This window comes from Bos mutus, chromosome 19 (assembly GCF_027580195.1).
Source record: "Bos mutus isolate GX-2022 chromosome 19, NWIPB_WYAK_1.1, whole genome shotgun sequence".
NCBI classification, from domain to species: domain Eukaryota; kingdom Metazoa; phylum Chordata; class Mammalia; order Artiodactyla; family Bovidae; genus Bos; species Bos mutus.
Window position 1 is genome coordinate 10,521,206 of NC_091635.1, and position 65,084 is coordinate 10,586,289.

The 65,084-nt window shown below is 56.8% G+C and overlaps 3 protein-coding genes across 4 annotated transcripts in view; 1 reads left to right on the forward strand and 2 right to left on the reverse strand.

Moving 5' to 3' along the window:
- Positions 1 to 5,754, forward strand: part of CBX2 (chromobox 2) — a 9,426-nt gene extending 3,672 nt beyond the window's left edge. The window contains exons 4-5 of one of the 2 annotated variants that reach the window (XM_070389214.1): positions 108 to 213; positions 1,381 to 5,754. In XM_070389214.1, coding sequence (XP_070245315.1) covers positions 108 to 213; positions 1,381 to 2,685 — 1,411 coding nt within the window. In that variant the 3' untranslated portion in view covers positions 2,686 to 5,754. Of the gene's footprint in view, positions 1 to 10; positions 214 to 1,380 lie in introns of both variants that reach the window. The other variant, XM_070389215.1, reaches the window with a different exon arrangement.
- Positions 5,755 to 9,326: 3,572 nt separating this feature from the next.
- CBX8 (chromobox 8) lies at positions 9,327 to 14,163 on the reverse strand. Its single transcript, XM_005889516.3, has 5 exons — positions 14,005 to 14,163; positions 13,590 to 13,633; positions 13,339 to 13,404; positions 13,144 to 13,210; positions 9,327 to 12,692 (listed from the first exon to the last, which is right to left on the reverse strand). The coding sequence occupies exons 1-5, from the start codon at positions 14,071 to 14,073 to the stop codon at positions 11,805 to 11,807; spliced, it is 1,134 nt and encodes a 377-aa protein (XP_005889578.1). The 5' UTR covers positions 14,074 to 14,163; the 3' UTR covers positions 9,327 to 11,804.
- A 34,754-nt stretch (positions 14,164 to 48,917) lies between these two features.
- CBX4 (chromobox 4) lies at positions 48,918 to 55,195 on the reverse strand. The gene is made up of 5 exons (XM_070389216.1): positions 54,905 to 55,195; positions 54,713 to 54,756; positions 53,499 to 53,564; positions 51,345 to 51,411; positions 48,918 to 51,098 (listed from the first exon to the last, which is right to left on the reverse strand). The coding sequence occupies exons 1-5, from the start codon at positions 54,971 to 54,973 to the stop codon at positions 49,692 to 49,694; spliced, it is 1,653 nt and encodes a 550-aa protein (XP_070245317.1). The 5' UTR covers positions 54,974 to 55,195; the 3' UTR covers positions 48,918 to 49,691.
- Between the last annotated feature and the right edge of the window lie 9,889 nt (positions 55,196 to 65,084).

Below are 65,084 nucleotides of genomic sequence, written 5' to 3' on the forward strand. Positions count from 1 at the left end.
GTTTTTGCAGGGAAACTGGTGATAAGCTACCTGGGGGGATTTGAAGCCATAGGGTTCCAGGATAGCCGAAGGAAAAGTCTGTGACTCTGATTGCTGATTGTCTTCAGGGAACACGAGAAGGAGGTGCAGAACCGGAAGAGAGGCAAGCGGCCCAGGGGCAGGCCGAGGAAGCACACCGTGATGTCCTCCTGCAGCCGACACTCCAAGCTCAAGGTGGGTGGCTACTGCCCTGGATTTGGCGGCTTACCCCCAAGTGCTGGCTCTCTGCCGGCCCAGTGAAAAGTGGTGGCAGGAGGGTTGCAGGCTTGGGGGAAGGAGGCCAGCTGGCATCTCCAGGCAAGTCTTTCCCTTGCTCAGAAGACTTTGGCTCTGCTTCCCCCTGGACTGCCACTCTGAGGCTCTGCCAGCAGGGGGCAACAGTGAACCTCAATTCTCTGCCTCCTGCCCTGTCCCTCTGGGGTGGCCGAGCACCACCCCCACCCCAGCTGGTTTCTTACTCTGGTGAGGTCCACTCTGTGCTACTTTCTCACCTCCAGTGGCTTACAAGGAACAAAAAACAGGACACATGTATACAGTAGGTGCTCATAGGCGTGCCAGGTAGGTGCACACATGCCTGGGCTCCATGGCACAGCTGCAAGATCAGACGTGTCTTTGATTTCTCTCTTGAAGACGCTGCCCTCCAGGCCTGAACGCACACGTTGGCTTGAGAAGCGGCAGCAAGGTGGGGAGCTGGCCAGGCAAGGAGACTCCAGACTCCTTGGGCTTGATTCCAACATCCCCAGTTTGGGGCAGAAGAGCTTTGTGGCCAAGAGCAGGTGTTGGCTCAGTCTCCCTAAAGTACCCCTTTACACAGGGACCTGAGAACCAGGAAGGTGTTCCAAATTAGTGTTTGGGATGACACCCCGAGGATGTGGAGGGCAGTGGTTGGTTTTCCTGTGTGCTGGAAGGATCTGAAGGGATCATCTTTGGAAATGGAGAGATTGAAGCAAGATATCCTGGTCGCAGAGCCCTTGCACACACTGCTTCACTCCACCCTGCCCCTCTGAGACACGTGAATTGTGCTGTTCTGAATTTCCCTGTGCCAGGTGTCTGCCAAGGGCCGGGAGCTTCTCACAGGCCCCTGGAAGGCGCAGGGCCCAGTGTCAGCCTGCGAATGTTTCTGTCCATCACTCAGCCTTCTCTTTGTGAGCCACCTGTTTTTCTTTGTTCTCTTTCACTTCTAACTGCGCTGCTTAGGACATCAGAACCAGACTGTGAGATCGCTCCCTCCTGGCCGCCTCTCTGGTCTGGAAGCTGCAGGAGGGGCTGGCTCCAAGGTGTCCAGTGAATGCCCCTGGAGACCAGGCTTTAGAAGTGACACCTCATCCTTTGTTGTTGCAGGAATCTGACGCCCCTTCCAAATCTAAATCCAGCAGCTCTTCCTCTTCCTCCACGTCCTCCTCTTCCTCCTCAGAGGAAGAGGAGGACAGTGACCTAGATGCCAAGAGGGGCCCACGGGGCCGCGAGACTCACCCGGTGCCTCAAAAGAAGGCCCAGATCCTGGTAGCCAAGCCTGAACTGAAGGACCCCATCCGGAAGAAGCGGGGCCGCAAGCCCCTGCCCCCGGAGCAGAAGGCAGCCCGGAGGCCCGTGAGCCTGGCCAAGGTACTAAAGACGGCCCGGAAGGACCTGGGGGCACCCGCAGGCAAGCTGCCCCCTCCACTCAGCGCCCCTGTGGCCGGCCTGGCGGCCCTGAAGGCCCATGCCAAGGAGGCTTGTGGTGGCCCCAGTGCCATGGCCACCCCGGAGAACTTGGCCAGCCTGATGAAGGGCATGGCCGGCAGCCCCAGCCGTGGGGGCATCAGCTGGCAGAGCTCCATCGTGCACTACATGAACCGGATGAGCCAGAGCCAGGCCCAGGCTGCCGGCAGACTGGCCCTCAAGGCCCCAGCGACCGGCAAGTGCAGCCTCGGGCTGGACCTCAAGATGAGGACGCAGAAGGGGGAGCTGGGGATAAGCCCCCCAGGAAACAAAGTCCCAAAGACCCCGAGTGGAGCTGTAGAGCAGAAAATAGGGAGCACAGGAGGGCCCCCGCACGTCCACAGTGGCAACAAGGTCCTTGCTGGGTGCCTGGGCCCCCAGCCTGCACCCCCCCAGGAGCTAAGCCTCCAGGTCTTGGACTTACAGAGTGTCAAGAATGGCACGCCAGCAGGGGGCATGGTCGTCCGCCACGCCCCAGCCACCAAGGGCGTTCCTGCCACCAACCCAGCCACTGGGAAGGGTGCTGGGGGCGGCCCCACTGCAGGAAGTGGGACCGGCCTGCCCACCGATGTCAGCAAGGGTGAAAAGCTGGTCTCCAGAGCGGCCGCCATGCCCACCCCTGCAGGCAAGAGGGACTGTGGGAAGGGCAGCACGGCCCCCGGGCAGGAGGGCCACCCGACGTCAGGAGAAGCGCGGAAGACAGCTGCACTCTCTGAGATGAGTACCGGTGAGGAGAACAGCAGCTCCGACTCGGACCCTGACTCGGCCTCCCTGCCCAGCGCCGGGCAGAACCTCTCCGTGTCCGTCCAGACCAGCCAGGACTGGAAACCCACCCGCAGCCTCATCGAGCACGTCTTCGTCACCGACGTCACCGCCAACCTCATCACCGTTACGGTGAAGGAGTCTCCCACCAGTGTGGGCTTCTTCAACCTGAGACATTACTGACGCGGCCTGGCTGCCCTGGCTCCCCTGCCCTTCTCTGGCCTCTGGCTATGCTTTGATACGTGGCTTGCATCCCAAGTCCTCTCCAGGGGCCAGTGGCCTTCAGGGGCAGACTTGGGTGGGAGTTCCCCTGGGCCCAGCCTTCCCTGTGACTTTAACAGGGGAGGCACCGTGATGCCTTGCCGCCTAGGCTTCACCCTTGTTCCTACCTCTGGGCCTTTGCATTGCTCCCCATTTGCCTCAGGAAGTCTGGGTGGCCGCCTGGGGCTCAGTGAAATGTTCCCAAGAGCGTCCTGTGTTTCTTAAGCCCGACCACGTTCACTATTTGAACTGCCTTCGTGGTTTGTGATGACAGCAGTGGTCAGCTTGCCTCCCCGTCTCTCCCGGGCACTGGTGTTAAGAGGAGGGTCTTCTCCAGGTCCAGCTTGGTGGTTCTTGCCAGTGGCTGGAAGAGAGGGTTGCTTAAGGCTCGGGGGAGGTAAGGCCTGGGGGGTGCCACTCCTGGGAGTACTCTGCTCAGGTTGTGGGAGGAGCGGGGAAGGGGGCATGCTGGTCAGAACCCCCGACTCAGAGCACCGCCTGAGCCAGCAAGGGTGAGGACACTGTTCACCTCCCTGTCTGCTCTCACCTCAGACGGCTGAGGGCTTGTGGCCTTAACGTTAGCCATGAGGCATGGCAGTTGGAATCAGGAACCCTAGAGAGGTAGGTGTGGGTGCCGTCTCACCCTGATTCAGATTAACAGCTGCAGCCCCCACATGTTGACCCAGAGTCCAACACGGGCAGGGAGGGGGCTGGTCCCAGAGCTGTTCGCCCAAACCTCCCAAGCTCAGGGGACAGAAGGAGAAGGGCGTACTTCCACTGCCCTCCTTTCTGCCACCCGGTGCAAGGACTGCCTTAGTCCTAATCGTGGCCCCGCAAACTGGGCCATGTGGGCAGTTGCTGGTAGTCTGCTTCCCTTCCCCTTGGCTGGCTTCCTGCACTTCCCACCTACCTCCCCTGACAATCCCCCCCACCCCTGCACCTCTGGGGGTTCCATATTCTCTTTCCCAGCTGAGAAGCTGTTTCTCCGTACCATTTGGGAAGTGGGACAAATCTGAGTGGTCCACCTGGCAGAGGGTCTCCAGAAAGGCTGGAGCTGCCAGACCAACTGCCTCCCCCGAGATGGCTGAGTCCAGAAGCAGTCTTGGCAATTCCAGCCAACAACAGAATTGCTGTTACTGACTTGGGGCAGAGAGGTGCATCAGTGAGTGGAGTCACTGGTCTTTGATGCCAAAAAGAGAAGTGGGAATGCAGGGAACTTTATTTCTGCTTCAATTACCGGTTAACATCAGCCAGCAGGTGTAGAGTCTTCTGTTGTTCCCATAACCCTGAGGGCAGGGGACACAGTGGGCTCTAGTGTCTGAGGGTAGGCCTCCCAGAACTCCAGCCCCCCCAGTCCCTCACCCTCCACGCCAAATAGGAAGATACGGCTTTTGTGTAGCCAAATCAATTTCAACAGTGTGCCTTTGGGGACAGATCCACATCCAAGACCTGGTTGAGGGGTGTCCAGATGCAGTTTCCAACTCGTGTGTGATAGCCATGCTATCTGCAATTGGAATGGTGCCCACTTGGGCAGACCCAAGGGCTGGGGGTCCCAGACAGCCAGGCTAAAACTGGAAAGTGGGCCATAAAGGGGAAGAATGCTCCCTCCACTACCCCAGCAGGAGATGGAGAGATGCCAGTGCACTGCCCTGTCTGGAAGAAAGGGGTGCCAGCACACTGGTCCCCTGGCACCAGCCTCATTCCTGTCCCCGGATGCCCCTGGGTGTGACTAAAGGGACTCTCAGGCTGCCTCCCCATCAGAGGAGCTCATAACCTTCAAGTTGTGCTGCCTTAGAGGCTGCAGAGCCAGGCCAGCAGCGGCTCTCCCCTTCACACCTTCAGGGTACCCCTGTTCTGGACTAACCATACAGTTCCAGCCGCCAGGTCTTCAAACCCCGACTGGGTGCCTTTCTGTTTACCAGCTACTTCAATCCCAAAGTTTGAATCTGCAAACATCTTACTCCCAGCCACTTTGCCTTCTTGCTGTGTTGCATGTTTTTTCTTGGTGCTTGTGAGCCCAAGCGGTTCATGTCTCTAAGTGTGAGTGTGTGTATACACACGTGCAGGCGTGACAGCCTTCGCTGAAGAGTTAGATGCTTAGAGTTGGTTGTCATGTTTACCGATAAATAAAAGCAGTACTTTTCCATTTGCTACTGCTGTGTGTGTGTGTGTGTGTGGCTAAGCATTGGTCACACATTTAACTGGTTTCTTTATCCTGCAGGGTTTCCTATGCTGAACTGCATCACAATGTATATTGAGTGTTGTTTTAATCCTGTTTTGTCAGTTTGCTTCCGTATTGGATAGGAAGAGTGGCCAGTCTTGTCTTCTATAGGGGATTTGGCATATTTTTATATATATATTTTTCATACCAAAAAGAGTGTCCCTTGTTTGGGGTTACACTCAAACATTCTGACCTGACTAAGAGGGCTCTAGGCCTAGAGGTTTTATTAGGAGAGAACTTTGGGGGAGGACCAGAGTTTTGGACCATTGCCAATCACTAGCTTGATTTGTGTTTTTAATTTAAAAAAAAAACAAAGCCCCATCATTCATGTATGCCACTTCTAATTACTTTAAACTATGGGTGTGTGTTTGCTTTTTTTAAAGAGAACAAAAGTGGATATGTTATTGCCTTGGGAAACTTAAGATCTTTGTTGAAACAGTACAGCAGCCCAGCCCCCATATTCAGTCGGACCAACTAGTTAAAAGGAAAAACTTCCCCCAGGAAACTCACAGCGGTTTAGGGGGGGAAAGGGTGGGAGGAGAGGAAGATCGTACCTAGAGGACCAGATCTTTGCTCACATACATCTAAAGGTTCTGTGGATTTTCTAGTTTTGTTTTGTTTTGTTTTGTTTTTGAAAACTAACACTAGCAATAGGTTGCTGATCTTTTTAGACGGATGTTAATTTATTTTGTAGGGGAGAGTCATTAGCAGATGGTATCAGAGGGTTTTTGTCTTAACTTTTTGTTAACTCTTGGTATATCAATAAATTCTTAACTTTCCAGCTTGGTGTGTGTCATGAGTGATACCCAGAAACAGCAGTCTCTTCACTTTACCTTTCTTGAGGCAAAATACTTATCTCAACTTGAATCATGGGGTGAAAAAATTAAAGGCTTTGCAGAAGTTTCAGCCACTTTAATGGGGTCAAAAAAATGTTTTTCTAAGCAAAGGGGTGGGTTTGATTATGAGTCCCTACACCAGCATTTCCCAGATAAGGCAGTTGGACACTGAAGGGGACATTTGGCAATGTCGAGGGTGGTTGTCACAACAGGGGGCAGGAGTGAGTGTTATTGCTACTGGTGGATAGAGGCCAGGGATGCTGCGGTATGTCACAAGTCAAGCTCACTTTGAGACATCTCCCAGAAACTAATACTTTAAAACAAACCAAAATTTCCACATGTGCATATGCACACCCCACCCCCAGTATCCAAATGATCCTGTGTTGGAAAGCTACTCAACCCCTTGAATCCACCACATGTGGTAACACTTTAAAAGGACACAGCTATAAAATTCAGGGGAGTAGCCATGAAGCACAAGAATCTTTGAATCAGTGGTGCTACTGTGACTCCTAACCCATGGCTCATAATAAAAGAGACGGTTTGCTTATTATATAACCTTCCCTGGTCCTTTAAGGTTTGCATTACCCTCATTATGAATTTATTCATAAATTTCAGCCTCCAGGGAGAAGGAAGCTCCCTTTGAAGTAAAGAGAAGTTGGCCCTGGATGTTGGCCACCACTGGTTGAAAGGCTAGCTGGGGTGAAGGCCTGAATGTTTTAGTTCAGGAAGAGATTCGCACTACAAAAATGCTTCTTCCCCCAGCTCTGGCCGGCTCCAGAAAAGGCCTGCGAATTTGAAATCATTCTTGCGGGGAAGGCTACTGGCATGTTTTCTTTTGTTGTGCCTTCGGAGGCCGGCGTTGCTTTCTTTTGGAGAAGGTGAACAGGGATGACCCTAGTCGTCCTGTCCTCTGGCTTTTGAGGGCAGCAGAAGGGATTGGGGATGGCCACGAAAGAGCAGGCTAGAGGAGTAACAACCCGCGCGGCTCCCGGTGGCGAGCCCATTTGTACAGAGCGACAGCCAGACGTGTACGGGGGGCCCTGACCCACACTGGCCTTTGTTAGTTTCTGCGCTGCTGATCTGATCGCCTAATCCACCGCCTTCCCAGAAGAATGGGTTGGGCTGCCAAGGGGCCCGACCCGGCCCGAGGGCCCGGCCCGCGGCCTCCCTAGGGCTCAGCCCCGCGCCGTTGGATCCAGCACGAGGGTGCCTGGCGGATCCGGCCGCTGGACACCTTCTTCCCTACCTTTGTGGCTAGAGGGCCTGGCCGAAGGGAGGTCGCGGAGGGGGCGCCCACGGTGGCCCACTCTAGAGTACTTTTGGGATGGAGAGACGTTCCCTGCTCCCCTCGCGACTCAGAAAGGCATCGCCGCCGGGAGTGGGTGGGCGCCAGTGAGTGGGGTTGAGGCCATCGCCTCTAGAGGGCGCGCGCAACCCGCGAAGATCGGGCCGCTGGCGCTTTGGACGCGCGAGGGACATTCCCCACCCCCGGTTCCGAGCTGCCAAAGGGAACCAAATTGCACGACCCGCAACACAATTGCTCTGAAACACACACACACACCCAAAAGTCTCCAAATTTTTAGGAAGTAAGCCCCAGCCCCAAGCCCCTTTCCTCCTGTCCAGGGTCCAAAGGCTGGAGGTTGGGCCTGATCAAGCACTAAGACGCCCCCAACTCGAACCCCTGTTGGATTCCAGGCCCCCTCTGGCCCTGGGGGACTCTGGGTGAGAAGATGGGAAAAGAATATGAGCCCCCCACCCCCAATCCTGGGGCAGGCCTGTTCACTATTGAGTTTCCCGCACACAGCCCAGGGCCTCGACTAGTATCTGTACTGTTAAGCATCAAAGGGGGGACCCCCCAAAAAAAACCCACCAACCCAATGCTCTCTCTCTAAAGACCCATAAAGATTCCAGTTCAACCAGTATGTGTGCTGGGCCAAGCTCCCTGCTGGCTGCGGCAGCAGTAGATGGCCCTGCCCTTCGGAGGCAGAGGCATGCCTCAGCCCCAGGCAGCACCACAGGCCCAGGCCTCCACACCTGGTGTCTTTCCCAGAGCATCTGCCCACGTTATGGAAACCCGCCGGAGAAGCACCACATTAAGGCCAAGGCTGGTGGTGGCCAGACAGCCGGGGAAAGGGGGCAGAGTCGGGGCCCTCCCATCTCCCTGTCTTCCAAAGCACGAGCCCACTAGGCTACCCAATGCGGGAGAGAGTCTCTGTGGAGAGACGGGGCCACGGCCTGGGGGCTGGCCCCCCGCTGCAATCCTCCCCAAGCCACTGCACTCCACTCCCCACCCTCTGACTCTGCCCACCAGCCCAGCCCCTCACGTCGGAAGGCTGGCCCACGGCCCCAAAGCCAGGTGCCTGGCCGCTCCCTCCGTCCCAGGTCCACATACAGGCCACAGACTAGAGGAAGAAGGCGGGAGAGCTCCGCCAGACGCGGGGTCACCGACTCAATGGGCAAGAATAGGAGATGCGCCAGCCTACCCGTGCCCACAGCCCTTCCAGTTCTGCCAAGTGCGCCTAGATTCGCGCTTGCTTTTCCTGGTGGCGACGTCTGCTAGGTCTCTGGGGCGGGGCGGGGTGAAACTGCGCTCAGTGCGGTGGCCCTTTTGGGGTCCCGAGGGCGGCTGTCCTGTGCAGGCTTCACGACCTCACCCCATTGCTGCAAAGTCTTCGGCCAGGAAAATCTGAGGACCCCCCACCGCACCCTGTGTTCTGCGCTACCCCGAACCATTTCTCTCCCAGAGTTGGAGGTGTTGCTCCCCTAGACCAGGGACTGAGAGGCTAGGGGGATGTTGGCGGGGGCGGGGGGCGCGGGGCTGCGCCTCGGCAGCTCTGGGTTCACTAATCACATCAGCGCGCTCTGCGCCGGCTCGGAGCAGCCAGTTGCCTAGCAATACCCGCGAACTCAATTCCTCAATCAATAGGCGCGAGGAGCTGCAATTCGGGGAGCGCTGGCGAGGCTAGGTGGGCCTGGGGGGCGGGTCCCAGGACAGCACTGGTGAGCAGGTGGGGAAGCCGGAGCAGCGTGGCACCGAGGCGCGGGGCGTCAGGGACCCGGACATCAGGCCTGGGGGTGGGGTGCGCCGAGGGAGTCCAGCCAGGAGAAATGGGAACCCAGAGGTCGCGCCCATCTCCCCGGGATCCCCGAGTTCTGCCCAGACCGCAGAGAAGTGCAGTCCGTAGGTGAGGAAAGCCAGGACCTTCCCCTTTAGGAGGCTAAGAAAAGTCACTTACCGCTCCCTCCCAACCCTACCCTTCTGCCCCGCCTGATTGGCATCCCCCCAGCTGGGGAATGGCCTACTGGAAACAGAATCGTCCAGGGCCGATAGGGGCGAGAGAGGCGGGTGGGATGGGTCATGAGCGAGGAGGGAAGGGTCCTCTCCTCCCGGGGCGCCTGTTCCCTCTTCTCGAGGGCCGGAAAAAGGAATAAAATCCGAAACACGTCTCTATTTACAAAGTATATATTTAAACACGTAAAAAGCGGTATTGGATACAGACATTCACAACCGCAGAAGATACGTGCCAAGCTTCACTCGAGCTGAGGCGGAGATCGATTCGAGATTTGTACAAATCTTAGAATTAAATAAACCCAACACCCGCACATCTCGCGCGGTTGCAGACGCCCAGCCCCGCGGCCCCTGCCCTGCCCACCCACCCCCAGGTCAGCGTCGCAAGAGCGAGCAAAGGAGACACGCAGACGGCCACGGACAGAAGACAGGACAGATAGGCGGTGGGGCAAACCAGGGCAGGGGAAGGTCGGAGGGAAGAGGCAAAGTCAGCCCCGAGGGAGGGAGATGAGGGTGAAGGCAGGAAAGGAGGGAGGGAAGGCGGCAGCCAGGTAAAGACATTGGTCCTGGAATGACCGTCCACTCGGTAACAGACATGTCCCTTCAATGAAGTTTCGTCTGAAAATAGCGTCGATATTTAAATAGATACACTTGATCAACGGCGCTTCTTTATACAAAGTCTAAAATACCAGTTTTACAAATGTGAGCAGATAAAAATCCCCATTCCACGGGCTTTTTATAGGCGCAATTTGATAATTAAAAAAGAAAAATCCTGTAGTACTCCGTCTTCCTCTTTTTTACCCCCTCACTTCAAAGGCAAGAAAGTCTGGAGGAGAGGCTGCGAAGAGGGAGTGGGAATACGGGGAGTGCAGAAGAGAAACCAGGCGGGGGTCCCCGCCAAATCCCCCCAGGATCGAGAAGTTTCCCCCTCAGTCCCGGCTCCCCGCCTGTACCGCCGGGAGTCTGTGCTTCCTCCCAAAGCGCCGGGCCCCCTCGCCCCTCCCTCCACTAGCAATGGGAAGTTAGATTCCCTCTGGCCCTTTAAGGGTGGGGGAGGGCGAGGAGGCCGCAGGACCAGTCCTCGAAGGGACCGGGATGTGAGGGGGGCAGATTTGTGCTTTTGAGTCGAAAGAGGGGCGCGCGTCCTGCGTCCTTGGAACACAGCGTGGTCACGAGTCGGCCGGGGCGGGGGCGTCCAGGGACCCGCCGCCGCGCGCAGGCCTCCCCAGCCGCGCCGGCCGTCTCTTCTCCAGCTCCCTCTCCTCCCTCCCCCTCTGGCGGAGTTTGAATGTCGAGTTCAAATAGAGAACACTCCGCGAATCGAAAAGGCCTATAAATTATAGCTTTTGCTTTTAAGAAAGGGGGGGGAAAAAAAAAGGAAAAAGGAAAAGTTCTGATGCGCTCTCTTGGATGGAAACCTCCCCTCGCCCCTCCTTCCCTGGCCCCGCCGAAGCTGCCGGGGTGCCAGTCCTGCCCAGCTCCGAGCCGGAGCCCAGACCTTCACCGCACTCCCAGCCGAGCTGCGACCAGGGCCTGGGTGCTAAGCCTCCGCTCCCAGCCGCCCCCCACCCCCGTGGGTCCCTCTGGGTGGGCCTGTCCGGCCGGGCGTTCTCCTGGGAGGGGGCGGCCCGCCCTCCCCGAGGGAGGGGGACTAGTCCAATCTTCCTGGGAGATGGGGGTCACCGTCTCTCCTGGCGAAGCTAGAAGACGCGAAAAAGAAAAGTCCACCCCCGAACATTTCTCTCGTAAAACAGCAACTGTCTCGAACTCTGGGCACCGACATGCAATCCTCCCAATTTATCCTGGCATTTCGGGAATGTAAACAGATTCGCTGGATTTCTTTTCTTTCTGTGAAGTAAGGAAAGGAATCGAGGGAACTGGGAGGTTTTGTCCACATGACATACCTACGATCCGATCTGCGTGTACAACACACACATCTCCCGTAAAGTGCTTTTTCCTGGTGTGGTCCTGGGGGGACTCTGCTGCTCCCCACCCACCCGCAACTTTTTACCTTCAACTTCACACACAAAAAAATTACTCCAGTTAATACTTTGCTTTTCCCCCAACAGATTTCTTAATCTTAAAACAACAACCACCAAAAAAAAAAAAAAAGAAAAGGAAAAAGACTGACCCCACCTCCTCCCTTTCTGATTGGGGAACCAATCTTTTGTTGGCCTGGCCAACCAATGGGAAGAGAGGAAAAAATCCGGGTCCTGCCTTGGTTCCAGGGGTCTGCCCTGGGGCTGTGGGAAAAAGGAGGAGGGGTGAGGTGGGCTGGCTGAGTCCCTCCAGACACCATCAGAGGCCAAGTGCTCAGGTCTTCATCCTCCCTACTGCCCTGGGTGGCTGTCAGACCCCTCCTGCCCCAACTCAGCCTGCCTTCCCCAACTAAACCACACTGAGTCTCTCTCTCTCCTTATTTAAATAAAACAACTTCAAGAGTTGAAATATATATATTTAGATATTTTTTCTTAAATAACATATTTACATCTAATAGAAAATATAACTCTAGAGATAATCTTTCCAACCAAAACTGAGGGGGGAGGGACGAAAGGAAAGGGGTTGTGTGAAGGTAGGGAAGGGACAGGGCCAGCCAGAAGGCCGCCTCCCCACCCAGAAATAAAAAGCATTATGCCAAGTTTGCACTCTCACTCTCTCTCCTGCTCCCTGGTCTTGGGACCACCCACCCAGATATTCATCTTTTCTCTTTAAAAAACCCTTGGTCCGTGTTACTTTCCTTAATGGTGACGGTCAAAAAGTTTGAGGTCACGTCGGTGACCACCACCTTCTCCAAGTTGGTCAGAGAGGGGCTCCAGGATTCTTCCTCTGGGTCCCCCAGGATTCTGGCCACTGGGATTCTGGCGATGAGGGAGGGCCTTCCCCCTTGCGCCCCCATGTCCCGATACAAGCCCCCCACAGAGCCAGGGGTGCCTGAGCCGTGCCTGACCCGGGGGCCACCAGGGTCCAGGGTGCCCTGGCCTTTGGCCTCCAGGAAGGCAGCCCTGTGCTTTATGACCCTGGCCGGAAAGGTGTCCACAGCCAGCTTGCCTGTGGCCTCAGCGGGGCTAGGGCTGGCCACACCACACTGGGCCAGGTCCGAGTCCTGCCTTCGAGCCAGCTGGATCACGCTGTGGCCAGCTGGGAACTTTCCTGCCCCGGAAGCAGTGTCGTCCAGCTTCCTGCCCTTGAGGTAATCTCCGAGGCCATCACTGGGTTCTCCCAAGGGCCTTTGTGAGGGGTCTAGGAGCTCTTTCCGGGGCTTGGGACCTCGCTTCTTGGAGCTGTCACCTGGCGAGCTGGGTTTGTCATCTGCACGGCTGGTGCCCCGTTCACGCTCCCGCTCTCGTTCCCTCTCCCTCTCTCGCTCCCGGTCGCGCTCGCGGTCCCGAGGGGGCTCCACTCGGCAGGTGCTGCTGGTGCTGCTGCTGCTTCCCGGTGGGGAAAGACCCATGTTCCGAAGGCCCTCACGGGACCGGGAAGTAGAGGCCAGTTCTTGGGGTGAGCGGCCTGGGTAGGGGATCCGAATGCCTCGGGCTGAGTCACTTCGGAACTCGTATGTTTTGGCCTTTGCCTTGGCCTGGGCCTTCAGGAAGAGAGGGTAGTGTCAAGAACCCAGCAGGACCCTTGCCCCGCCCCCACCTCCCCCATCGCTCTTCCAGCCCCAGCCTCCCAGCTTCACCCTCTGATGCCTTGGAATTCCCATATAGGTAGGGGTGAAGCATAGGGGTATCAGTTTGTCTGGAAGCAAAGGGGTAGAAGATTTGTCTGGAAGCAGTCATTTGTACCAAGTACCTTTCTTGTAGTTGATTATGTCTATTTTAGATGGTTGAGGGGGTCTGATAAAGGAATTCTAGTTTGGCTAAGCCCCTCCCCTCAGATACCCTTAGCGGTGAAGTGACTCGGTGACAGCCTGTCTAGGGACTCCCTCCTAGATTACAAACAGCACACCCCAATGGTTCATAACCCCTCATGGCCTGCTTCCCACAAACTGACACAAGAACACTACTGCCCACCATTGGACACTGTCACCCTACCTTGAGCAGAAAGGTTTTGGGTTTGGGTCCTCGTTTTTTGGGGCCATACAGCTCCATCTCTCGCTCCCTGCAGAAAGAAAGAAGGGGGGAAAGGGGTGCGTGAGTGAAGAAACCAAGTGCGCCTCCAGTTGAGGCTGGACAAGAGCCACCCTTCGTGTTTCTAAGTGAGAAGCTGAAGCCTGGAAGGGCCTGTACCTTTCCTCAAAGGCTGCGAGCAGGCGAGCATCCAGGATGTTTTCTTCGGGTTCCCATGTGCTGTACCTAAAGGAAATCAGGAAGAAGTGGGCGTCAGTCCAGGGAGCAGAGAAAGAACCGCGGGTGTGCATGTGTATGTCTGTAACTTTTCTTGTTGCATTGTATTGTATTTCAATGTAAAGGGAAAAAGAGGAAGAAAGAAAGCTCCGGAATAACAGTCTGGGGTTGAGAATTGCACAGAACCTACTTACTTCTGCGACCAGCCCTTCCATTTCACGAGGTATTCCATGCGTCCCTGAAGATGCAAAAAGGAAATTGTGTGTGCAAGGGGAAAAATGCATGACGGGGACACGAGAAATACATGCAAAAAATGCATGCACCGAATGAATGCGCTAAATCCCACCGCGAAAAGGCACGCGTCCGCTGCATAACCCCCTGCACGAAACGCTGCACATAGTGCATGCACCGGCATTCATTCCCCCCACCCCGCCCCCCACCCATGCAATCTGTGCATCGCTGCAAGTCTAAGGAAAGCGCTTGGGCTCAGAGCCGCCGCCACGGCCGCGGCCGCTGCTGGGACCTGGGGGAAGGGAAGCTGGGTTGCAGCAGGGGGAGGGAACCCGGGCCGGGAGGGGAGGGCTCGGCCCAAGGCCCGGGGGCACCTACTTTCCGGATGCGCCGCTTCAGGAGGGCTTCGGCCGCGAACACCCGCTCCCCCACCGCTGAAAGCTCCATGTTGACTCGGCGCTTCCCCCCTTGGCCGCTTCCAGGAGCAGAAAAGCAGCAGCCAGCGCACGACAGACCATAATACTCTCCCGCTGACGTCAGTTCTCCTCCCCCTCCCGCGCGCTCGCTCCCTCCCCGCCCCCTCCCTCGCCCAGCTCCCTCCTCCCCTCTTGCCCCGCGCTTCCTCCCGCCCCACGTGTTGCTAACGACGTTGCTAAAGCCGAGCGGCCAGAGCCAGCTCTCCCGCGCTCTGATTGGGCGAACTCCGGGCCACGCCCCTCTCGCTTTCTCCCCCGCGTTGCTACGTGACCCGCGTTCCAATCGCCAGGGGGCGGAGTCCGAGACAACTCCGGAGACTGAGCGCGAGGGGGGGGTGGGGCCGCCGCCGGAAGTGGCGTAGCGTGGAGGCGGGCTCGGCCGCTGTCAGTCTGTCGGGCTGGCAGGGGGGCCGTCCACCCTCGGTCCCCACCGGGGCCCCCTCCCCCGCCGCTAAGATGTCCCCCCGGTGCTCAGCGTCCCCCACAGCTCTCGCTGGAACCCTGGTGGCGGTGTCAGCTAGGCCCCGCCCCCTTGGCGACCCCCAGCCCGCCCCACCCCCACCGCCAGGACTCGCGTCGTTCCCTCCCCCCGCCGCCGCCCGCGCCGCACAATGCACAATGCACAGGTGCTGGGGCGCCGCGGGCCGCGCCCGAACCCCCTAGTGCCGGCGACGCGCCCCTCGCCAGCGTTCCCACCCGGCCCCCTCCCCCCGGGTTGCACACCCGACCCTCGGTCTCCATGGCAACGGCCTCCCCCCGCTGCCGCCAGCCCCATCCCGCTAACAAATCAATGTGCCTGTGTCTCCTTCTCCGGTCGCGCAACCCTGCCCTCGGCCACCCTCCGGGCCCTGCGAGGCGGGCTGGGCTCGAGCGCTCGCCCCCAGCTTGGAGGCCGAATGCAGAGCCAGTGGCGGCCCGCCGTTGCCGCCCGAGTCTTTCCGCACCCCAGGATCCCGTGGGGGAGTTCGCGCGCCTTCTTCCTGCCCCCTCCCCGACCTGTCCCGGACACCCGCAGCCACCTGCCCCTGCCGCCAGCCCGCGTTGCTGTTCCACTCCAGGCCCTGGCCCCAAGTGTCGCTAGCCCGAGTCCAGCCGCTCCTTGCCCCAGGCCGGGGTGTGTTGGGGAGGGCATGGACGTCCACCAAGGCAGAGTCTGGAGCTTGGCTGGGGTTGGGGAGCGCGACTGGGGAAGCTCCTGCTTTACCCGTACCCGGGCAACCCGCTGGGCCTGTGCCCCACTCTTCCTGTTGGCAGCTCATCCCAATGCGCGTGGCAGACACTGCGAGAAAACCCAGGGAGCCTCACAGTGTCCACTGAAGGTTGACGAAGAGGGGCGAAGGTGGCGGGGTCCAGGAAAGGGGGCGAGGACCGGGTCTCTCGTGCCTCGCGTTTGCACACACGCAAACTGCACGTTCCTGCTCAGCTCGCGGTGACCCGTGGGCTGGGACGGCAGCGACAGAGACAGAAGCCCTGTCTGGGCCCAGCAATCCCCAACCCTTTTCTCTTATCGCCCAAGCTGCAAGTAACAGCACCCACTCCTCGGAACCCACGATTTAGTTAAAACATGGTGATAAACTTGACTGGAAGCACAGCTTCCCTTGGCGAGGGATGTGGTGGAAGACAGAGAGAGAGAGGAAAAAGAGGAGAACAAGAGAGAGGAGGAAAGGCGAGCCAAGGAGTCTGACTCAAGGGCAGGAAGCCCAGAGCGGAAAACCGGCCTCCTGTCCAAAGTTAGGTGCGCGACGGGTGCGGCGCGGTCCTGGGCGCGCTGGACAGGAGAGATTCCCGCCCCCACTCCTACCCTCCCACTCCCGCACTCCCCGCCCCCACCCTTGGAAACGGGGCGGGGGTCCAGATTTTGGCCTTGCTCAAACTTTACAAGGTGAGCTCTGGGTGAACAGCCTCATCTCTCTGGCCGTTCGGTCTTAACGAACAGCGAGTTGGCGACGCCTAGATAGCCCTGGCGACCCGCGCGAGTTGCCCGCGAGAGGCCGCCGACGGCCGGGTCCTTAATCATAAAAAGTCATTCCCGGTAACAAATAGTTTCGTTGGCCGGTGCCAGCGATACAGCTGTTTCTGTTTAAGCTTAAATACTTTCCAACAGTTTGGGCAGTAAAAATAAAGTCGGCCTCAGCCGCCTGTAAGTGTCTGGTTTCCCCGCCCAGAGAAAGCCCACCCTCCGCCCTGGGCCCGGGTCGCTCTGCACGCCCCGCCCGCAGCCTCTTGGAATTCGCTGCCCGCTGCGGGCGACGGCTGCCCGGCTGTGCCAGCCACGCACCGGTCTCTTGAATTCCCCGGGCAGCCTTAGGGCCACCTTAGAGCCGGAAGGAGGGAGCCTGTCCCGAAATGGCTGGAGGAACGGAGGGGCTTCGCCACCGCCCCTCCCCACCCACGTCCTTTCCCATCCCTCGCGAGTCGGCCCGCGCCCGCAAAGAGTGGTGGTTTCCCTTCTGATAGGGTTTCTGGGGCGCTGTTCCCGCGAGCTGTTTGCGTTGGGTGCCTTTACAGACCCGGAGTTTGCACGAGGCGTGCAGAGGTCGATGGTTTCAGTTTCACGCTGAAAAAGTTAGCTCAGCTCCTCCCTCCCTGTCTTTCTCTTCTTTCCTCCTTTTCCCCTCCATCCCTCCCTTCCTTCCTTCTTTCCTTTCTTTCTTCCCTCGTACCTCTCTCACTCTCTTTTCTTTCTTCTTTGCTTAAGTGCCTCCGAAGCTTCAAGTGGGAAATGAAAAACCCTGGCGCTGTTGTGCACGGCCCCTCCTCCAGGGGGTATTTAGTAATTTTTTTTTTTTTTTGCTTTCCCGCATTTTTCTGCCTGTCTTTATGCCTGGTTGTGAAAACACTTGTTCTGAACAAAATTAGCGCTTTGGAAGTGCCTGAGTTTGCAAACGTCGGGGATTCCTACAGTGCCCATAGCAAAGGTGGAACTCGATCCTGAAGGAAAGGAGAGGCATAGAATAACCTGAGAACAATCAGACCAAGCCCCGTTCTTGTCCGCTGCAGAGAAACTCAGTCCCGCGGTGTGGGCGGAGAAACCCCGGGTTTGGTGATGGGGGTGTGTCTCACTCCTGACTCGAGCACCGCTGCCATCTGTTTGCAAGACACCAGGATTGGAGAGAGTGTGAACACCGGTCACTGAGTGACCTCGACGCCCCTAGAGTTTGGAGACTAAGTGAGAAGAAGTCTGAGAAATGGGCTTGTAGTCTTGGTGCGACCCAGAGCTGGGGCCTCCTTGGTTGGTGAGGGAGGTTGCCTGTACCTGCTATGGAGGGCGCTAGTGTGGGGGGTGGGTAGAGGCATCCTTCCCGCTGAGTCCCTACCCCTTCTTTCAAAGTGATCAGCCGGTGAAACCAAGGGAAGAAGGAACCTAGCTCCCCACCTTTCTTGTTGGACCTGCCTTCCTCATCACTCAATTCTCGCCACCTCCCTTCTTTCCTACACACAACCTCTTTTATCTTTCAAAGTCAGATAACTGTTTTTCCCGCGTGCACCCCTGGGTGTAAACAAAACAAAGTTTCAAAGAACAAGAACCTTCTGCTCTTAATTTCATTGCCCGGCGGTCCTCGGCTGTGGCTGGCAAGTTTGAGTGCGCCGCCACTTCAGTAAATAAGGTAACTGCTTCCTATTACTTTAGCCCCATATGGCTGCAATTTGAGTGTCTTTGGAGACAGTGCGTGTGTCGGGGCGGAGGGCGAGGGGGAGTGAAAGTGGAAATCAAATGCTCTCAGATCGCATTTTTATGAAGGAAATTGTCGGCGATTCTTTTAGCCGTCTTCCCACCACCCCCAAGTTCCGGGGTGAGCTGCCCTGTTCCTTTGTTTGTGGAAATACAGACGCCCGCCCACATCGGGCCACCTGCTTCCCGACCCCCTAGGTCTACTGCCCGATTCTGCACTCATTTCGGTGAACTGGGCACATGCCTGCCATTTCCCTTCCCGACAAAGTGCCCCCAGAACCTGCTCCGGGTTCTGGAAGCCAGCCCCAGCCTTTGGCCCAGTCTCCGGAAGGTGTGGGGATCCTGTGCCTCCACGCGCCCGCCTCCTTCACCTGAGGGCTGCCCTCGGTCCAGGGCCCTTTTAGGCTGCCCAGTGTCCGCTGCCCGCGGACTCAGCCCCGGGGAGGGGTCCTCGAGGCTGGCGCGGTCCGAGGAGTGGAAAGGGGAAGGGCGACCGGGGTGACGGGCTCGGCTCCTGGGTCGCCGGCCAAACCAACAAGCCCCAGCCCGTCCTCTAGCTGGAGGATGCGGCCGGGCCTCGGCTAGTTCACTGGGAGCGTTTCAGCTCCGCGGCTTGGCGGGTGTCGGACCTGCCTGGTCTTGGCCGCGGACGCGGGCGGATTTAGAAATCATCCGCCTCCGGCGCGACGGCAGGGCAGGCTGTGAAGCGAGCACGGGTGATTCCGAGCGTGGCCGCGTGTGCGGCGATCGCGGCCCGTGGCTTACCACCAGCAGCCCCGGAGCCCGTCAGGCGTCCTCCGACTCTGCCGCCCCCACGCTTGGACAGGGCCGGATGCCTCTGGGAGGCTGTTCGCCCGCTACAGGAGAAAAGGCAGAGGTGATCCAACACCTTGCAAAGAAGTCCCAAAGACCCGACCCGGACAGGCTGGATGGTGACAGGAGGGAGGCTGCCAAGGTTTCTGGCCTGGAACCTAGAAGTTTCCAGCCTCTAGTCCTTCCCAGAATCAAGAAGTTCCCACCTCTCCTGTCCCATTTTCTCCTTCCGAGTAGACTTTCAATGGGTGTCAGAGGAACACTAGAATAATTTGCAAAGGATACTAAAGGGATGACCATGCTGCACATTTCTCACAAGCCTGCACATACTCTAGAAGCAACATAACCTTTGACTTAGCCCCCTGAAATCACAGGATGAATGGCAGCTCCACGGGGCAAGCAGCATCTATTGAGCAGCTGCATTATCCTACTTAACATTCACAACAACCAGATAAAAGTAATTCCATAATCCCCATCTTACAGATGAGGAAACTTGAGGCGCGGTGTAGCCAAATAACTTGCCCAGGGCCACACAGCAGGGGTTCTGTGTGAGGAGTCCCAAGCCCAGTGCTCTCTGATACTGTAGGACAGGAGTTTGGAACCCTCTAGATGTTTCACTTCTTCCCGGCTTATGGAAATTATTCAAGGTAAGAAAGGGCCAATGGAACTGGCCATAGAAGACAGTGGTCTCATTGTCAGAGTGAGCAACCTGACCATGCTAAGCAGAAACATTGACCTGGGCCATCAGAATAAAAAAAAAGAGAGAGAAAGAGAGACTGAAACAACAGAGTGAGGGATGAGTTCTAGGAGCCAAATCAACTCACTTGGAGGCTGGATGATAGTGGAAGTCTTTGTTTTTCCTTCATCACAGAGCACAGTGGCTAAAATTGTGGGCTCCAGGGCCAGTGGTTCAAATTCATTTATTAGCTGTGTGCCCTTGTGCCAGTTACTTAACCACTCTGTGCTTCTGTCCCCATAATTGTTATTTTAAAAAGAAATATTAATATTTTTTTAAGCACTGTCACACCATCAGGCATAAGTAAATGCTCAATAAATGTTTATTATTACTGTAACATTTGTCCTTCTTAGTGTTCTGGGGCCAGGTCAGGCTAATGAGACTTGGTGGGTCTGGATTGGGTGACTTTCCCTCAAGGAATCCAGTATCAGCCAGAGCTGTCCCTGCCTCCCATGAGGGGTACCCACAAAGAGGGAGCTGGGTGCTCACTGACCCTCCCAGGGAAATTGCTCCTTAGACTCCTTAGACGCAGTCTAAATTTGCCCCTTAGGATACTTGCCTCGGGAGGCGTCGCATCAGGTAGGCTTGCTACCAAAACCGCGACTCCGGCAGCGCGGAGGCCCAGCTCCTTGCGGGTGCGGTGCAGTGGAAGCACGCGCACAGCGCTGAAGCTGGCGCGCATGCGCTCACGCGCGCCGCGGGGTGAATCCCCCAAATCTTCTCCAGGAAGGCAGCCTCGTGTTGCTTGCAAAATCCCGCTCCAGGAGCCCGGAGGCACTCTGGGGCTGGAGGGGTACAAGGGGAGATAGGTCCGAGGTGAGTGGGAGACCTGAGCTACTGCATATCCGTGCCTGTCCCGCAGGATGGAAGGGGACTGAGAATGGATGAGTCTGGGAGTTCGGTTCCCGTCGGCCCTGAAGAAGGGGCTCAGACTCGACGGCCTAAGCCGGGGCGGAACTGAGAGAGGCGAAGAGGGCATGGGGGAGTGGCAGAGCCGCGAGAGACAAATGGATAACCTAAGGGTCAAAAACTAAGGGTCAAAGCCTAGAGGAAGGTGTTATCCGAAGCCTCCTAGCCCCGAGATTTCCCGGGACTCGAGAACTCCCCTACGGCGTCATCCTTGGCCTCAGGGCTCACTGACCCACACACTGACTTCAGTCTGTGATCAAGATGCTCCAGGAGAAGAGTTTGACTCCGCATTCTGTCTGCACGGGGAAAGCCTTGGCCTTGCAGTGACTAGGCAGGGTCCGTGTGTGTGTGTGTGTGTGTGCTGCCTACCCGCTGGTGACCCCATCCATCAGGAAGGCAGGGAACATACACTTCCCAAGGGAAGACACCGGGTGAAGACTGGTAGCCCCAGAGCCTGCGCTCAGCGAGGTCTGGGCTCCCTAGAACCCGACCTCTGCCAGGGTAGGCACTTCGGTCGCCAGCAATGCAGACCAACTGGTCGCCGCACTGCCCTCTCCAACTCCACAGGCTCTCTCCCGCCCCCAGGGAATCTACAGGGATGCCTCGGACTCCGTCGGGCTCTTCACGTTCATTCTCACTTCCTACCCCGCCCCCAAGCGGAAGGAATTGAAGTGACTTTTTGATGGGGCTTCCCTGGTGGCTCAGATGATAAAGTGTCTGCCCGCAATAAGGGAGACCCGGAGTTCGATCCCTGGGTTGGGAAGATACCCTGGAGAAGGAAATGGCAACCCACTCCAGTATTCTTGCCTGGAAAATCCCATGGCCAGAGGACCCTAGTAGGCTACAGTTCATGGGGTCGCAGAGTCGGACACGACTGAGCGACTGCACTCACTCACTCACTCGGGACCTCGAGTTAGTTCCAAACTCGAGATCCCCCGGCCAGTACCACTTCCTCGTGAGGCTGTTCACGCTGAGAAGAGCCAACGTCCAGTCTCCCGTTTCGGAGATCAGAAACACCAAGAGCCTGCCAGGTCCTTCAAGAAGGCACATGTTGCGGGGTAGGGGGATGAGTCTGGGTGCTCCAGCGGAATTCCCCCCCGGAGGCCGAGCTCCGCCGACGCGTTCGCCCTGGCGGGGGCGTACGGGAAACCCTAGGGGCAGACGTTTGAGATTCGACGGAGAAAAGGCGACGGTTCTTAGGAGGTTCCGGCCTTCTTGTCTCTGACGGACGTGGATGGAACCTCGGCGTCCTTTCGGCTCTGATCAGTGCCTTTCCTTGTAGCCCCGCGCCGGGTATCCCGAGGTGCACCCCCAGCCTTAGCCCCAGGAGGGGGCGCTGTCGGGGGTCAGACCAGGCCGGACGGGCGTCGAGGCTGAATGTCCAGAGCGCGCAGGCTCCGCGCACGCCCAGAAGCCCAGTTGCCGGTTCCCGGGCTGCCGGAAAGCGCGCGGCTAGCAGCGGCTCAGTCCCCGCGCAAGCGCCTCACTGCCCCGGCGAGACCCGGGTCTCTCCGGCCACTCTTGGCTGCGGGATGGCTCACCCGCGAGGGGGAGGGCGTCGACGGCCACTCGGGCTGGGACACCCTCGGCAGAGAGTCGGGACGCCTTCTCTCGCTCCACACGAAAGCCTCAGATCGGCTTCCCCGCCCTTCTCTAGGAAATCAAATTCAGGGAATGTGGTACCGTATTTACCCGCACCACTTCCTCCCTTGACATTTTGCACTCTAGAAGTTAGGGCAGAAGTAATTATGCAAACATCTGGGGCAGTCCTGCGCCGCTACCCGGCACGGTTCTTATTCAACTTGAAAGCCGCACTCTGTCATTTGCATAATAATGGCTTATCTAGAATAACACAGTAATCAGAGGCAAAATTAATTTGATTTCTTCAGTTAGTCCTTAAGATCCTGAAAACAGAGGCTTACGGCAAGAAAAACTGATTTTGCTGAGTATGGGGTTCTTGACCAGGACCAGGGAGCGGTGAAATTTAAAGTAGTGGAAATGTCAGGTTCACAGCTGAGTTTGTTACTTATCTAGTTGAAGTGTAGCTACTTTCTGGCCAAACGGGTGAAGGACTGAGCCACCGTGGGAATCCTGGAAAACACTCTTTTTTTGGTGGGAGGTTCAGTGGCCCAAGAAACAGGGACAGCATGGGGGATTGCTGGGGGATATAAGCAGGTCGACATTGAAAATAGCGCTGGGCAGAGAGAAGATAGACGAGCGGCTCGACAAGGATTAAGGAGGTATCTGCAGATCAGCGCTCTGGGCCTCTGGCCTGGCCCCTCTAGGGCTCAGTTCCCCACCCTTTGGACAGATCAAGAGGAATCACTTCCTTGCTCTGGGACGGTCGCCGCGATGATTGGCGCAGCAAAAGTCCTTGGATTCAAAGCAAAAAAAAAAAAAGGTATGTGGGTGGTGATGAGGGTATTATGTGGAGGAAACATCTTTTATACATTAAAACGTCTTTTTGATCTTTTTTAATATGAAGAGGAGTGGGAGGGAGAAATCCACAAATAAATATGGTAAATGGATTTGGACCAGAATTGTAATCGTGGGGCCACTTTCAGTGTTATTCTGGGCTCCAGAGGATTTTTTCAGAAGGACTTGTTACCTCCAAGGTCAGTCTTGTCTTCCCCAGCAAACCACGCAGAGAGAGCACAGTGCGTAAGGGTGGGAGATCCACCCCCAGCCTCCCTGCATCGCCCTGTGGACAGGAATTCCCTATCTCTTCCAAGAAGACGGAAGTTTTACGTTTTTTAAGGAGGTGGCAGAAAAAGCCCCCATTGCGGTCACTTCTTTTGAAATAATTCTTATATTTCTTTTAAAATCAGAGTTGAAGAGGGAAAGCAGGATTAGGAATTGCTGAGAGTGAAGCGACCTGCAGAGTGAAGTGGGGAAGCGAGAGGGGAAATGGGCGGAGGATTAGCCCACAGTCGAAGGACTGGCTGTTTCCGCGGAAAGGAAGGAGGGCGCCAACAGACCTCCCGGCACGGGAGAGGGTGTCGCTGAGAGTCGCGACTACTGGGTTGGGACAGTAAACCAGCCGTCCCTCCATCCTTCTCTTTCCTCTGCTTTTATTATCACTGCCTTTTGGACGCAGTCTCCATCCAGACTTTTTTACACCTCCCTGGGTGGCACAGCTCACCCTGGAGGTATTATCTTTTTTTTTTTTTTCCTGGCGGTGGGTGTGATAGCACAGCTTCTTCCCTAGGAGGATGGGTACCCTGAGGAAAGGGCACCCCTGGAATACGGGAGCAAAGTTCTAGCCTCCCTCAAGTCTTTTCCTAGCTGGGAAACAAACGCGGGGAGAATTGGGGCTCCTAGTCTCCCAATCCCAGATCCAGGTTTCAGCCTCAATTTCTCCTTTTGCGAGAGTAGGGTGGACACCCAGTGAAGAGTAGAGAAAGGAGTCCGACTTTCAGGGCGTTGCCGGTTTAACAGCTTCCTAAATCTAAGTCTGAAGGAGGTCCCTAGCCGACCTCGTTCTCCAGCCGCTGCGAGTATTCTAGCAGCTCCGGGCAGTGGGTCCCTAAACAGTCCCCCCCACTACCGCACCGCCACCCCTCACCGCAAGCTTAGGGGAGAGATCGAACTTCCCCAGTCCGGGAGCAGCCTCTCCTCCTGAGGGAGGCGCCATCCAGCCTGCAAAGTCCGGAGTAATAGCTTCGTTGACCCTAGAGCCGGAGCCAAGCCGGGCTCAACCGACCGAGAACAAAGAGCGGCCCACGCGGAAAGAGGCGCTGGCCACCCCGCTGGAACGGCGCCCGCGACCTAGGGGCGCCGGGCGCCAGGCTTCGGGCTCCGAGTCACTGTCGCTAGCCCCAGTGCGGGGCAGCGGGGTGGTGAGCTTTCCTCCCAGGAGGCGGAAACTTCTAAATGCAAATTCCCCAGTGTGATTAGGGGAAAAGTTCGCGCCCCACTTTGCGCTAGTCGGATCCGCGCGGATTGGTCCAGTGGAAATGGAGAGGGTGAGGGCAGTGGGTGCGGGGATCGCAGTAAGCCAGCTGGGCTTTAAAGGCTCTTGGACCAGTCAGAAGCGAGTGGGGGCAGTGGCCTGTCTGGGCTGACTAGTGAACCGATATCCACCGTGGGGATCCCATCCTGAGAGCGAGGGTGTGCCACAGGCAAGTGTGAGGGAAGAGAAGGAAAGATGGGCACAGAAGTGGAGGAGAGGTGGCTTGGGGGAGATGACTTGGAGCCTCAGACAGAGCCTCCCCCACCCCACCCCAGGGTACTCTGAGCCTGTAGGCTAATCCTGCTGCTCCCTCCAGCTGATGCTTTCAACCGCTGTCCAGCCCAAGTTTCCAGCTCAGGGGAATCCAGGAAAGTGCCTTCAGCCTTTGCCCCACAAGATGAGCAGACTTCCTCCTCTCTGAAAAATCAGTATTCCCAACTGCCAAATTGGCAGGGTCTTTCCCATTTTGTTGCTCTGATAGGTACCTCTAGTGGACCCACATGGAGAGTAATTTGGATCCCAGGAAGGCAAGACACACACACACACACACACACACACACGTGCTGTTTTTCTAAGATGAGTAAAGAGGTCCCAGACTCAATTTCCTACAGTAAGGTAGTGCTTCTTCCAGCCTCTGTGGGTTCAGGCACTTCTGTTCCCCAGAGAGAAAGATCCTGGTGCAGTCTACACCGGAGAGCTCCTAGGGATGTTCAGGGAAGCCAGCCAAGGCTAGATTGCTGGATTCTGGGTTGCAGCAGAGGATGGAGCCAGGCTAGAACTGGAGAGTACTGACTGGAGAAATTTATCCAAGGATAGGGTGGAAGTTGGAGCTGACACCCACAAATTAGCTGCCCAAGGGAGCCCGCTGGAGAGCGCTTGGGAGTTTCTACATGGAGTTTCCCATGTTTCTACATGGGCCCAAATGTACATGAAGCTTTATGGTCATTTGTCTAGCAGAGCCTTGTGCCTAACCTGGCACAAGAGGGTGTGCAGGAGTGGTGGGAGTGGATAGATGTAGCTTCCATCTGCTGAGCAATGGCTGCTTGCTCCATGCCAAGCTCTAGCTAGAAGCTTCCAAACTCTTCTATTCTTCATCACAGTCCTTAGAGGGAGACTTCAGTAATCACATTTAAATATGAGGAAACAAGTTCAGTGGGGCTAAGTAACTTACTGGTGACCAAGTTAAGCTGAGGACAGGGCTGACTTAGGTCTGTCACCCAGGAGTTGCGGTGCCTAAGAGGAGGTGTCATGGTACTGGAACCAAGCACAGCAGGAAGCTAGACACGCCCCACTGCTGCTCCAAGTCATGGTGTTTGGCATAACAGAGTCATCTGGGGTGCAGTTGGGGTCACTGACCCTTGGACTTCCCAGACTCTGCCCAGACAAGCAGCGAAACAGCCTGAGGTCAGGGTCCAAGAGAGTTTTCCTGCCTCTGGCCCCCCTCCTCCTCCCCAGCCACCCAGGAAGAGCTACTGGCTGCCACCAAAGGCATTCAGTTCCAAGGCCCAGGTAAAGCCACTTGGGCAGCCATCATGGGACTTCATGCACCAGCTCCAGGGTTCCAGGACCACCAAGCCATGCAAACATGGAAGCTTGTGCCGAGACGTGCCTGGATAATCCAAACAGCAGTGGATGGGGAATTAAAAAAAAAAAATTGGATTCAGACCTGTACTTGCTCCACCCCTGACTGGCTGAGATGCCTTGGATAAGTCATTTTTCTTTTCCCTTCTTGACTTCAGTTTGTCCTGTAAAAGGGTCATTTGGATCAGGCAGCCTTAGAGTAGCCTGTCTAGTTTCCCCCTTCTGTACATTTGGGGTCATGTGATCAGGTTTATTGGGCTTCCAAAACCTTTAGAAAATACTTGTTCACCGTTGACGGCTGACCACTGATGCCTCAGCCAGCACACAACCCTGGAGCTTGTGACTGTTGGGAAATCACAGGGACTCCTGGGGAGAGCTGGGAATTCCTGCTCCAGCCATTCCAGGTTCTGGTCTCAGTTTCTCAAATGATGCCAGGCACAGAACTACTAAACAGTTGGGGGGTTCAAGAAGGCAAGAGGAAGAGTCCTGGAGGAAGCGCTGGGTGACGAGACTACCTCTCCAGTCCGAACCTCAATTGGGGACAAGGAGGGAGCATTATCTTCTCTCCAGTTCCAGTACAGCACCAGGCTGCTGGAGGCATAGCCACAGCTGGGACTAATTCCAGGTACATTCTATAGGTGGCATCATGCTACTGGAAATGGCCTCCTTAGAGGGAAGAGGCTCTCTCTCTGTGGCAACTCCAGGCACTGGGGAAGCCAAGACAAAGTGGACACAACCCCAGTGTAAACTGCATGGAGAGGGGCACCTGAGACACCGGTGCACTGGGTGATGGGGAATGCGTCTCTCAGATTCTGGGGGCCACTGGCCCAGATGCATAGGTTTCTTCAGGACCATCAGCCCTCTGGCAAGACTCTTTGGGAGTCTCTCATGTTCGCCGGCAGTAAAGGCCTCAGCCTGGTACACAGTGGGGAGCCATGGGTAAGCTATGTGGGATCTCCAACAACATTCACTGGCAAAGCTATGTCCCACCCACTCTGCTGGCAGGAGAACTATGTCATAACACCACTGAGGCTCCTTCCAGACTGGCTGGCATCCTGGCCAGGGGCCATTCCTGGTCCAGACCCTGGCCTGGAGGAGGCCAAAACTCTTCTCTGGGTGGGCTAGGAAATGGGTCAGAAGTGGGAAGGGAGAAACCAAGCAGTGTAACAAGCTGGAGACAGGACTTTGGGGTCAAAGGGTTACACAGGAGCCGGGAGATGTCTGAGGCTGATCGGTTGTTCTGAGGTTACCCTCTGGCCAACCTCCTCTCTCAAAGAGACCTCCTGCGGGCCCTCTCCCTCGCAGCTGTCTGAATTCGCCTCCTTGGGCCCAATCGCGTTGCTGGGCCGCGGACCTGCCAGGCCTGTCACCTTGGGTAGCATGTAGCCCGCAGTCCAGGAGCTGGGCAGGTACAAAGAAGACGCTGAGAGGTGTGACAGCGACGCCTCTCACCGCTGCCTCCCGCCGCTCCGCTGGCTCCAGGCTGCCTGGGCCTCCCAGGCACAGAACCCGTGGGTCCTCTATGCTCGGGCCACACGCAGCCCCCGCTTCTCGAGCCCCGGCCTGGGACCTCCGCCAGGCCTGGAACCGAGGAGGTCGGAGGAAAAGGCGCTGGATGCCAGCTGACGGCACCACGGGCCAGGTCTAGGGAGAAAGCTGAGGGGACCTCGAACCTTCAAATCACAGTCCAGGGCTCTTTCCTCCCCACCCTACCAGCTCCCTAGCGTGGGGCTAGGTTTCTCGTGATCCTGGGCCTTTGCTCAGACTTAACACAGACTCGCTCACATTATTATTTTAAAACAAAAGCAGTTAGATGTCAATTCTAGCTCATTTGCATCTGCACCTCGGAAATAGTGGGAGATTGGAGTGGGAGAGAAAGGAAAGAGGGAGACTGGAGGCTGCGGGTTACACCTTCCGAGCGCCACAGCTGGCTCGCGCTGCCATTGCGCCAGCCACATCTGGCCCAGCTGCGCAGCCGCCGCAGCCCCCTCCCCGCCGGCTCCCGGGACCCGCGCGCCGCAGCCCGCTCGGCGGCGCGCTCATCGATCGCCGAGGCCGCGGCCGGGCGAGCGGAGAACAAGGTATAGCCTGTATTTAGGTTCCTGCCCTTATATGGCGATGTGCGCGAGCGCCCGCCGAGCGGCCGCACCATATAAGGGCACGCGGCGGGTGCCGGGCTGAGCTGGTGCTAGCTCATTGGCCCGCGCGTCTCTCGGCAACCGGCTCTCACGAGTGGAAACGAGCCAGCCGCCCCCGCCCGCTCCCCACCACCTCCCTTTCTTTCTCCCGCGGCTTCCCCGCCTCTCGTCTCCGCACCCCTCTCCTTGCTTACCCCCATTTTTGCCTGACCCTCTCCCCAAGTTTTCTCCTCGCGGTTGTTCCCCCTCCCCCTCGGCCTCGTTATCATTCTCTTCCTCCCGCTCAGCCTGTTCTCGCCCCCTCCGCTCACGCTTCCACCTCCACCCCACGCACCCCCTCCCCAAACCCTTGCGAGCGGTGACGGAGGAGCAGGAAGGCCCGGATGCGGGAGGGGAGCTGGAGGGTGTGTGTGTGTGTGAGCGCGCGTTGCTACTGCGGTTGCTGCAGCAGCATCAGGTCCACGGTGTGCACGCACGGGGCTCTGGGAACAGTCCAAGTCTCCCCTCTGCCCGCAGCATACTCACGCTCACCTCTCACGCCCCAAAGGTAATTAGAGCAATTAGCTGCCGAATAAATGTGGTTACGGAACTAGGGATGTGCTAAACCACAAACCGCCCTAGGTACCACCAAATTACTATCTCCCAGGGTGTCCCTTCGGGCTGGATTTCTGAATGCAATCATAATAATGATAAATCGATGTCTCATTGAAAGGTTGTTTTAAAAAACTGCCAGTGGTGGAGGGAACGCTGCGTGGGGGAGAAAAATGTACTGATAGAGCCACCCTCGGGTTTCCAGGCAGAACGCAGTGCATTGGAGGTTGCGGGATGCAGGTCAGGTGCTCTGCGCTGAGCCCACCCGCTGGACGGGAGCCCGAGGAGGAAGAAGATGTCCCTATTCCCATGGACCTGAGGCTCGGGTTTGCCTCAAACTCGGGCAGTAAACGCACAGCGGTTCCCAGGGCTCCCCTCGGCCCCTCCCTCGCTCTCAGAGGCGCGCGCACGCGCACGCACGCACAGGTGTCCAGCTGACCCCTCCTGAGTGGTAACCAGTTCCGAAGCGCGTGTTCTCCTAGCGACGCCGCGGCGACAGGAGCTACCCTCTCGGGGACTCGCGCTTGTCCCCAGGAGAACCAAAAGGGACAGCTAAGACAATGAGCACCTTAGCGCCCTGGGACTTTGCCCGTGATAGAGCTTGCCTCTAGGGCCGCCGCCTAGCCCAGGCGTTGAGCGATGCCCTCTACTGGGAAGCCTGTGCCTGGAGCCCTGCGCAGGTGGGGGTCGCACAGAAGACCTGGCTCGGGTGGGGGATGGGAACGGAGAACGATGACCTGCGTGACCTCTGCTCGGTCTCAGGCATCCTTCCTCGCCTTCGCCCTCTTTCTCTTCCAAAACTCGAATTCCCCAACCTGGACCCTCTCCGGGGAAGGTGGCAGAAGCGGGCTCTGCCAGGAAACGCGGGTGCGAAACTGAGGAGGGCGCTGCCTGCTGGATGGAGTTAGTTTTGGCCGCCTCCTCCTCCTCGCTGTTTCTGCGGAAGGAAGCGCTGCGGCCGCAGCAGCCCTTGGTGCCAGCACATATCCCTCCCCGACCTTGGCTGAGATTTGCTGCCGCGGTGTCTTGACTAGCAGAAAGCACAGTTTCCCTCCCGCGCAGTGACTGGGGATGCCCTCGGGGCAGAGGATTTGTCTGGGTCTGCGCCCAACTCTGGACCTCTGCCATGGAGACCTTTCTGAGCCCTGGAAAAATTCGTGGATGCCCGGGTGCAGCCTCCTGATACTTCCACGTAGCCCATCCCTGCCCCGCACCTGCCCACGCCCATTTAGCCAGGTCATTCATATTAAATCTCCAACCCCAAGTTTCTGCGTGCTTAGGTAGGTGGATGGATACCTTCGCCCAGCGAGGGGAGGGAGGAGGGCCCCAGATGTTCTCCCGTCACGGGGGAGGTGTCTCCTTACGTGTGCTGCTTCTTCTCTTTTCTTAAACTCCAAGAGCAGAAGCCATTCTCTAATCTGGAAACCCCGTTCCTTGACCTGTTGGCTGTTGGTCCCTGCCCTCTTTATTTATTGAATTTGAAATTTCCAGCCAGTAGTGGTGAAATCGCTGGAGCTGAGTACCCGGTTGGTGGGAGGGGTGAGAGAAACTTGCAGATAGGGGAAAATAAAGTCCCAATTTACAGGAACACCTCTTCCTGGCCAGCTGGACTCACTACGGCCCGGATTTCTTCCCGATTGGAGTAAGAGGGGGCTACAGACCCGCTCGACTGCGCCAAGTGGTTCGGGCTCCAGAACCCAACCCCACCCACGGGTCCTCTGTTCTCACTTTTCGTTTTTTCCCCAGCAATACCAGCCCTGGGGCTCCGGGGGGCAATTTCCTTCCCTTCCTGGTGCGCCCCTAGGCCCTGCCCTAAGCTTGCACCCCCGGCCGATTCTCCAGATCTCTTTGGACACCTCTCTCTAGAACCCCGGGCTCCCCTTGGCGCCCAGAGAAGTGTGCTTGGGCCCGGGTGCCAGGCAGGGTGGCCGCGGGCGCCTCCTCGGCGCGGGCGGCGGCCCTTGGCTGGGCGGAGGCGGGGGTCGGGGGGCTGCTCCCTGCAGAGAAGAGGGTGGGCTCGCGGCACCTGCTGAGCTGCCGCCGCCGCTTCGGCTCATGGCGCCGAAGGATCCACCCGGATCTTCTCCGCAGAGTTCCGGGCTTGGGTCGTTTTGTAGTCAGCACGCACACAGCTTTTTAAATTTATTTTTTATTTTTCGCCGAGGGTGGCGGGGAGTTGAGGGGGAGTCAGGGTTGGCCAGCCCAGCCTCAACACGGGGGAAGGGGTGGCGGTGCGGACAGTGGGCTGCAAGCGGTCACCGAGGTCAACAGTCCATTAGCATTGCCCCACCCGGGCGCCGCGACCTCGCGAGGGCACGGGGCATGCGGAATGGGGTGGGGGTGGGGGGACAGACAGAGAGCGCCCTCCTGGTACTGGCCCCTTGTCACCCTCCACTCCCCGCCCCCTCCTCTGGCAGGTAACCGCCCCTCCCCCTCCCCTCTCGCCCCCCGCTGCGGCCCCAGATTCCCCGGTGCCCACGAGGGTCCGGGCGCCCGGGCGGAGAGTGCCGGGACGCGGAAGGGAGCGGGGCTGCGGGCCGGCCGCGGAGCCCGCCCCCCGCCCGTGGTAGCGTGGCGACTGGCGCCGCTTTGGCAGCCATTTTCTGCAGCTGCCGCGGCCGGGGCTCTGCGGAGTGAGGCGGAGGCTGCAGCCGCCAGACAGAGGCGGCGGGGCCAGAGGGGCGCGGGGTCATCGGCGGGGGGGCGCATTCGGTGGCCGGGGCGGGGGCGGGGGGCTCGCAGTGTCGCCGCCGCCTCCCGCCCCTCCCCCTGCTGCATTGCAGGCAGAGCGGGGCCGCTCCGCGTGGCGAGCGCCTGCGATCCCACCCTTTCCCCGCCATCTTGTACCCGGGCTGGCGCCTTCCCAAAGAGGAGCCGCGGCAGACAAAGCCCGCCCCGGGCCCGCGGGGGCCCCTGCAGCCCACCCGGGCTGGGCGGCCTGGGGGCTCCGGGGCCCGAGCCCTCGCCCCGCCCCTCCCTGGGAGCCCGCACAGCCCCTCCCAAGGGGGGGCTTCTCGTGCGACGGCCACTCGCCTAGCCCTAGAGGGTCAGCAAGGACCTCTTCCACCTCGGTTGCCGGGCTGGACCCGCGCCTTCGCCGCAGCCCACCCTGGTTGCGGGAAGGGGGGTGGGGTCCCCCGCAGGCTGGGCGGGTGACAAGAGCTGGGTGTTCTTCTAGCCTCGAGTTCCTTCTCTTTTCTACTTGGGTTGGTTGGGGGGGTGTCACTAATCCTCGAGTCCCCACTGACCTCGTGTAGTGCCCACCTCACGCCCCCGTTTTCCCCCTAGGAACCTCAAAGAAGACCGCAGCGTGGGCGGCTCTCTAGACCCCCCGAGCTGCCCAGCAGCTGCTGCAAACGCGAGATTCAGCGCTCCATTTTTCTGGGATGGCAGTGCTGTCGCCCCAAACCCCCAGCTTGCTGCTCACCCCCTTCCTTCACCGCCCCTGCACAGGACTTCCCGACCTGGGGGGTTTATGATGTGTGTGTGGGGCGGGGGGAAGGTGAGGCACCCCTTCCTCACCCCTGAGACCGAGGGAGAATCTGGCTCCTGGCAGCCTACTCCATCAAGTGCCACACTGTTCCTAGGTAGGGAATTTTCTCCCTGAAGACTCCATTTTCTCGTTCCCAAGTCCCCAGCCCCTGGGCATGAGGTGGGGGCACCCAAGGTCTCCAACCGCTGGTTGATTCCTCCCGACTGCACGTCCTAGGTTGGGAGGGAGCGGGTGGCCATCGGCTTCTGCACCCTCCTTTCCTTTCCACGCGACTCCCTAGGGGTTCTGAGTCCCCATCTCCCGGTGCATGCAGACCCCCAGGAGTGTCTGACTGGAAAAGATGGTGATGGATGAGGAAACAGGCTGGGAGAGGGGAGTGTCCTGTGAATGGTCTTTCAGGTTAGTGGCCGAGCTGGACTCTTCTTCACACACCCCACCCCTCCCCTTGTTTCTTTCAAATACCAAGATCAAAGCCCGGGTTCGCTGTGGACCGGGAACTCAGTCTCCCAAATACTCTTGGCTAAAGTCGGGACCGGGCAGAAGGGGGCTGGGCACCAGAGGGGTGGGGAGCTGCCAGACTACTGGTTCATACCTGAAACTGGGTTTCCCAACCGGACGTCTGCTGTCCCTCCCACCCCCATCCTGCAGGGTCTCCTTCGAGGATGGAAAACAAAGCATCCCAGGGTGGCCTTGCCAACGCCGCTGGCGGGGCTCAATCCTCCCCCACCAATGCCTGCCAGCCCGCGTGGATTCCGAGCCCGGCTCCGGAAACCAGTCTGACCACTTCGCCCATTTCCCAAGCCTCCCCGGGCGGCAGGCGGCCCGCTCCCAGGGTGGGGTGAACCCGGCTCGTTCGCAGCCTCCGCTGCTCCAGCGACGAATGGATTTGCCCAGAAGGCTACCGTCAAAGAGACACACTCGGTCACACTCTGGGGGCTTCCAGGTTGCTCCCCTCCCTGTCTTCCCCCATCGTGAAAACTCCACGTGGTTGGAAACTCCACTCCTGGGCCTCATCGCTGTTCACTTGCTGGGTCAGTCGCTGGCCCGGACAATCCAGGCGAAGAGCCGCCTCCAGACCTGCCCCGGGCACACTGTTCCGGACTCGGCTGCCCTGGGGGCGCTTACAATCAGGTCGGGACACCGAATTGAGCCCTAGAATTGAATGTCAATCCTTTAGAAAGTGGCTGTTGGGTGGGATCACAGTGTTGCCCCATGCGACCGAGGACGCAGAAGGACAGCAGACCTCGAGGGAACCGTGGGCGGGAAAAGCCAGAGCAGTCCCACCGAAGTGGGAGGGTGGACATGTGGCACCGAAGCCTGCCCTGCGCAAATGTTTCAAAGGCTTCACCGACAATTCGCCAGGATGCCCCCAAGAAAGCAACTGCGCCCCCACGTCCAGCCCCCGGGTCATGTCGATGGGAACCCCCTAGAGGGCAGGGCTCCAGCTGCCCTGGTCCCACCCGCCACGTGGCGACGGCGCTGCAGCGCGCCAGCTGACCCCCAGCCGGGGGCCGGGATGGTGGGTGGCGGCTGGCCTGCGGTATCTCCCGGGTGCGGAGCTGCGAGGCGTCGGCCGCGGGGGCGAGGAGGGAAGATGGCCGGCCGCCAGCGTCGTCCGCCGGGCCGGGGCCGCGGAAGGGCAGACAGGCATGCCAGGTGGAGGGGCGCCACTCCCCAGCTTTGTCGAGCGGCCCCGGCTACTCCTAATGCCGGGCTGGGGCAGGCGGAGCCAGCTATGCCGAGTCAGCAGGGTCGAGGTGCGGCCGGTGCGTTCCTTCCCCGAGCCCCGCCCTTCCCATCCCCATCGCGCTTTTTTAGGGGGAAGGAGAGGGCAATCAAAACCCAACTGCAGTGTTGGGGTCGTGCTTGGGTGTCCTCCGGGATAAGCCCACCCCTCCCTGCTCCAAGATGCTTCCCCTCCCCCATCGCAGTTAACCTGGGGAAGGGGCTCAGCAGAGCTATCTGCCCTGAGAGCATCTCCCGCCTCTCCACAACCGGCGTCGTAGCTGGCTTATTCTTTCTAGATCCATCCAAAAGGTTTAAAAAAAGAAGGTGGGAGTAGGGTGGGGGTGGGGTGGGGTATGGGAAGAACCAGGAAAATGTACTAGTTACTCTTTCACTCCAGGCTAGACAGAGGCTGTCTCCTTTCTGAAAGCGTGGGGTGTGTGTGTGTGTGTGTGTGCGCGCGCGCGCGCGTGCGTGTGTGTAGGAGCCAAGGGCAAAGGTACAGGTCACGTTCAACAGACCGCGGCAGAGTGAGGTTGGGGGTCAGCCTCATTGGCGGGGGGAACCCTCCTGCCAAGGCTAGGTCCCCCAGAGCTCCCAGCACTTGGATCCCTGCCTGCCCCTGGGGGCGCAGCCCAGAAGAAACAGGAGGAAGCTTCAGAGAAGGTGGATTTAAACTCTACGGGTTGCTAACAGAGGAGCAGGCAACAATCAGCAACCTCTAGAGTTTGGCAGAGCAGGATGCTTGGGACTGGTAGGCCCGCAGTGCTATCATGGGAAGTCATGGAGCAATTCCTGCTTAGGTTTGAGGGTGACCTGAATGACCTCTAGGGTTTCCACCTATAAGATTCCAGGGAACAGATGAAACAGAACCATGGCCCCCAACTGGGCACACTTCTGTTGGAGCTGAATTTCCCCAGGCCTCCTAGTTCCCTGTCTATAGGATGGGACCATGGCAGGACCCTATGAAATACCATGGGAAGTGCCTGGTACTTAATAGTGCCCTGATTATAAAAGCAGAGGAAAGGTTAGTCTTTAATTTGCATCTTAGTGTTGATGCCGTTATGGTTCTCTTTGCCATTATGATTATAGAGATGCTTCCTCAAATGCACCTCTGTTCCCAGCACTACCCTAGGCCCTGCACCAAGGGCATGAAGGAGGTGCCCACGAGCCTATGAAGTCCCATGTGTCACTAGAGTGGAGGCAGCAGCAGTTAGAAACCGGTATCTCCAAGAATGGACTTCCTCCCTCTCTCCCATCCACCTCCTCTCCTTGGTAGGGGAATGTCCAGATAAAGTGCGTGCTGTCAGCTCCACTTCCGGAAGTACATGAAGGTTACCTGCTCCAGCCTGCTCATCTGCTTCCCTCACATCTGTTAGAATATTCCCAATACCTTTCCTGGAGCAGCAAGCTGAGGAAGAAAGGGGCAAAATCCAAATGAACAAGAGAGAATATAGTCCCATTCACCAACCTCCTGAGGTTGCCATTAACCCAGGGGCTGCCAGTTACAGGGGACATCCTTCTGCGGGAGGTCTCCAGGGTGGTAGCTGGAGAGACTGCAGGTGGGGAAGGAAGGTAGGGGAAGAATTATTACACCTACTCTGGCCCTCCTTAGCCTCATCATTGTGCACAGTGGGACCTCCCTCAGCTTCAGGTGCCATTCTGGTAATCTGGCATCTAGACATTTTTTTTTAAATCCACTCTCTCAACATCTATCCACATCCATCTACCCACCCTCTTACCTGTTCACTCAGCAAAGATTTCCTAGGCACCTTCTCCATGCCGATCAAGCCCAGTGCTCAGAGTTATTTTTACTATAAAACAGACCTGGCTTCTGACCTCATGGAGTTTGAAGCCTGGGGTGAGAGGAGACAGTAATAGAAAAGCCACACACCTAATGTAATTTACAACCTTGATAAGCACTGGGGAAGAAAGTGTTTGGTGCTATTGAGAACATATAACACTTTCATTTGGGGATGTGGGCTGCAGCCAAGGCTAGGATGGAAGTTGCCTGAACAACCTGGACTTCCGGTTCAGTACTTTGAGGGTTGTCCATTCATCCCATGAGGATGTGACCAAAATTTAGCATTAATGGTGCCACAACTAAGAGTTCACAAGCTGCCACTAAAGATCCTGCATGCTGCATGGAAGATCAAAGACTCTGCGCTCCACAACTAGGACCCAGCATAGCCAAATATATATATATATATATATTATTTTTTTTTTTTTAACTAATGGAGTAGCCATGGAAATAGAATGACCATGACGTGAGGTTTGTGAATAAAAATCCTTTGTCAGCTCTTTGCGGAAGAGAGGAGGCTACAAAGAAACTCAGGCACAAGGAGCAGAGTTTATTGCCAGGTCTGTAGAGCAGATGTGGTAACCAGCAGCCTCATATTTTGGAGGCTACTCTAAAATCATGTTCAACTTGGGGGGCCTCCAGAGGGCTGAGTCAGCTGTGAAACAAGCCAGGGTGTTTAGGTCTGAACCAAGAACTGAGCAGGCCAAATCTGATCTCAAACTGCCTCTTGTCCAGTTTGCATTGAGAGTGGACCACAAATCGGGGGCCATAGGCAGAAGCACTCTTGGATGATCTTGGGTGCTCCACCAGCTGAAGTGTGGGCCCCCAAGCATCATTGTATCTGTCTATAAAGTGAGGGAGTGGCTCCTAAGGTCTATTAGAGGCTTCTTCCAGCTCCTGCCTTGTGATGACTCTATGGTCCCAGGAGCGGTTCACTTTGTAGGGTTCATCTCAGTTCACAGCTGGTGCCTCTGATGTGTAGATGGTTGTCACTATGCTGCCATTCCTGAAGAGGGACATCCTGGCCAGACACTCTTTGTGTGCAAAGACTCCTGAGGGCAGCAGTGTGATATCAGGGTTAGAAGCCCAGGCTACCTGGATTCAAGCCCTGGCTCCACTGCACACTGGCTCTGTGACCCCCGGCCAGGTACTTGACCTTTCGAAGCATCCATTTCCTCCTGGGGGTAATAATAGTTTGTATTGCATCAGGTTATTGTGAGGATTAAAAGAGAAAAAGCATGTAAGGGCTCTCCCGTGGAGCCTGGCTCAGTGAGCAATCTATAGTTGTGAGTTATTGTCGTTATTAGGTCATGGGGGCACAAGGCAGTGGTGTTTATTCAGGAGCTGGTGTCACTTTTGGCATTTATCCTAAACTCAAGCTGATGATGAAAATTATCAGAGAGAGAGAGAAAACAAAGTACCTCACAAGCTATGACAAAAGCAATGTCTTTCATAAAAGAGAGAAGAGTAAAGAACAAAGATTGAATCTAATAACTATTGGCTATTGTTTAGATATACAGAGAGAAAAAGAGATACCTCCTCTGCTCCCATCCCATGAGCAGGTGGGAAATCCTGCTGACTTGGGGATGGGGGGACCAGGGGACAGCCCCCGAGAAAGCCTCTGCCTGAATTTTTACTCTTCTGAGTTTAGGTTGGGGGACACGGGGAGAGAAGCAGCATCAGTGACTTGTAACCTTGTAAACACAGCTCACTCATTCAGTAAATATTTATCCAGTCCCTCCAGACGCTGTGCTGGGGAATGATGGTGACAAAGACACAGTCCCTCCTAGTGAGAGAGGTTAAGGCTCAGCAGGTAAGAGAGACCAGTCAAGAGTGGCAGAGACACAGGGATCCCTGCAAGGCATGACACAGAACACAGCCATGACCTGGGTTTCTGGGCACATTTTTGGTCACTGGTGGAGATTCCTCACCCTAATCAGGAACTGGAAATCTGGAGGAGGCTTCTTCACCACCTGAGTTAACTTCCAGGCAGTGGCATGGTTGCAGGGCAGGTGGAGAGAGAAGAACCATCTCGTGGCTAAAGAAGATTCCATGTTCCTGGCTCAGTGCTGGGTAGAGAAAGACGAGAGGGGCTCTTGCATGGTGAGCTTCCAAAGCTCTCTCTCTCTCAGGGAGAGAACTGGCCAGCTCTGCATTTGGGACAGAAAGAAATGGGCAGCTCACACCTGCCAAATCTGTGAGATGGTTCAGGAAGAGCCCCTCTTGAAAGCATTATTTATAGACCTGACCGTTTGCCCACTCTTATCTCTCTCTCTTTTTTTTATTTTTTTGGCTGTGCTGGGTCTTTGTTGAGGTGCGTGAGCTTCTCTAATTGCTGTGCTCAGGCTTAGTTGCCCCACAGCATGTGGGATCTTAGTTTCCTAACCAGGGATCAAGCATAGGTCCCCTGCATTGAGAGGCAGATTCTCAACCACAGGACCACCAGGGAAGTCCCTGCCCACTCTTATCTTGACGATGAAAATTTGATTGAACAGGTCACAAGTTGGTCTCTTCCTTTGTCAGCAGTCCATTCAACATGGCAATTCCCACACCCTTCATACAAGGCATGGACAACACAAAGAGATGGCTTGTCTATGAGAGACTCAGCTGGTCTGGAGTTGGAGGCACATTTCATTTCTCCAGGCAGCTGGAGAGGCGGCTGAACCAGACTAGGAGATTGCAGCTAATGTTTTAAATGTCAATATGGTCCCTACCGGGGCTTTGCCAGTGGCATAGCAGTAAAGAATCTGCCTGCAAGGCAGGAGATACAGGAGATGCAGGTTCGATCCTTTGGTCGGGAAGATCCCCTGGAGGAGGGCATGGCAACCCACTTTAGTGTTCTTGCTTGAAAAACCCCATGGACAGAGGAGTCTGGCAGGCTACAGTCCATGGGATCACAAAGAGTCGGACATGACTGAAGCTACTGAGTGGGCACATGATCCCTACTTGCTAACTTGCCAAGATTTGATCAGTTAAACTGGCCTGTGTGGTGTGTTCCCTGCAATGCACAGTGTGTATCTGCATCTTTCAGTGATATCACAAGGGAAGCTAGACAATGGTAAACAAATTTCAGTGGCTGTGGTTCTGAAATCTTTCTCTTACCCCTTCTGAGCTACTTCCTGTCTCCTTGGGGTTTGCATTTCAGTAGGGTTCTCTATGTGGGCCCTAATTAGGTTGGGAGAGGAACCAGCTTCATTTGGGATGCTAGTCACACCTCGACAAGCTTGTTGGTCCCAAATAATGCCAGCTTTGGGTGGGGACAATGGTTGGGCCTAGATTGGAATCTTCCCAGTGTTTCCAGAGTCTCATATGTGCCAGGAAAGAAACCAAAATATGAGCTAAACTAACTTAAAACTCCCAGAGGTTTCCCTTCCTTCCTTCACTCACTCACTTTTCCACTCAACTTGGCTAGCCAGGCAACATTTATTGCCTGTTTTCAGTTGGCTTCGTCTCTCTTCCATTACCAAGAGGCAAGTCAGAGAACTGAAGGCAAGATTCTTTTCGAGCATGTTCTACAACTGTACCAAGATGGGAATCCCCAGGTCAGAATGAGTAGGGCAATCTGGGGGCCCAGGGATGCTTTTCTTTGAGAATCTCTTCATGAGAAGCGTGGCTGGGTGTTTCTGGGGCCCATGCAGAAACTGGAGCTGGACCCACACTTCGCCTGTCACCCTGCCAGCATTCACAGGACTCCTGGCTTGTCAGGTCTGGAGGGCAGAGGCGGGGAGATTTCGGCTGTAGCTCTGTGCTCAGTTCATAGTACTGAATCAAATCAAATCAAATCACACACACACAAAACCTAAAACACAAACTATGACAAAATAACTCCAATCCTTCCAACCCCTTCCAATCTACCCTCCCCCAGATGAAATTAAAATGACCAGGTATGGGAATTCCTTGGTGGTCCAGTGGTTGGTTAGAATTACATGCTTCACTGTAGAGGGCCCGGGTTCAGTCCCTGGTCGGGAACTAATGTCCCACCAGCTGCTCAGTATGGCCAAAAAAAGAGAAATGTCCAGGTTGCCAAATTAATTACCAAATGTCTGAACAGTGATATGGGCAGGGGTGGAAGAGGGTTGGAGTTGCTGTGATTAGGCCTGAGACAGTCATATTAACAATCGAAGCCTCTTACTGCCTCTTTGGGTCTAACACTACCCTGGGACATTCTTAATCCTATATCCAAGCAAACTTTTCAGCAGTCCCTGCACCAATTTCCTCCAGTTTCACTGGTGAAGAAACTGAGGCTCAGAGAGGTTCAGAGATTTCCTCCCCAACTTCCATCCCTTCTTCCTCCCTTCAACAAATAGCTCTGGTATCTGAGTTATTCCAAGTTCTGGAAGCTGAGACTAGAACAATGAGTAAGAGAGACACTGATTTCCTCTCCAGGTGCTTACACTCTACTGGGGGCGGAGAGGGGAACAGACAAATCCAAATTTCAGCTAAGGATGCCTGCTCTAAAGAAGAAAGTGTTAGTCACTCAGTCATGACTCTTTGTACCCCAACCCCATGGACTGTAGCCCATCACGTTCCTCTGTCCATGGAATTCTCCGGACAAGAATACTGGAGTGGGTTGCCATGCCCTTCTCCAGGGGATCTTCCCAACTCAGAGACTGAACCTGAGTCTCCTTCATTGCAGGCAGATTCTTTACCCTGAGAGCCGCCAGGGAAGCCCCTAAAGAAGAAAAACAGGATAATAAATGGAGTAATTGGTTAGGGAAGCCTTCTCTCAAGAAGTGGTATTTAGGAGACCAAAATGGTAAGAATAAGCCAGGCTTGGGGAGCTCTAGGGGACAGAGCCGCCAGCCCCAGGACCCAGAACCAGTGAGTGCAGAATGGCTGGCACTTGGAGCCCAGTTTGCCCAGCGGCCTAATCCTTCCCCTTTCTGCCAGATCCTGCCTCCTCCCATGGCCACAGAGTGACGGTGAGCCCTACTGTGAGGTGTGAGTAGCCAGGCTGAGCTGGAGGCACCTCGACTTCCTGGTGTGGGACTTGGTGGCTATGGGCCTACTGTCCTGGACCCCCATTCATTTGTGTTGAGGTCAGGGGGTGAAGGGTTGGGAAACAGGCCTTCAAGCAGGCGGGAAAGGGACGGTCAAGTTGCCCAGATGTTCTCAGCTGCTGGAGAGCTGGGCCTCAGCCTTGCTCGCATGGGAGGCACATCTGGTTCTTCCCAGATTCAGTATGAGCCTCTGGTGTCAGCCAACACTTGTCCCCAACCCTGAAGAGGAGGCTCCAAGTTGCAAGAATAGTAAAGGAACTCTCATATATTCTTTTTTTAAAAAAATATTTATTTGGCTGTGTTGGACTTTGTTGCAGTGAAGTTGCCCCCGGGGATCTTAGTTCCCTGACCAGGGATTGAACCCTTATCCCTTGCATTGCAAGGCAGATTCCTAATTGCTGGACCACCACGGAAGCCTCTCATATATTCTTTATCCAGACTCACCAGTTATTCACATTTTTCCCATTTGCTTTATTGTTCTCTCTCCGTTCCTCCCCACCTTCTCCCCATATTTGTCTGAACTATTTGAAAGTAAGTTGGAGACCTTTTACCCTTTTATGCCTAAATACTTTAATGTGTTTTTCCTAAGAACAAGGACACTTTCTTACATAACCACTGTACAGTTATCAAAATCAGGACTTTTACCATGGATCCAATATTATTTCTAGCCTAGAGTCCATAGACAAATTTTGTGAATATTCTCAGTCATGCTCTTTAGAGCCAAGTTTTTTTCCTTTTCCATCAGCCAAACCTGGATCGTGAATTGCATTGAGTGTCCTGTGTCTTGGGCTTCCCTTGTGGCTCAGCTGGTAAAGAATCCACCTGCAATGCGGGAGAACTGGATTCCATCCCTGGGTTGGGAAGATCCCCTGGAGAAGGAAAAGGCTACCCACTCCTATATCCTGGCCTGGAGAATTCCATGGACTGTATAGTCCATGGGGTCCTGTCTTTTTAGTCTCTTTTAACCTGGGACAGGCTAGTAAAGGACATGGGAGCCTGGTATGTTGCAAAGAGTCAGACATGACTTAGCGACTGAACAACAACAACAAGCTGGGACAGAGCCTCTGCTTTTCTCTGGGTTCTTCAACCTTGGTGTTGACATTTCTACATGGTTAGATTCAGGTGCTACGTTTGTGGGAGAAATGCCCTGGAGTGTTGCTGTGTCCTTCTTAGTACATCGTATCAGGAGACGCAAGTCAGTTTGTCCCCATGTTGGTGACACTGATTTTGATCCCTTCCAACACAGTGTTTTTCAATCAGTTGATTTCTTCCAGCCTTTTGTGTATCCTTATCTGTATGGATTTCTCTCCTCATCTGCTTCTGTCTTGCTCTCTTTCTATTTCTTTTATGTTCATTCTCTGTTTTTTTGGTCCTGGTCCTTTTGGTCTCCTTACCTCTGGGTCTGTCTCTCTCTTTATCTCTGGTCCTCTCTGGTTTCCTTTTCTCCCTGCTGCTGCCTCTGCCCACCTTGATTTTGGTCCTGTGTCACACTCTTCTCTCCGAAGTACTGAAAGGTGTGCAAGACCACTTAGACCTGCCACCAGGCTGACTCACAGCTGAAGACTGGGTGCATCCTTGCATTCTTTCTCATCTTATGGAACTGATGAGAAGCTAGACCTTCGAGGCATTATAGTCTACTCAGGTGGAATATCATGGCCCTGGGAATTCATCTCTGGGCCTAGGAGAAAAGGCAGGCTCTAGAAGAAAAGGGATTTGCAGAAAAGTTTCTCTTCTTGCTGTCTGACTGCCTTCTGCCCATCCATAGGTCATCTCTCATGAGGGAGTACACAGACCCCAAATTCCCCTCTAGACCCAGGGCTGAGGCTCACTGTGGTTTGGCCAGGACTGAACAAATACCAAGGCAGAACCAACTCAAAGCTCTGAGGTTAGCAGGTCTCTTGCCACCTCAGAGAGCTGAGCCCACAACAGCCTTCATCCCCACTTGGTGGTCACTGGATTGGAAGAAGCCCAGACCCTGGGCTTCTTTTCTTTCTGGGTTAGGCCCCAAACCACAGTCAGAGAATAGAGGCCAGACCATGGCTCTCAAGAGCAGCATGCGGCCAATCCGTCATGGCCATGGCATTGAATTTCGAATTATTACTATTATTAAATCCAACTTTATGGTGGATGAATTGGGGGAGCACTGCTCCTTGTTGGAACATAAGCATCCACTTGTGGGTAGAGAATCATCGATAATTCACCTTGATCTCAGCTTTGGGAGGCTCAGCTTCTCCATCTGTAGAGTGAAGGACTTGGATTAGGAACTCCGGGACCCTTCTCTGCTCTGGGCTTCTAGAAGCTAATGATTCCATCATCAGTGGGCCAACCCCTTCCTCCCCGAAGGCCAGGTGACCCCTATCCACCTGTCATGCAGCTGATCCTGCTCTGGCCCTGATTATGTCTAGGATGCTCATTCTGGTTGTGTGTATCTCTCTTCTGGACCAGCCCCAGGGACTTTCTGCTCTGGTGGTTCCTCTGCCGACATTTGTTTTCATCCTAGTCTATGGAAATAGACCTCACTAAGGACCAGTATGAAGCAAAAGGCTAAAGGAGGAAACATTACTGGCTGCCCCGCTGCCCTGTCTAGTTCTTCCTGCCGGGCAGGGCTGGGCAGCATCCTCTCCACCCTCCAGCGCTCAGCAGCAGCAGCAGCACTGCCTAGCCCACATCAGGGAGCAGTACACCCGCTGGCACCAACCCTGTCTGTGCCTCTTCGGGGGTCGCAGGCCCAGGGGATGTCAGAGCCACCAAGGCCCTCGGCACTCAGAGGCCACCCAGCCCTCTCGTTTTGCAGATGAGCAGCCTGAGGCTCGGCAAGGGGAAGTAATGGCATGGCAGTGACGGAGCTGGGACCAAATCCCGAGGCTCGTGACTTCCGCCTCAGTGCTCCTTCTGCCATCGCCCCTGGATTTCTCAGCTGCCGGCTCAGTAACTCTCTCCCATCCCCAGACCTGTTGGCAGGCAAGAAGAATAACTCATGTGAGTCAAAAGCAATTTGCAAACATAAATAATTTCCCACGCCAGGAGAGGAGACGGTAGGAAGACGCATTGAAGGCTGAGAAGACTCTGGCCAGACCTGAGTCTCCCTCACCCTGCCCAGGGCTTCCTCTCCCCCTACTTAGCAATGATGGGAGAGCAGGGAGTACAAAAAACAAAGCAGGAAATGGCTATAAGGATGCTCACTTCCGTTGTTCATAGGAGAGATTCTGCTTGCCAGGCTCTTCTCTCTCCACCCCCCAACATTCACATGATTTTGTAATCCCACCTCCTTTAGAGAATCACAGGAAAATGTATGCTCCCCTGCTTGCATCTGGAATAACCCAGGCCTCCTCCATCCAGCTGTATTCCTCCTTGTCTTCAACCCCAAACAGCACTACTTCAACAAAGAATGGAAGACACACCATTAATATAACCTTATAACCACTGTAACATTAATATAAACTTAACACTATATTACAAAGGAGCTCACCATGACTATCCTGTTTTCTCCATTGGATGCTGTGGTATAGACCGCCCATGACCATCCTCTGATTTTGTGACAGGTGCTTGCTCATCTCCCCAAGGCATTATGGCTTATTTCGCCCTGACAACCAGAGACATCCCTTGGAAGAGATTTTGGAGGATGGTAGTGGTCGTGAGGGAAGTGCTGGTGTCACTTTGGAAGGCTGAGAGCATTAAGCACACCTTCCTAAACCCACCCCAAGGGGCTGTCTAAAGCAGAGAAAACAATGAGAAACCAGATACCATGGAATTAGTGAAGAATTTCTCAGATGAAACAGGAAAGGGAGGAAATGCAGGGAGGTTTACATTACACCTGGCGCAGGTTGAAAGGAGTCAGGGCCAGTGTTGGCAATATTAAACTTCAGGGTGCGCTTGAAAGGATCCTTCGTTCAGGCAGCAAAGGAGAGGCGTTCCTGCTGGTACAGGCTGCATCGCTACTTCTCTCCCTGGTCATAAATGCACACCTACATGCACACTCATGCAGGCATGCACACAAGCCTTGGACATCCATTGGTAATGGCAGCTCTTTGCCCCTACAACTTGCAGATCATTGATTAAGTGAAATAATAATTACAGGCAGCATTTGGTGAGTTTTTTACTGTGTCAGGTTTTATCCACCCAGCTTATATGAAGACCATATATGAAAATTAAAAAGGGGTGCATACTGTGTCTTCTGCTTGTTGCTAACTCTGCATGTTTTGGAGTAACATGCCCATATCTATACTATTCTGAACCTCATGTTAAAACTAAATACTTAAGGTGGTTGCTGGGCTATCAGGAACCGTATAAAGTGTACCACTAGCTAAATATGGAAATTAAACCAGGAGTCTTCTGGAACTGACTCCAGAATTATCCTTATGGTCTGTTTCCCTAAATTCAATTACCACATAATTACCTGGAGTCTCCTGAAACTCACACAGATGGATCAGGTGAGAAGTGAGGGGGCGGTGGAACCCTGGAGCAGCTCAGTGCCCAAGTGTCTGCTGCCCGCCGGTGGCTGGGCAGAAGGGAGCAGCCTGAGTCCCCAGTCTCTGCTGTGCAGCTCTGTGGTCATGGGGGTTGAGCCCCTGGGGGTGACACGGGGCCTTCCTTGTGTCTGCTGCTACTAGCTTGCAGTGCAGTGATCAGCATCACTATCTGAAAGTCCCATCTCTCTCTCTCACACACACAAACACATACACACAGGACAAAACACACACACACAAGGCATCTGGTTCCGAGGTATTTATCTGGGAACTGAGCACACTGTGGGACTGCATGAAATACCCAAGACATGTCCGCTGCCTTCCAGATGGGCAGGGCTTTGTCCAGTTGGAGAATGGAGGCACGTGCACACATGGATGTTGTAGCAGTTGATTGATGAGTTGGTGGGGGTGCAGTAATTACTGCAGGAGTTCAGGCACAGTGGGCCCTGGTAAAGGCTGGAATAATCTAGAACAACCTCAGGGAGAGGATGAGACCTGAACTCACCTCTGAAGAACCCACAGAACCCTGGAAGCTGGGAGCATAGCCCCTGCAGACACAGACAAGGCTAGCCCAGAGCTCCTGTTCCCCTGTTTATTGGATGTTTGACCTTGGACTGGTTACTTGAGCCTCTAAGCCTTCATTTTACCATCCGTGAGACAGGGACAGTGATGGGACCTAGCTTATGGGAGACTGTGTGAATTAAATGAGATGACCTCCTGAAGTACCCCCCACAGGTGGTGGGCACTCATTCCATGTTAGCTGTTAACAGCAACTGCAAGGGGAAGAGAGGAAAAGGAGGGTGCAGGGGGCGGGGGTGCATCTGAACTATGGCCACAGGAAATGGACACTTGCATCCGAGAATATCCGCCCTTAGTACTATTTCCTCTTTAGAGTCTTCGCCTTCTCAGAAGAGCTGCAAACATAACATGGAACCATAGAAGCAACTTGATTAAAAAAGCATCAGGATTTGGTTCTGTACAAATGCAGGCACAGCTCTTATCTCTCTCCTGTCCCAATGCCAGCCTTGGTGAACCAGGATAAAGCTGGAGAGGCTGAGGCTGAGTTTCCAGGTCAATGGGTTATCTACCAAGCTGGTGGTGAGGGCACAATGCAAAGGGCTGGTGGTGTACACTGGGTTATAGAGGGCGTGGGGGCGAGGGGAGGGAGACATAGCAGTCAGTTCAGAGGTAAACATCACTGGGTATCTATTCTTTGGTCAAGCCGAGGCTCTCAGCCAGAAGTCGTTAGAAGGCATCTGAATCTGACTTGTGGATACACAAGTGCTTCTCTCTTTGCAAGGAGTCAGCTTCAGCTCTATGCTCAAGGCTCAGCCCCAAAGGTTTGTTTGGAGAAAAGACAGAACTCTGGGTTTCCTAGTGTGCAAGGTTAAGATCCCAGAATCATCTGAACTTGGACTCAAAGTGAGGGTTTAGGAAAAGTGAGGGCTTAGGACCCCTTGCTTGTGAAAGTTGGGCATTGACAAACATCTCTGCCCTCCATTAGGAAGAAGCAGCCTACATCTGTGACAAAGATCTGTCACAAAGCCTACATCTGGGCTACTGGGCTCTCCTCCCCTGTCCCGATGCCAGGGCCCCTGGCCCTATTTGAGTGTTCCTGAGCCTTGGACAGGTCTATGTCTGAGAAGTCAGGGAGGGGCGAGTTGCTGTGGTGTACCTCTCTGCAGGGTGACAGCAGACCACCTGATTGATTCTAGAGTCAGTACAGAACTGGGCAGTGGCCAGGTGAGCTGGACAAGCTGTTTAGCCATCAGAACCTCAGACTCTCATCCCACAGGGACACTTGACCTCTGTGGGGTCTGATTGGAACAAGATGCTTAAGTGGCCCCAGCCAACAAGAGTCCTGTCCCTCCTGGGGACACTCTTGAGTCTCTGCCAGTTGGGCATCTTGCTGCCCCTCCTGACCTATCCATTTGCCTCTGTCCTATTGCTGGTCTTCTGAACTTAGGTTCCAAGCTGTTCCAAGGACCATCCTGCTCAAAGATCTCCCCCAGGAGGTCCACCACCGGGCCCAGTTTTCAAGGCCTCAAGCCACCTGCAAGCCACACCTTTCTGCAAATGGTAGTGGAGCAGTTTCCTTCTCTACTCACCAACAGTGCCATCCTCTACCTCCCCTCCCCTGTTGCCCAGGCTCAGCTTCGCAAAGGCCACCCACTCGGCAGGAGGGGCACCCCTAGGGGCTAAGGCTCACTCCCAAGTCACCACCTGTGCAGACCTGAACAAGGGGTTCCCCTTCTTACTCCGAATTTTTGTTCTCTTCTACAAGAAAAACAGGGAGACAAAATCCACGCCTGGCATGTGCCTTTGTGTACCAGTCAGTGAAGGACAGGCCCAATTCTAGTGCTGAGCAGGCAGTTTGCCAGGAGCAGTCAAGATTACCCCTCCCTCCACTCCCAGGGTGGCAAAGGGCATTCATTACGTAGAAGGGGGAGGGGGAGCGTTTAACTCACTCTAAAGGGGACTGGGGTGATGGGGACAGTGGGAGGGACAATTCACAAAAGCCAGGGCTAGAAACTCCCAACGGTTTGTTTTTTTCAGAGCTTCCCTTCCTTCCCTCCCCTCCCCCCCGCTAGGCTCCCCTCCCCCACCTCCAGCCGCTTGGTGGCCTGCAGCCAACACTGGCCACACTGTCCGCATTCAGGCCTCCCGCCCTCCTGGCCTTCTATCTCTTCTCCTGGCCTTCCCAACACTGTGCTCTCTCGCCACCTCTCCACCCACCCCCCCACCCCCCCATTATGAACCGCGTTGACCTCTTCCGCCCTGGCGGCCAGCAGAGGCTAGGCTCTTCAGTCCCAGGCTGGCAGGCAAGGGACTTGGGGGCCAGCAACAGCCTCGCGCCTACCAGGCCCTCAGTCCCGTGGCCCCTGGCCCTGCTCGGGCCACCCCAGCCAGGAGGAAGATCGCTGCGTCTGCAGAAAGCTGGCCAAGGCCGGCCGCAGCAGTCCCGGGTCTCGGCTTCCTGGCCTGGGGGAGCTGCACCTCGGAGTTCGAGTTCGGCCCATTCCCCTCGTTCCCTGGGGACCCTTAACCCCTTCCTGCGTGGGGAAACCAGGGGCCACTGCCTAGCCACCCAAAGCAAAGCAGGATGGGTGAGATGGGGTCCCACATTTCCCTGCTCACTCAGGAATCGGGGAACGGCAAGGCCTTGCTCTCGCAGGCCTTTTCCCCCTCCCACAACCCATCCACCTCGCGGGAAGCCCCCCGCCCCCTGCCCTGGCCGCGTTCGCGGCGCCTCCAGTCGCGGCTTCTGGCCTGGTGGTTTCCGGGGAGAGAGCCTGGCAGAGAAAGAGCCTCGGCAGCTTCCTCGGTGGGGCGGGGCCAGCGATGGCAGCGAGGGACGCTGGAGAGGGTGGGAAGGTCCCCTCCTTGCGGAACCTGCCCTACCGGGCAGGGATTATTAGGAAGGAACACCCCTGCCGCACCAGGGCCAGCGCCAGGGTGTGTTGCGTCCTGGGGGGTGAGGGGCAAAAATCAGCAGGTGCCGGGTGGGCTTGGCGCGGGGGTTGGGGGTTAGCCCCACCCACGTCTCCGTGCAGCTCAAGCACCCGTGCAACCCTCCCCCCACTATGCAGATCCCGAGTTTGCCCTCGCGGTGGGCAGCCAAGGCCCGAAAACTCTTGAGAGCGGGGGCGACGCCAGCACAGCCCCCCCGCAGGAATTCCCCTCTCCTTTGGAGAGCCTCTCGACTTCCGGGGAGCGGGGTCACTCCCCGGGTGCGGGCGCCTCTGCTCGTGAAACCAGTTCACTTTGCTTTTGCAAAAGTTTATCGCAGGATGCGATAGGTCCTCCCACCCCAACCCCCGCCCCCCGCCCGACCTAAGGCGGAAGTAGGGTGCGGAGAGGGGGTCCAGCCGCCGCCCACACCCCCCTCCCCCCGTCTCTGACGTTCCCTCTTAGCTAATCTCAAACAGCGAAAGTGCACCTTCAACATCTCCATTTAATATTTACATTCAAGCAGGTAATAATTGGAAGCTTATAGTTTAGACATTTCTAGTAGCAGCAGTTTCTAGAGAGCTCGTTTAGCCTTTTAACAAACTTTTTTTTTTGTTTTGCACATAGAAACAACACATCCATGTGTACAGTATCAAAAAATATATACCAAGGTTACTGGTATTGCAGTTCCTGGAAGGGGAGGAAATGAAATCAACCGAAATACTGAATGAACGGGTAGAAAGGCCAACAGAAAATAGTTCGTCTGATATAGAATATAACATGATCTAGAAGAAACTCCATAAATCTAGGTTTTTATATTTCAATATATAAATACCTACAAATAAATATATATATATCAGCCCGAAGGGGGTGGTGGGCCTTTTGAGCTCAAACAATACATTTCAATATAACACCACGTACAAACGGGAGTAAAGTCTGCACTTGACAAGTTAGCACGGTTAAAATATAATACTATAACTCTTAGACCGCCGCGAGTGGCTGCCCTGTCAGTCCCGGAGGTCCACGAGAGGAGGGGGTGCGGCAGATGAGGGCGAGACCCGCAGGCACGGCGTGGAAGGTGCCAGTGTGGGCCGGGCGCTCCAGCCAAGACCCGGCAGAGGGACGCGGTTGCCGCGGCTTCGGCCGTTTTCGCGCTGGGGCCGGGCCGGGAGCTCCCGCAGTTGCAGAGGAGAAGTCCGTCCCCAGGCCCCAGGTGTTAAGCCCCAGAGGGTGAAGCGCTTCCTCTTCCGACGCCCTTCGGCTACACCGTCACGTACTCCTTGAACGTGACGGTGAGGCAGTTCGCGGTGACGTCGGTGATAATTATATTCCCAAAGAAGGGCTTGAACTCGCTCAGTGGCTCCTCGGGTTCGTCCTGGGCCTCGGTCGGGGGCTTCTCGGCCGCTGTTGCCGGCGCAGCAGCCACCGCCGCGGTCGCGGGCGCCTCAGGCTTCACCGGCAGGGCGCTGGGCGGCTCCCCGGCCTCGCTGCGCGTCTTGACGCAGCGCAAGTCTATGGGTTCGTCTAGGTCTGAGTCCAGCAGGATGACCTCCGGTTGCGGGAGGGCGGCGGCGGGGGGCACGTCCGCAGGGCGCTCCGCGGCGGGGCTGCCCCCCAGGCAGGTGGGGGTGCTGATGCTGCGCGCCGTTAGACGCTTCTTGCAGGGTTCTCGCTCGCTGTGGGTCTCGGAGAGGCAGCGCTTGCGCGCATGGGAGAGATTTAGGTCGACGGCGTGGTGATGGTGGTGGTGGTGGTGGTGGTGGTGATGGTGGGAGGGCGGGTGTGTGCTGCGGGCCGGGTCCCAGGCCAGCAGGTCGGGCTTGGTAGTGAGTTGCAGAGGCTGCTCGCTGAAGGCCTCCTTGGTCGGGGAGAGCTTGCGAGAGCCGGCATCTTGGGACTGCGGGTCCCCGGTCCCCGGCGCCTCCTCCTCCCTCCTCTTGGAGGGCGTTTCCGCCTTCTTCTCCTCCGCCCCCGCGGCCTTTTTGAAAGTCCTGTCTGCCGGGGGGTGACGCTCCTCAGCAGCCCGTTTCTTGTGGCTGGGGGAACGCGCCTCGCCCTCGGCTGCCTCCCCGGACTTGATCTTCACCGCCTGCATGCCGTTCTCCATGTACTTGCTCATCACGATCACGATGCGGCCGTTCTTGTTCTTGTTTTTGACGATCTTCATCTTGCCCCCAATCCCATTGCCCGTCACTGCCTCCTTGGGGGCCGGCGTCATCCCGTTGGGGGGACCCTTCTCGGAGCCCTTGCCTGGAGCCCCGGCCGTACCGGCCAGGGGCTTCACGGCTCCCAGGTAGCCCTTGGCTCCCCCGCCGTGGGGCCACTTATCGGGCGGGTGGCTCTTGGAGCCTAGGTCCGGGCAGGTGGGACTGGGCGCCTCCTTGTGGCCGCCCTGGTACTGCAGGTCATACATTTTGGGGTCCGGCTGGTAGGGGTGGTGCTTTTTGCTGTTGAGCTGGTAGTAGTATTTACCGCTCTTGCCTGGCGGTGGGGGCTTGCCCGCTCGCTCCTTGCTGTGCGGCTGGTACTGGTGGTGCTTCTTGCTGTTGAGCTCGTATTGGTGCCCCTGGCCCTTGCCCTGACCGCCCAGCTCCAACTTGGCGCGGTTGTCAGCGGAGGAGTCCTGGAGTCCAGTCAGCACATTGGAACGACGGGCAAAGGTAGGTACCTGGGGGGGACGGGGTGGGAATGGAGGGAGAGGTAAGAGGAGGGATAAGACCAGCCCCAGAGCAAGCCTCCAGCATCAGGAGTGTCCCAGCCCCTACCAGGTCGGGGAAGGGTGTGGGAAGTCAAGATGAAATGGAATTGGGCGCTTCAGAGGAACTCCCCCCGACTTCCAAGCCTGGAGGCACCTCAGGTGGCAACGTCAAGGGAATAAGTCGTGGTTGGCCCTGGGGCCCGGGAGTGTATTCACCTGCACCACCAGCGGTTTGGGCTTCGGCCCTCTCTTCCGGTATCCCATCAGCTGCTCCTGCCGTTCCCTGCGGAGAGGGAACAGAGGGCAGGGCTGTTAGCCTCAGTTACTTCCCCTCCGGCTCTGCCCCCACTGTGGTGAGCCATGAAGCCAGCAAGAACCAGAGGGAACAAGGGCTCAGGGCAGAAGGTTGCCTCTACTGTCAGTTGGACGCCTCAGTCCGGTTCCAGAGTGCCACTTTACCGCAGCACCACCCTTATCTGCCCAAGGGGCCCTCTCCAAAGGGCTCTCCCACCTCAGATGTCCATACCTGAAATGGGGCCCCCACAGCCCTGAATCTTTGCCCGCAGCTTGACACTGGGCAGCTTGGCACTGGTGCCCACAGCCTTGGGCCCATGGCCCTGCACAAAACGCAGTGCGCTCGGGGGTCCAGGGGATGAAAACCAAGTCCAAATGAGGTGAGCGTCAACCGAGTGCCTCCCCGTCAGAGGCACGGGATGCTAATGACCTCATTAAGATTCAGATAACGAGTGCCGCCGGCAGAAGGGAGGACTCGTTTTCTTAAAGGCCAGGCACTAAACAGGGGGAGGGGCTGCGCCCTTGTTTACACAGCGGCAAATGAGCCAATTAGGGGCTGGGGGCGGGGGCCGGACACCGAGGCCAGGGCCTGGCCAGGTTCGCAGCCACCAGGTGAACCAGCTCTGGTACGGCTGGGGCGGAGCTGCCGGGCGGGGAGACGCACAGAAGCACCGCCTACTCGACAAGCCCGGGTTCCCAGCTTCCCTTGATTTCCAAATTATTAATAAAGCCCGTGGGCGGTGGCGCTGGTCAATACAGCTGTCTGGCTTTCGCTGGCAGCCTGGTGGAGGATGATCCGAGGTTGGGAGGGTGGTCCTAGCACTGCCCAACCCTCCATGGCAGAAGCGAGTGCCTCTCCAGCGTAGGCCAAAGTTGCAGCCCATTCCAGACCCTAGGCAACCCCTCTACCCTTGGGCTAACCCAGAGGAATTCTGTCATGCCTGGGGCCCCGGCTGGGGCCTGATTCCAAAGTTGCATGGCATTGCAACAGCCTGCGTTTTAAATCTTCGGGGACCCATTATGCAACATGGCATCAGCCGCTGACATGGTTACAGGCTGGTGAACTCCCAGGTGGAACCCGGGCAGGATCCCTTCTCGGCGCCCTCCTGCGTCAGGAGAGCAACTTCCCTGATGGTCTCTCCTTCCAAGGGGCTAGAGTTTACAGTTTTAGAGGCAAACGCGCCACAGGAAATAATGCAAAATAAAAGGGGGAGAGGGGATGGAAGGCCGCGGTGTGGCCCAGCTCCGCGGGCTCCTGCTGCTCCGCCCCTCCTCGATCGCCCTTCCCCCTTCTGTCCTCCCGAAACAGAGAACCACGGCCACCGGTGGTGAATCCAGCTGCAGCAGCTGCAGCGTGACAAGCATCTGTGCGCGCGACGAACCCCTCGTCAGAAGCCACCCCTCCACCACCAGGCAGTGCCCACCCCACAACCGGTGGGCCAAGCTCCCCCTGCCCTGAGAATGGGGGCCAGACCCACCAAGTAGCCTAGTGGGAGATGTGAAGGGCACGCAGTGCCAGACACAATCTGGCCCCGGTCGACCCCAAGCTCCCTGGGGAGTGAGGGTGCCGGCTTAAGGTCTTGTAAACTTTTCTCCAGTCCCCAACAGGTTAAGTTCAGTTCTGTGACGTCCGGAGGTTTCACAATGCCAGCTCCCTTGGAGCTGCCCCGAGAGCTGCCCGTGCCAAGCGGCCAGTGGCAGCAGGAAAGCAACACCTAGGCTCCGGGGGTGGGGCTCCAAGGTAGCCACGGGAGGGGGCCGGCAGGGAACCGAGGCGCAGCCCCAACTTCTCCGCGCAGCTGTAGGGCCACCCGCAAGCGCCCTTCCCGCAGTTCCCCCAAACACAAGCCTCTCCTTCTCCGGGCCTGCCCCGCCCCCACCCCAAGCTGCAGCAACCGCCAAGGACGTTGGTTAGAGGAGCCGAGGCCCCAGTCGTGCCTGTTCAGACCCGGGGGAGGGGACTCCTGCCAATCCCCCTCCCGGCCCTTTCCCCCTGTCCTGTTGCAGCGCTGGCCCACTCTCCCATTCCCATATACGGTCACGGCTGCCGGCGGCGGGTGCTTGGGGGACGCTCACCTGTTCTGGAAGGCGATCAGCAGCCGGGGATCCAGGATGTTCTCCTCGGGTTCCCACGTGTTATATCTTGCAAGGGAAAAGGGAGGGGGACACGGCGTAAAAAAAAAAAAACCGAGCCAGCTTTGTGGCCTCCAGGTGGGGAATGACATAAGGCCCTACTCTGTCTTCATGAACTGAAAGCTATTTAGCTGTGGACGTGGGGGGTGGAGAGTAAATTTCTGCAGGCCTGACACGGTCCCTGATACACCCTCCCCAAGTCAAAATAAACACACAAGGGCAGGAAGAAAGGGGAGGGGTAAGGAAAATGAAACTAGCAGTTTATTTTGCAGTTGTCAAGAATTTTAAGCATGTTACTGCGACATGTTCCAAAGCCACTTTGCTCACCAGGAATCCTGCGTGCAAAGCAGCCAAAATGCAAAGTCGCAGTCCCCTCCTCCTCTCCCCAGCCCCGAGTCTCCGCGAGGGCTTCAGCCATTCTCTATTTGACCCCTAATCCGATCACCGTCAGCCACGCGGCCCCCCCACACCCCCTCACGGCCCTGGAGCCCGCTGTCACGGGCAAGCTACCCCCAAATACTCAGCAACACAAAAATATGCCTCTGTGTGTGTGTGTGTGAGAGAGAGTGTGTGTGCGTGTGCCTGCGCGTCTGTCTCCATCCGGTGCCTTCGCATTTCAAATTAAAAAAAAAAAAAAAATTCCCCACCAAAAGCGCCGCAGTGACAGTTCCCAACATTTTCTGCCTTTTTTCTTCCTCTCCCTGCACCACTAGGAGGGAAGAGGCACACAATTGCATTTTCGTCGCTTTTTAATTTTTTTTTTTTTTTTGGTTTTGCAATATGGAGCCGTTCGGTGGAGGGAAAGGGGAAAGGAGCCATTTTCTGCTGCACATCAGTCAGTGCCTGCGCCCTCCCTCCCTCCGCCGGCCTCCCCGGCTCGGCCCCGCGTCTCTCCAGCTCCTCCGGCTCCTTTTAGTGCATAAATTAGTGATGGCATTTCCCGGAGAGCGGAGTACAACACAGGGCGCCGGGCTCGAGCTCGGCGGCTCGGCTTCCCCAGTGCCTGCCACCGACTTCCCCACCCCCTCCTCCCTCCACCCCACCTCCACCCCGCCTCCCGTCCGCTCCCCCCCACCACCCCACCAGCCCGGCTGGTCCGGAGCCCGGGAGCCCCGCGCCTCGGCACCAGGCTCCCCCGCCCCTCGGCCGCTACTTACTTGGGGGACCAGCCTCTCCATTTCACCAGATACTCCACTCTGCCCTGAGGGGGGGAAGAGACAGCACTCCATCAGCTTCCGCGGGATCCCCGGCCCCGGCCCGCAGCCTCCCCACCCCCCTCCCCGCCTCCCCGCGGGCTGCTCCGGCTGCCGCTCCCCCGCCGCCTCGCCGCCGCCCCCGCGCCGCCCTACCTTGCGGATCCGCTTCTTCTCGATGCTCTCCACCGCGAAGACGTGCTCGCCAACAGCTGGCAGCTCCATGGCCGAACCGGAGCGCGCCGGGGCGCGGGCGGCCGGCGCGGCTGCAGACGCTGCTGGCTCCCGCCGGCGCCCCGCTGCCGCCCCGGCCGAGGAGCCCCTGCCGCCCGCGCCGCCGCCGCCGCCGCCGCCACTCGTCCTGCACAGCCCGGCCGCCCGCCGCTGCCCGCGCCCGCCCCAGCTCCCGGCTCGCGCTCGCTGAGACAACTGAGCCCGGGCCGCGGCTGCACAAGAACTCATGCAAATCCGGACGTCAGCGGGCGGGGCCTCGCCGGGCCCTGTACGGCGTCAGGGGGCGGGCCGCGGCCGGGATTGGCGCAGCCCGGCCTACCGGAGGCCCCGGGCCTGGGCGGCGGGCGGGGCGGGGCGGGGGGGAGGAAGGGCGCGGGAGGGGGCCAGGAGGAGGAGGGCGTCGGGGAGGTGCAGGGGGAGGGATCGTAGAGCCTGGGAGAAGGACGCTGGAGGGAGGGAACGGGACCGGGCCGGAGAGAGGTGTGTCGGCGGGGGGCCGAGGCGGGGGTGAAGAGCATGGCGGGGCCGCGAGGGTCTGGCTGCGACCCCTCGCCTGCGGCCTAGCGTTTTGGCCTGCCCCCTTCGCCTCTCATTCTCAGCGTGCACTGCCCGGGGACCCCTGCCGGGGGCCACGGGAGCATCCACTGCAGTTTCCATTTGCACCGAATTGCGTCATGTGCAGACTCCCAGGGGGTCGCCGGCAGGGGGCGGAATCGGAGTCGGGGCAGCTCGAGGACCCCCCCCCCGCCCCCGGGTCCCGCCGCCCCGCCTGGCCCCGCCCCACGAGGCTGAGGGCATTTAGGAAGGCGAGGAATGGAAGAGAAAGAATAGGGAGGAGAGAGAGGACTGGGTGCAAAGGATCGCCAGGGAGAAGAGCGCCGAGAGGAGAAAGGGGATAGAGGAGCAGCCAGCCTGGAGCCCTAGAGCTCAGGAACCCTACCAAAGTGTTCTCGATCCCTCCCCGAATCCTGCTGGGCTCCTAATTTACCCTCAGTCCTGTCTTTGGCGGGGCGAGGGTGGGAGGTCCACTTTCCAGCAGCAACCCTCCACCCCCACCCCGCGGCCAACACGGCGTGAGGCAGGGAGGACAAAGAGGGGACGAAGAGGATGTCCAGGTCTATTTGGGGGCCCGAGAGGACTTGGTGGGGTCCCGGGAAGGGCTTCGAAAAGAGAAGGCAGGGAAGGCCAAGAAAGGGTTGAAACTGAACAGGGCACAGCGGGGCCGCACGAAAGGGAGGCGAATGGAATGGCCGAGGAGCCAAGCGCTGGTTACGAATTCGCGCTCCCTGGTCCCCGGCCGGCAGCCACGGCCGAGCCGAGGCCCTTCCGATCCGGCCGGAGTAGCCACCGAGTGTGAAGTTTAGCACCTCCGGCGGCGAGACGGCGCGTTCCGGCGTGCAGCTTCGGCGTCCGGCTGGGGGAGCTGCTGCGCCCCACGCGGCCTCCCGAGGGCGCCGCCCGCGGGGCCGCAAGCTCTGTGGGGTCGGAGTGAGAATGGGGGGGACCTTAGGAGGGGGCAGAGCGACCCGAGTGACAGGGGCAGGGGTGCGCGCACACGGGGGTGTGTCCGGGCCCCAGGCTCCGGGCCCTTGAAGGACCGGCAGCAGGAAGCTTGCGCAATCTCTTGGCTGAGCGTCCGTGGAAGAAAGGAAAGGAGCAAAAGCCGAGCGAGAGTGGAACGAGCGAGGGGGGCGGGCAAAGAGCCATCCGGGTCTCCGCTCCCGCCCTGACACAAGTCCCGGAATGCTGGGTGGGGACTGCGCCGGGGCTCGAGCGGACGGGGGGAGGGGCGAGGTGCGGAAGCGAACCCCCCAAAGCCTGTTTTGGGCTCCTTTTCTCCCAGGAATCCAGGAGAAGCCTGGAAATGGTCTGGTGTTTCAGGACGCACACATGGACTCCACCATTTCACCACCACCTCGCAGCTCCCGTGGCTGGGCGGCTTCTGCTGTCTTGGCAGCCGCTGCCCAAGTCTGGAGGGGTTGGGGGGGGGTCGCGGGGATCCCTTTCTGGCTGCCCCAGAGAGGGGCTCGGTCTGCAGCGACTGCCCTCTTACAAGCTTGAGGCACAAACACAAGATTTCCCCGAGAAGGTGTTGGCGGGCGCGCCTGCCTGGGTGGGGGCGAAGCCTTCCGGTAGTCCTGGGGAAAGGGGGCTCTCTGGGTTTATAGAAGCTGGGAGGGGGACGCAGGAAAAGGTTTTCCTCCTCCTGTTGTGTTTTGAGCTTTTTCCTGACCCTCGTGTCCAGGACGAGGAGCTCTCGTGTGGGACAACTTGACCGTAGAAGGGGAAGGGTCCCTGAAGTTGGAGGAGGAAGCGCTGTCATCGCGACAGTCACTCTTCCGAACTGAGCCTACCAAACGGCCACGCCGTCGGCAATGTCAGTCTGTCGGGAGATCTGGAGCGACCTCGTCCAGGACAGTCCCTTCGTCCAGGGAGGGTCTGAGCTTCCCGACACTCCGCCCGCCCCCTCCCTAGAAAACCCCCCGAAAATTTTTTCCAATGGGTGTTTCCGAGGCGTCCCGGGCAGGGGGGCGCCGAGGGAGGGCGAGCGGCCGCTACAGCCTCCGCGCCGCCAGGGGCGTCGGACTCCGCGGGCAACGGCTCAGCTCGTTCTGCCCGCGCCCCTCCGGGGCCCCCGCTCGGGATCTCGGGGGCCACGGGATGGCACCCGGTGCCCCGACGGCGAATTTGCGCAGGAGCCGAGCTGGCTTTGCTGCCGAGCTAGGGAGGATGGGTGGCTCCCACCGGCCAACACGGCGGGTCTTTTCTGGAGCTGCCGGTGTGACCATGCGAGCAGCCGCAGTCTCCCCAACACTTCGGGAGGGGACGCCCAGAAGCTCCTCGGAAGCCCCGGGAGTCCCCGGCCGCCCCCGCTCCCGGCTTGGAAAGTGACCGAAATACACAAGCCGAACCGGGGAACTCGCGTGGTTGTTTCTTTCGTCCTGGCGGTGGGTGGGCCAACGTGGAGAGAGGCCGACTCCCCGAGAGCCGGAGCCTTGTCTCGCAGACCGGCCCTAGACCACCGCTCATCTACAGGCGGGTGTGGGGTGAAGCTCAGGTCCTCCGGGCTGTGAATAGGCTACAGGGAGAAGGAAGGGACAGAAACTGAAGGGTGGGGAACGGTGAGCCCTCGAAGCTCCCCCGCTGTGCCCTGCAAGCCTCTCCTGGAAAATCTCCCGTGGGGCCTCCCCTACAATCCCACCCGGTCTTGGCCCCTCCGAGGGAGTCGCAGACAAGTGGAGCTCTAAATACGGGATTCCCAGAGCCTTCAGCTGGGGCCCCTGCCTCCAACCCGGGATATCCCGAGCCCACGGGGAATCCCGGAGAAGGGTCGTCGGCCTGCGCTTTTGATGCTGCCCTCTTCCAGCCGGAGGCAGATCGCACACCTTGGTTCCCCTGAAGGGCAGAAGTCCTCTGGGTGCCACCTCGGGCTGGGGCCCCTAGGGGCCCTCAAGGGCCCCAAGAGAGGAGCGGTGCTTTCTTGAGGAGCTCAGGCTCCCGCCCGAGGGCAGAGGGCCGGAAGAGCAGACCCTGGAGCAGCCTGGAAAAATTTAACGGCCTTGGACCCGAGGGTGGTCACTGACAATTCGGATCCCCAAGGGGCCTGACCCATGTCAACTCAGGGAAACAAACGACTTCTTAAAGAAACTCTCTCTGAATGGATGCTCTCTGCCAGGAGATGCCACCACCCGCCCACGGAGCCCCGGTCTGGGCTCTGCCCGGAAGGGGCCGCCTGAGACTTCCCCAGCTAGTCCCCCACTAAGAAAGCCCTCTACTTAGTGTGACTTTTTAGGCTCCCCGACGTGGATTTTGAGTAGCTGAGGGAGAATTTACTAGCAATGTCTACAAAATCTGCCCAGGCATTGACCATAGATTTCATTTCTCTCTTCTGTTCTTAGTAGGGGAACCTGTCTTTGACTTCAGCTCTGGCATATGTAATTTTGCATTTTAGCGCTGGCTTTGGGGGAGCTGGCCTGGTGGGACGGTGTATGTGTGTGTGTGGGGGGGGTGTTGTTATTGATGGCGGTGAGGAGACCAGGGAGGCTGTGTGGGATCCGGAAGGCTGCCCCGTGCACCTTCTCCGAGGGATGATGATTTTGTCCCTAAGGGCGCCCCTCCGCCCTCTGAGGCCCCACACCCATGTTTCTGCTCATTGTCGCACGGCCCGCCAAGGATCGGCTTTCATTTCGGTGGTGAAGCCCCTGACGCCCCCGCGTCCGTCTGCAGAGAGCCGCTTGGAGCTGGAGCTGGGGTTCCAGGTGGGAAGGCCAGGCAGGGTGAACGGTCGGGGAACGGATCTGGCGCGCTGCAAGGTCGTGGCCCCTTGGGGCAAGCCTTGGGGCCACATTGACCGCCGCAGGGCCGCGCCTCCGCATTGCGGTACGCGGGGGTCGCCGGGGCCGAAGCGGGACGCGTCGTTTTCTAAGACGTCGGCTGGTCCACCCCCTCCCAACATCAGGGCAGCTTCCCAGGTTCTTCGCTAGGAGAAGCCCACTCAGCCCCGGTCCCAAGCTCGGTCGCAGGGCTCCCGCCCGCCTGGAGATAGGCGCCCTCAGGATCCACATTTCAAATATGATCTTTGGTGTCTCTTCCACCGCCTGCCGCCGCCGCCGCGCACACACAACGGCCTCTGCGCGCTGTGTGTTCTTCATTTGGGGTTCGTTTGCCCAAGGACTCCCCGCAGGTCTCCAGTGCCTACGAGGTTCTCCCCACTTACACTCGCCCCTGCGTTTTGCTCTCGGGTGCTTCCTTTGCGCCCCCCAAACCCTGCGGGGCCCACACACAAGGCAGATTTCTTTCTTTCCTTTTTCCAACCAAGAGCTGCTGCAGCAAACCCCGGAATGAAATTAAAATCTCCAGGCGCACCCCGAAGTTGTAGTCAGCCGAAGCGTAACTGCTACCCCACCCTCCCCCCAGCCCAGTGCGCGCCCCCGTCCCGGCCTCGCGGCGCGCTGAGGGTTAAGCGCGCGCAGGAGTGGGTAGTTGGCGACGGAGGAGGAGCGGGGGTGGGGTGGCGAGCGCCGCGGCCGGGGAAGCTGGGCTCGCTCTCCTCCCCCTCATCGTCCCAGCCAACCCAGGAGTGGCGAGGCCGGAGCGATCGGAAGGAGCCGGTCGGTCTCCGCCTTCGCGGCTGGCCTGGAGCCGGGTCCGGCCGCGGCCCGCAACCGCCAGGACGCTGCTCCGAGGCCGCGTCCTGCGTAGCCAGGGTGGGGGAGGGGGCGGTGGCTCCGGAGCCGCGGCGGCGCGTCGCCAGCCAGCCGATCGATCCCCAGGGGCCGGAGCGCCGCAAGCTCCGCTGGACACCTGGGGCGGGGGTGTCCCTGCAGGATCAAAGGGAGAACGGAGGGGGTGCTCAGGGATCCGGTGACCGTGGGATGGCGGCCGGGAGGGCCCAGCCAGAGCACGGTTCTGCCTGTGCTGAGGGGGCCAAGGACTGGGGGCGGGTGGTAACGCCTCGGGGGCACCCCCACCCCCCCTCCAAATCCTGTATTGTCGGTATCGGGGCCGGCTTTGGCCACTTCCGGAGCTGAATCTGGCTGCCCTGAAACTTGGTCTCTCCGCGTCCACGTTCCCACCCCACCCCCACTCCCGACTACAAGGTCGTCGGACGTGGTCACCTAGTCCATTTCCTCCTCGCCCCGCCCTCCTGAATCCTGGTAGAAAACGGTAGGTATCTCTGCGACCCCACCTCCAGAAAGAACCCCCAGGTTTGTTCAAGAAGTCCTCCTGTCCAGCTTCTTCCGGAGGATCGCTTCCTGTGATTGTCCCCGAGGACCCCCAAAGAGTCCCCTTCGGTCCCGGGGGACCCCGGCAGCGGCCTCACCTGCCTGCTCCAGGTGCTTGGGCGGGGCCGGGGCAGGGGCACCGAGGAGCCTGCACTTGCTACGCCCTCCCCTAGGGGGCGGGCTCCCCTTGGGCTGGCTGGCAGCTGGGGCCTGCCGGAGCTGGCAGCCCTCCGCCCAGTTCCCGCGGCCCCCATAGCCCCACCTTCCCCGGAATGGGATGGAGATGTACACGTGGGGCGAAGTGCGGGTCTCACTGATGTAGGGGTGAGCAGAGGAGCCCCGCGCCCCCTGCTTCTGGCACAGCCCCACCCCTTCCCCTCACTCCGTCTGGGCTGCGAGGCTGCTGCCTGCCCAACCAGAAACAACCGGCACCAGAATGACTTTAAGCTTTAGGTACACCCCCTGCACACTCAGGACTAAACACTGCTCAGTGGTCAAGGCCATTGTTTCCCAAACCGACCCCTTGCTCAGTGCCCTTTCACTCACAGAGAGAAGTCGACAGGAGGAGAAGATATACTTTTTTTTTTTTTTTTCCGATTTGAGGTTTTTAAATGAATCTCAGGTCAAGAGCATCACAAAGCCCCTGATCTGCTATCAAAGGGCCAATAAGAAGTAAACTGATATTACAGTGCAGATTTCCCTAGAGAGCCAGCTGGCTTCATATAGGACCTGGGGTGGGGGCGGTGAGGGGATAGAGTAGAAACCCCACCAGGAACTCTCTTCCTTAAACTGAGGTTCAGTAAAAAATTAAAAAAATGTTGTCTTGGCTGACAAATGCCACCTCTTAAAAGTGCCCTGACCCTTCCCTGTAAGGGATACTCCCCTTGGTTGCTGACTGGGAGAGAGAATAAAACCTCAAGAGATGTTCTGGGAAGGGGGAAGGGACCTCAAGTCCTCTCCTCCTATGGAGACAATAGCCTTGAGAAAGGCAGGAGCTGAATTGAAATGTGTCAAGATTATTTCTATGCACTGAAGTCCCAAATAAAGTTCTGTATTTCATTTTTTCTGGGCTTAGACTGATGGATGGAGAAGGTAATGGCACCCCACTCCAGTACTCTTGCTTGGAAAATCCCATGGACGGAGGAGCCTGTTAGGCTGCAATCCATGGGGTCCCTAAGAGTCGGACACGACTGAGCAACTTCACTTTCACTTTTCACTTTCATGCATTGGAGAAGGAAATGGCAACCCACTCTAGTGTTCTTGCCTGGAGAATCCCAAGGACGGGGGAGCCTGGTGGGCTGCCGTCTATGGGGTCGCACAGAGTCGGACACGACTGAAGTGATTTAGCATAGCATAGCAGACTGATGGAAGGAGGAACATGGGGAGGGTGGCTATATGAATATGGGGTTAATGAAGGGCATGAGTGGGCCCACACAAGCCAGCCAGCTGTGTGCTTCTGGGTAGGGTCACTTCTCTATAAGGCTGGGAAGGCTCAGTGCCAGGGCCCACAATACTCTTAGGGGTCCACAAAAGTATTCTAATTTCTTTTTGTTGTTTTAAAATTGTAGTTAGTGCTAGTCATTCATGTCTGACACTTTGCGACCCCATGGACTATAGTCTGCCAGGTTCCTCTGTCCATGGGACTCTCCAGGCCAGAATACTGGAAGGAGTAGCCATTCCCTTCTGCAGGGGATCTTCCCAACCCAGAGATCGAATCCAGGTCTCCTGCGCTGGAGACAGATTCTTTGCCATCTTAGCCACTAGGGAAGCCCTAAAATTGTGGTAAAATATACCACATATATTTATGTACATGTGTAAAAACATAAAATTTAACATTTTAACCATTTTAAGTGTTTTGTGGCATTAAGTATATTCACATTGTTGTGCAGCCATCACCCCCATCCATCTCCAGAATTGTTCGTCTTCACAAACTGGAACTCTAACCATTAACCGACAGCTCCTCCTTCTGTTCCCCCCAGTCCCTGACAACCACTGTTCTACTTTCTGTCTTTGTGAATTTGACTGCTTTGTTCTTTATGTAAATGGAATCATCCAGTGTTTGTCCTTTTGTGTCTGGCTTACTTCATTTAACATAATGTCTTTGATATTCATCCATGTTGTTAGTATGTGTCAGAATTTCCTTCCTTTTTAAGGCTGAATTATATTCCACTCTATGTATATCTGCTGCTGCTGCTGCTAAGTCTCTTCAGTCGTGTCCAACTCTGTGCGACCCCATAGACGGCAGCCCACCAGGCTCCCCCATCCCTGGGATTCTCCAGGCAAGAACACTGGAGTGGGTTGCCATTTCTTTCTCCAGTGCATGAAAGTGAAAAGTGAAAGTGAAGTAGCTCAGTCGTGTCTGACTCTATGCGACCCCATGGACTGTAGCTCACCAGGCTCCTCCATCCGTGGGATTTTCCAAGCAAGAGTACTGGAGTGGGGTGCCATTGCCTTCTCTGCTATGTATATATAATTTCTTTTAAAATCAGAAAGAAAAAAGCTTAAGTTCAAGAAAATGTTTTAATGTAGAATATTAATATGTTCATCTTTATACCAATGCAGTATAAACTATAATTTTTAATACTTTCTTTTTTTTTAATGGAGAAAGGAGTCCAAAAAGGCAAAAGCGCCCAGGGCTCTTAGAATGTGGTCCTGCTTCTGGGAGAACTTCCAAGAATGGCATCTCTGGGGAGATTTGGTGAATGGGAGCTACCAGCTGTCTCTGTGGATGGGTTCAGTTGCCTCAGTTGTTGGCTTTGGGTTGATGGCACTGGGGAGTTCAGAACATTGATCTTCACGTGTGGCCTTCTATCTCTATGCACTTCTATCTTCTTGGGCCACTTCTCCTCGGTTTGGAGTTCAGGTTTCTGTCTGATTCTCCTGAAAAAAATCAAACAAACAAACGTGTCAAAGTAACAGGGAACACCAGGAAATAAAAACACAAGGGCTGCCTTTTTTTCCTTCTTTGATTTAAAGGGTTCAGTTCTGCAGGGCTCAGAACCAGCTCTGGCTCTATGGATTCCTCCCGGATGTCCATCTGGCCTGTGTCAGCAAGTTGATTGCCTGTGATTTGACAGTAATGATTATAATGGGGTGATTTTGTATTCTTTGACGGATTCAGATAGAAAGGTTCAGAAATGGACCTGTGCCTCCCACCCCCACCTCCTTGCTTGACACTGATGTTTTCTTTGATTCCAAAGAAATGGCAGAGTCTCATGAAAGAATATCCATATAGAGAAAGGGTCCTTTTCTTTTTAAACTTATTAGGGATTATAGGTTTCTTTTTTGGCCTGGAGATCAAAACAAATGCCATGGGAGCCAAGAAATACTGCACAAGACCAGAGAAATGCTGCCGCAGAAACCTCGGTGGGAGAGAGGTCTTTCTCAGAATTTTGAAAACCAACTACAGCTATTCTGTGCATGGAGTAGCTGGGGATTGCTTTCTCCCACACATTCTGCTGATACAACTGCTTCATCTCCCTCTCAGTTACCCACCACTGGCAGTGATACTTTCCTGTTTACAGGCAAGTTTACAGCTTGCCTTCTGCCTTCTTTCTCCAGTAGGCCCTGACTGACAGACAGACAGATGGACCCAGATGTAATGCTGTGGGTGTTGAAGCTATTGAACCAAGGGTAATTTGTCCCCTGGTCACTTCCCACTTGCTTCTCAGCCTGACTCCTTTCTGACTGGCATTTGCACATCGTTCAGGAATGACAAAGAAGCCCTGTGCTCCTCCGTGGGACCTGTGTGTATCCTGGAGGACAGGTCCCAGCGCTGGGGCAGCTCTGGCTTTCAGAAGGGCCAGGCCAGTGTCTGCAAAGTCTGCAGAGCTGGCACTTGCTGTTTCTCAGACGCATTGATTATGCTGTTTTCACAGCGCTCATTAGAGGCCTGGTTTTTCATGCTGCACACCAGCGGTTTCCCCCTAAACTCAGACCCTCCAACCCCACAGAGGAGTGCCTGTTCCTGCCACTCCAGGGTTCCTAAGCCCACCTTCTAGAGAATAGAAGGGTTAAGGTAGAGTGTTTGCCTCAATCACCCCAACCCCAGGGAGCCAAGGCTTCTTTGTCAATCTCCTGGGATGGAATAGAAGACGTAAAGGAGGAGGTCCCTATGCAGAGTGGAACTGGGGCTTCTTGCTGGACACAAGGAGTTCCCCCAACATCTGCTCATGTCATAACCCAGTGCTCGGCCTGACCCCTTCCCCCTGGGTCCCGCACCAGCTGGGAGGAGAGGGAGGTGTGCCTTTAAGACCAAAGACAGGCAGTGAGGGAGAGGTGCTTCTGGAAGAGCAGGCTTTAGGTTGCCAAGGTGAATCTGTCAATAGAGTATTGAACAGTCTTATCCAGTGGACAGAATTTTTTCTGTCAAAACA

Excerpts from the sequence above, each read along its gene's own strand:
- CBX8 (XM_005889516.3), bottom strand. The coding sequence starts at position 14,073 with ATGGAGCTTTCAGCGGTGGGGGAGCGGGTGTTCGCGGCCGAAGCCCTC. Across the intron at positions 13,405-13,589 it reads TGGAAGGGCTGGTCGCAGAA|GTACAGCACATGGGAACCCG; the intron begins GTAAGTAGGTTC and ends GATTTCCTTTAG. Across the intron at positions 13,211-13,338 it reads CTCGCAGCCTTTGAGGAAAG|GGAGCGAGAGATGGAGCTGT; the intron begins GTACAGGCCCTT and ends TTCTTTCTGCAG.
- CBX4 (XM_070389216.1), bottom strand. The coding sequence starts at position 54,973 with ATGGAGCTGCCAGCTGTTGGCGAGCACGTCTTCGCGGTGGAGAGCATC. Across the intron at positions 54,757-54,904 it reads AGAAGAAGCGGATCCGCAAG|GGCAGAGTGGAGTATCTGGT; the intron begins GTAGGGCGGCGC and ends TCCCCCCCTCAG. Across the intron at positions 51,099-51,344 it reads CCAAACCGCTGGTGGTGCAG|GTACCTACCTTTGCCCGTCG; the intron begins GTGAATACACTC and ends CGTCCCCCCCAG.